At 45.6% G+C, this 71826-nt stretch overlaps 3 protein-coding genes across 4 annotated transcripts; 2 read left to right on the top strand and 1 right to left on the bottom strand.

The window, feature by feature from the left end:
- The first annotated feature begins 33203 nt into the window (after positions 1 to 33203).
- On the top strand, positions 33204 to 42326 carry LOC123149601 (uncharacterized). 2 transcript variants are annotated; one of them, XM_044569294.1, is made up of 9 exons: positions 33208 to 38412; positions 38538 to 38730; positions 38827 to 38974; positions 39455 to 39539; positions 40000 to 40087; positions 40203 to 40473; positions 40549 to 40591; positions 40676 to 40779; positions 41322 to 42326. In XM_044569294.1, exons 1-9 carry the CDS (start codon positions 33468 to 33470, stop codon positions 41817 to 41819), a joined length of 6375 nt encoding a protein of 2124 aa, XP_044425229.1. In that variant the 5' UTR covers positions 33208 to 33467; the 3' UTR covers positions 41820 to 42326. The 2 variants fall into 2 exon arrangements, with proteins under 2 accessions (XP_044425227.1, XP_044425229.1); XM_044569292.1 differs by having other exon boundaries at positions 33204 to 38412; positions 40549 to 40779.
- Positions 42327 to 42429: 103 nt separating this feature from the next.
- On the bottom strand, positions 42430 to 45086 carry LOC123149602 (protein TIC 21, chloroplastic). Its single transcript, XM_044569295.1, has 4 exons — positions 44783 to 45086; positions 43635 to 43892; positions 43124 to 43327; positions 42430 to 42802 (listed from the first exon to the last, which is right to left on the bottom strand). The coding sequence occupies exons 1-4, from the start codon at positions 45008 to 45010 to the stop codon at positions 42689 to 42691; spliced, it is 804 nt and encodes a 267-aa protein (XP_044425230.1). The 5' UTR covers positions 45011 to 45086; the 3' UTR covers positions 42430 to 42688.
- Positions 45087 to 63370: 18284 nt separating this feature from the next.
- LOC123146933 (probable glutathione S-transferase GSTF1) lies at positions 63371 to 64760 on the top strand. Its single transcript, XM_044566192.1, has 3 exons — positions 63371 to 63594; positions 63907 to 63955; positions 64128 to 64760. The coding sequence occupies exons 1-3, from the start codon at positions 63436 to 63438 to the stop codon at positions 64571 to 64573; spliced, it is 654 nt and encodes a 217-aa protein (XP_044422127.1). The 5' UTR covers positions 63371 to 63435; the 3' UTR covers positions 64574 to 64760.
- Positions 64761 to 71826: the final 7066 nt, after the last annotated feature.

The raw sequence follows: 71826 nt of genomic DNA, 5'->3' as shown, positions 1-71826 counted from the left end.
TGGTTGATCTACGAGGTTCAGTAGTATCTTGTTCTGAAGTTTCATGATCATCATCATTGGCTTCCTCACTAACTGGTGTAGGTGTCACAGAAACAGTTTTCTGTGATGAACTACTTTCCAGTAAGGGAGCAGGTACAGTTACCTCGTCAAGTTCTACTTTCCTCCCACTCACTTCTTTCGAGAGAAACTCCTTCTCTAGAAATGATCCATTCTTATCAACGAATGTCTTGCCTTCGGATCTGTGATAGAAGGTGTACCCAACAGTTTCCTTTGGGTATCATATGAAGTCATATTTCTCCGATTTGGGTTCGAGCTTATCAGGTTGAAGCTTTTTCACATAAGCATCGCAGCCCCAAACTTTAAGAAACGACAACTTTGGTTTCTTGCCAAACCACAGTTCATAAGGCGTCGTCTCAACGGATTTTGATGGTGCCCTATTTAACGTGAATGCAGCTGTCTTTAATGCATAACCCCAAAACGATAGTGGTAAATCGGTAAGAAACATCATAGGTTGCACCATATCCAATAAAGTACAATTATGACGTTCGGACACACCATTGTGGTGTTCCAGGTGGCATGAGTAGTGAAACTATTTCACATTGTTTTTTAACTGAAGGCCAAACTCGTAACTCAAATACTCTTCTCTACGATCAGATCGTAGAAACTTTATTTTCTTGTTACGATGATTTTTCACTTCACTCTGAAATTCTTTGAACTTTTCAAATGTTTCAGACTTGTGTTTCATTAAGTAGATATACTCATATCTGCTCAAATCATCTGTGAAGATCAGAAAATAATGATACTTGCCACGAGCATCAACACTCATTGGATTGCATACATCGGTATGTATTATTTCCAATAAGTCAGTAGCACGTTCCATTGTTCTGGAGAACGGAGTTTTAGTCATCTTGCCCAAAAGGCACGGTTCGCAAGCATCAAATGATTCATAACCAAGTGATTCCGAAAATCCATCTTTATGGAGTATCTTCATGCGCTTTACACCGATATGACCCAAACGGCAGTGCCACAAATAAGTTGCACTATCATTATTAACTTTGCATCTTTTGGTTTCAATATTATGAATATGTGTATCACTACGATCGAGATCCAATGAACCATTTTTCATTGGGTGTGTAACCATATAAGGTTTTATTCATGTAAACAGAACAACAGTTTATTCTCTTACTTAAATGAATAACCGTATTGCAATAAACATGATCAAATCATATTCATGCTCAACGCCAACACCAAATAACACTTATTTAGTTTCAACACTAATCCCGAAAGTATAGGGAGTGTGCGATGATGATCATATTAATCTTGGAACTACTTCCAACACTCATCGTCACTTCCCCTTCAATTAGTCTTTGTTTATTCTGCAACTCCCGTTTCGAGTTACTAATCTTAGCAACTGAACTAGTACCTAATACTAAGGGGTTTGCTATAAACACTAGTAAAGTACACATCAATAACATGTATATCAAATATACTTATGTTCACTTTGCCATCCTTCTTATCCGCCAATCACTTGGGGTAGTTCCGCTTCCAGTGACCAATCCCTTTGTAGTAGAAGCACTTAGTCTCAGGCTTAGGACCAGACTTGGGCTTCTTCACTTGAGCAGCAACTCGCTTGCCGTTCTTCTTGAAGTTCCCCTTCTTCCCTTTGCCCTTTTCTTGAAACTAGTGGTCTTTGTCTACCATCAACACTTGATGTTTTTCTTGATTTCTACCTTCGTCGATTTTAGCATCACGAAGAGCTCGGGAATTGTTTACGTCATCCCTTGCATTATAGTTCATCACGAAGTTCTACTAACTTGGTGGTGGTGACTAGAGAATTCTGTCAATCACTATCTTATCTGGAAGATTATCTCCCACTTGATTCAAGCGATTGAAGTACCCAGACAATCTAAGTACATGCTCACTAGTTGAGCGATTCTCCTCCATCTTTTAGCTATAGAACTTGTTGGAGACTTCATATCTCTCAACTCGGGTATTTGCTTGAAATATTAACTTCAACTCCAGGAACATCTCATATGGTCCATGACGTTCAAAACGTCTTTGAAGTCCCGATTCTAAGCCGTTTAAGCATGGTGCACTAAACTATCAAGTAGTCATCATATTGAGCCAGCCAAACGTTCATAACGTCTGCATCTGCTCCTGCAATAGGTCTGTCACCTAGCGGTGCATCAAGGACATAATTCTTCTGTGCAGCAATGAGGATAAACCTCAGATCACGGATCCAATCCGCATCATTGCTACTAACATTTTTCAACACAATTTTTCTCTAGGAACATATCAAAATAAACACAGGGAAGCAACAACGCGAGCTATTGATCTACAACATAATTTGCAAAATACTATCAGGACTAAGTTCATGATAAATTAAAGTTCAATTAATCATATTACTTAAAGAACTCCCACTTAGATAGACATCCCTCTAATCTTCTAAGTGATTACGTGATCCAAATCAACTAAACCATGACCGATCATCACGTGAGATGGAGTAGTTTTCAATGGTGAACATCGTTTATGTTGATCATATCTACTATATGATTCACGCTCGACCTTTCGGTCTCCGTGTTCCGAGGCCATATCTGCATATGCTAGGCTCGTCAAGTTTAACCTGAGTATTCTGCGTGTGCAAAAACTGGCTTGCACCCGTTGTAGATGGACGTAGAGCTTATCACACCCGATCATCACGTGGTGTCTGGGCACGACGAACTTTGGCAACGGTGCATACTCAGGGAGAACACTTCTTGATAATTTAGTGAGAGATCATCTTATAATGCTACCGTCAATCAAAGCAAGATAAGATGCATAAAAAGATAAACATCACATGCAATCAATATAAGTGATATGATATGGCCATCATCATCTTGTGCTTGTGATCTCCATCTCCGAAGCACCGTCATGATCACCATCGTCACCGGCGCGACACCTTGATCTCCATCGTAGCATCGTTGTCGTCTTGCCAATCTTATGCTTTCACGACTATCACTACCGTTTAGTAATAAAGTAAAGCATTACATCGCGATTGCATTGCATACAATAAAGCGACAACCATATGGCTCCTGCCAGTTGCCGATAACTTGGTTACAAAACATGATCATCTCATACAATAAAATTCAGCATCATGCCTTGACCATATCACATCACAACATGCCCTGCAAAAACAAGTTAGACGTCCTCTACTTTGTTGTTGCATGTTTTACGTGGCTGCTACGGGCTTAAGTAAGAACCAATCTCACCTACGCATCAAAACCACAACGATAGTTTGTCAAATAGACTCCGTTTTAACCTTCGCAAGGACCGGGCGTAGCCATACTTGGTTCAACTAAAGTTGGAGAGACAGTCGCCCGCAAGCCATCTCTGTGCAAAGCACGTCGAGGGAACCGGTCTCGCGTAAGCGTACGCGTAAGGTTGGTCTGGGTCGTCTCGTCCAACAATACCGCCGAACCAAAGTATGACATGCTGGTAGGCAGTATGACTTGTATCGTCCACAACTCACTTGTGTTCTACTCGTGCATATAACATCAACATAAATAACCTAGGCTCGGATGCCACTGTTGGGTTTCGTAGTAATTTCAAAAAATTCCTACGCACACGCAAGATCATGTGATGCATAGCAACGAGGGGAGAGTATTGTCTACGTACCCAACGCAGACCGACTGCGGAAGCGATGACACGACGTAGAGGAAGTAGTCGTACGTCTTCTCGATCCAACCGATCAAGCACCGAAACTACGGCACCTTCGAGTTCGAGCACACGTTCAGCTCGATGACGATCCGCGGACTCCGATCCAGCAAAGTGTCAGGGAAGAGTTTCGTCAGCACGACGGCGTGGTGACGATCTTGATGAACTACAGCAGCAGGGCTTCGCCTAAACTCCGCTACAGTATTATCGAGGAATATGGTGGCAGGGGGCACCGCACACGGCTAAGGAATAGATCACGTGGATCAACTTGTGTCAACTTGTGTGTCTTTGGGGTGCCTCTACCTCAGTATATAAAGGAGCCAAGGGGGGAGGGGCGCCGGCCAAGAGAGAGAGGCGCAGGAGGACTCCTACTCCTACCGGGAGTAGGACTCCCCCCCCCAATCCTATTCCAACTAGGATTCCCAAGGGGGAAAGAGGGAGAGGGGTGGCCGGCCACCTCTCCTAGTCCTAATAGGATTAGGGGAAGGGGGGAGGCGCGCAGCCCACTTGGGCTGCCCCTTTCTCCTTTCCACTAAGGCCCATGAAGGCCCATATGGCTCCCGGGGGGTTCCGGTAACCTCCCGGTAACCCGGTAAAATCCCGATTTCACCCGGAACACTTCCGATGTCCAAACATAGGCTTCCAATATATCAATCTTTATGTCTCGACCATTTCGAGACTCCTCGTCATGTCCGTGATCACATCCGGGACTCCGAACAACCTTCGGTACATCAAAATGCATAAACTCATAATATAACTGTCATCGTAACCTTAAGCGTGCGGACCCTACGGGTTCGAGAACAATGTAGACATGACCGAGACACGTCTCCGGTCAATAACCAATAGCGGGACCTGGATGCCCATATTGGCTCCTACATATTCTACGAAGATCTTTATCGGTCAGACCGCATAACAACATACGTTGTTCCCTTTGTCATCGGTATGTTACTTGCCCGAGATTCGATCGTCGGTATCCAATACCTAGTTCAATCTCGTTACCGGCAAGTCTCTTTACTCGTTCCGTAATACATCATCTCACAACTAACATATTAGTTGTAATGCTTGCAAGGCTTATGTGATGTGTATTACCGAGAGGGCCCAGAGATACCTCTCCGACAATCGGAGTGACAAATCCTAATCTCGAAATACGCCAACTCAACATCGACCATTGGAGACACCTGTAGTACTCCTTTATAATCACCCAGTTACGTTGTGACGTTTGGTAGTACCCAAAGTGTTCCTCCGGCAAACGGGAGTTGCATAATCTCATAGTCATAGGAACATGTATAAGTCATGAAGAAAGCAATAGCAACATACTAAACGATCGTGTGCTAAGCTAATGGAATGGGTCATGTCAATCAGATCATTCAACTAATGATGTGACCTCGTTAATCAAATAACAACTCATTGTTCATGGTTAGGAAACATAACCATCTTTGATTAACGAGCTAGTCAAGTAGAGGCATACTATTGACACTTTGTTTGTCTATGTATTCACACATGTATTATGTTTCCGGTCAATACAATTCTAGCATGAATAATAAACATTTATCATGAAATAAGGAAATAAATAATAACTTTATTATTGCCTCTAGGGCATATTTCCTTCATCACTTGATGTTACAACACCATCTTGAGATTGATCTTGCTCTTGGTCTTGTTCTTGAGGTTGAGGGCCCTCACTATGTTCTTCGGAAGCGTGTGAGTCTTGGGTTGGTGAAGGTTCCACTTGAGTAGAACATTGTCCTTCTCCTTCGGCCACAAGGGGTTCCTCAATGGGTAGGATATGACCAATACCCATTCTTCTTATGGCTTAGGGAGAAATTTCATCACCTACATCACAAGTACCACTTTGCTCCACTTGGGAGCCGTTATTCTCATCAAACTCCATATTACACGTTTCCTCAATAAGTCCCGTGGACTTATTGAGAACATGGTAAGCATGAGAGTTCGTAGCATAACCAACAAATATGCCCTCATAAGCTCTAGCCTCAAATTTAGACAAACAGACACCTTTCTTGCGAATGAAACACTTACACCTGAATACCCGGAAGTACTTGAGGTTGGGCTTGTTACTGGTGAGTATCTCATATGGAGTCTTGTTCAAGCCTTTGCGGAGGTAGAGCCGATTATATGCGTGACATGCGGTGTTGATGGCTTCGGCCCAAAAGTTGTAGGGAGACTTGAACTCCGCCATCATGGTCCTTGCCGCATCCATCAACGTTCGGTTCTTCCTCTCCGCTACACCATTTTGTTGAGGGGTATAAGGTTTTGGAATATTGATGCTTGATTCCCTCATCACTCAAAAACTCATCCAAGGTGTAGTTCTTGAACTTGGAGCCGTTGCCACTTCTTATTGTCAAGATCTTTGCATTGTGTTGTCGTTGAGCTTCATTTGCAAAGTCAATGACGGTTTGTTGGGTCTCACTCTTCCTCTTGAAGAAATATACCCAAGTGTATCTTGAATAGTCATCTACAATCACCAAGTAATACTTTCTACCCCAAGACTTGAAGGAAATATGCCCTAGAGGCAATAATAAAGTTATTATTTATTTCCTTATTTCATGATAAATGTTTATTATTCATGCTAGAATTGTATTGACCGGAAACATAATACATGTGTGAATACATAGACAAACAAAGTGTCACTAGTATGCCTCTACTTGACTAGCTCGTTAATCAAAGATGGTTATGTTTCCTAACCATGAACAATGAGTTGTTATTTGATTAACGAGGTCACATCATTAGTTGAATGATCTGATTGACATGACCCATTCCATTAGCTTAGCACACGATCGTTTAGTATGTTGCTATTGCTTTCTTCATGACTTATACATGTTCCTATGACTATGAGATTATGCAACTCCCGTTTGCCGGAGGAACACTTTGGGTACTACCAAACGTCACAACATAACTGGGTGATTATAAAGGAGTACTACAGGTGTCTCCAATGGTCGATGTTGAGTTGGCGTATTTCGAGATTAGGATTTGTCACTCCGATTGTCGGAGAGGTATCTCTGGGCCCTCTCGGTAATACACATCACATAAGCCTTGCAAGCATTACAACTAATATGTTAGTTGTGAGATGATGTATTAACGGACGAGTAAAGAGACTTGCCGGTAACGAGATTGAACTAGGTATTGGATACCGACGATCGAATCTCGGGCAAGTAACATACCGATGACAAAGGGAACAACGTATGTTGTTATGCGGTCTGACCGATAAAGATCTTCGTAGAATATGTAGGAGCCAATATGGGCATCCAGGTCCCACTATTGGTTATTGACCGGAGACGTGTCTCGGTCATGTCTACATTGTTCTCGAACCCGTAGGGTCCGCACGCTTAAGGTTACGATGACAGTTATATTATGAGTTTATGCATTTTGATGTACCGAAGGTTGTTCGGAGTCCCGGATGTGATCACGGACATGACGAGGAGTCTCGAAATGGTCGAGACATAAAGATTGATATATTGGAAGCCTATGTTTGGACATCGGAAGTGTTCCGGGTGAAATCGGGATTTTACCGGGTTACCGGGAGGTTACCGGAACCCCCCGGGAGCCATATGGGCCTTCATGGGCCTTAGTGGAAAGGAGAAAGGGGCAGCCCAAGGGGGCTGCGCGCCTCCCCCCTTCCCCTAGTCCTATTAGGACTAGGAGAGGTGGCCGGCCACCCCTCTCCCTCTTTCCCCCTTGGGAATCCTAGTTGGAATAGGATTGGGGGGGGGAGTCCTACTCCCGGTAGGAGTAGGACTCCTCCTGCGCCTCTCTCTCTTGGCCGGCGCCCCCTCCCCCCTTGGCTCCTTTATATACTGAGGTAGAGGCACCCCAAAGACACACAAGTTGACACAAGTTGATCCACGTGATCTATTCCTTAGCCGTGTGCGGTGCCCCCTGCCACCATATTCCTCGATAATACTGTAGCGGAGTTTAGGCGAAGCCCTGCTGCTGTAGTTCATCAAGATCGTCACCACGCCGTCGTGCTGACGAAACTCTTCCCCGACACTTTGCTGGATCGGAGTCCGGGGATCGTCATCGAGCTGAACGTGTGCTCGAACTCGGAGGTGCCGTAGTTTCGGTGCTTGATCGGTTGGATCGAGAAGACGTACGACTACTTCCTCTACGTCGTGTCATCGCTTCCGCAGTCGGTCTGCGTTGGGTACGTAGACAATACTCTCCCCTCGTTGCTATGCATCACATGATCTTGCGTGTGCGTAGGAAAATTTTTGAAATTACTACGAAACCCTACAGTGGGATCAGAGCCTAGGTTATTGATGTTGATGTTATATGCACGAGTAGAACACAAGTGAGTTGTGGACGATACAAGTCATACTGCCTACCAGCATGTCATACTTTGGTTCGGCGGTATTGTTGGACGAGACGACCCAGACCAACCTTACGCGTACGCTTACGCGAGACCGGTTCCCTCGACGTGCTTTGCACAGAGATGGCTTGCGGGCGACTGTCTCTCCAACTTTAGTTGAACCAAGTATGGCTACGCCCGGTCCTTGCGAAGGTTAAAACGGAGTCTATTTGACAAACTATCGTTGTGGTTTTGATGCGTAGGTGAGATTGGTTCTTACTTAAGCCCGTAGCAGCCACGTAAAACATGCAACAACAAAGTAGAGGACGTCTAACTTGTTTTTGCAGGGCATGTTGTGATGTGATATGGTCAAGGCATGATGCTGAATTTTATTGTATGAGATGATCATGTTTTGTAACCAAGTTATCGGCAACTGGCAGAAGCCTTATGGTTGTCTCTTTATTGCATAAGATGCAAGCGCCAAACAATTGCTTTACTTTATCGCTATGCGATAGCAATAGTTGCAAGAGCAATAGTTGGCGAGACGACCATGTGACGACACATTGATATAGATCAAGTCGATGGAGATCAAGGTGTCGCGCCGGTGACGATGGTAATCATGACGGTGCTTCGGAGATGGAGATCACAAGCACAAGATGATGATGGCCATATCATATCACTTATATTGATTGCATGTGATGTTTATCATTTTTATGCATCTTACTTTGCTTAGTTTGACGGTAGCATTTTAAGATGATCTCTCACTAAATTATCAAGAAGTGTTCTCCCTGAGTATGCACCGTTGCCAAAGTTCGTCGTGCCCAGACACCACGTGATGATCGGGTGTGATAAGCTCTACGTCCATCTACAACGGGTGCAAGCCAGTTTTGCACACGCAGAATACTCAGGTTAAACTTGACGAGCCTAGCATATGCAGATATGGCCTCGGAACACGGAGACCGAAAGGTCGAGCATGAATCATATAGTAGATATGATCAACATATTGATGTTCACCAATGAAACTACTCCATCTCATGTGATGATCGGACATGGTTTAGTTGATTTGGATCACGTGATCACTTAGAGGATTAGAGGGATGTCTATCTAAGTGGGAGTTCTTTAAGTAATATGATTAATTCAACTTTAATTTATCATGAACTTAGTCCTGATAGTATTTTGCAAATTATGTTGTAGATCAATAGCTCGCGTTGTTGCTTCCTGTGTTTATTTTGATATGTTCCTAGAGAAAAATTGTGTTGAAAAATGTTAGTAGCAATGATGCGGATTGGATCCATGATCTGAGGTTTATCCTCATTGCTGCACAGAAGAATTATGTCCTTGATGCACCGCTAGGTGACAGACCTATTGCAGGAGTTTAGGCGAAGCCCTGCTACTGTAGTTCATCAAGATCGTCACCACGCCGTCGTGCTGACGAAACTCTTCCCCGACACTTTGCTGGATCGGAGTCCGGGGATCGTCATCGAGCTGAACGTGTGCTCGAACTCGAAGGTGCCGTAGTTTCGGTGCTTGATCGGTTGGATCGAGAAGACGTACGACTACTTCCTCTACGTCGTGTCATCGCTTCCGCAGTCGGTCTGCATTGGGTACGTAGACAATACTCTCCCCTCGTTGCTATGCATCACATGATCTTGCGTGTGCGTAGGAAATTTTTTGAAATTACTACGAAGCCCTTCAGTGGCATCCGAGCCTAGGTTATTTATGTTGATGTTATATGCACGAGTAGAACACAAGTGAGTTGTGGACGATACAAGTCATACTGCCTACCAGCATGTCATACTTTGGTTCGGCGGTATTGTTGGACAAGACGACCCAGACCAACCTTACGCGTACGCTTACGCGAGACCGGTTCCCTCGACGTGCTTTGCACAGAGATGGCTTGCGGGCGACTGTCTCTCCAACTTTAGTTGAACCAAGTATGGCTACGCCCGGTCCTTGCGAAGGTTAAAACAGAGTCTATTTGACAAACTATCGTTGTGGTTTTGATGCGTAGGTGAGATTGGTTCTTACTTAAGCCCGTAGCAGCCACGTAAAACATGCAACAACAAAGTAGAGGACGTCTAACTTGTTTTTGCAAGGCATGTTGTGATGTGATATGGTCAAGGCATGATGCTGAATTTTATTTTATGAGATGATCATGTTTTGTAACCAAGTTATCGGCAACTGGCAGGAGCCATATGGTTGTCGCTTTATTGTATGCAATGCAATCGCGATGTAATGCTTTACTTTATTACTAAACGGTAGTGATAGTCGTGAAAGCATAAGATTGGCAAGACGACAACGATGCTACGATGGAGATCAAGGTGTCGCGCCGGTGACGATGGTGATCATGACGGTGCTTCGGAGATGGAGATCACAAGCACAAGATGATGATGGCCATATCATATCACTTATATTGATTGCATGTGATGTTTATCTTTTTATGCATCTTATCTTGCTTTGATTGACGGTAGCATTATAAGATGATCTCTCACTAAATTATCAAGAAGTGTTCTCCCTGAGTATGCACCGTTGCCAAAGTTCGTCGTGCCCAGACACCACGTGATGATCGGGTGTGATAAGCTCTACGTCCATCTACAGCGGGTGCAAGCCAGTTTTTGCACATGCAGAATACTCAGGTTAAACTTGACAAGCCTAGCATATGCAGATATGGCCTCGGAACACGGAGACCGAAAGGTCGAGCGTGAATCATATAGTAGATATGATCAACATAAACGATGTTTACCATTGAAAACTACTCCATCTCACGTGATGATCGGTCATGGTTTAGTTGATTTGGATCACGTAATCACTTAGAAGATTAGAGGGATGTCTATCTAAGTGGGAGTTCTTTAAGTAATATGATTAACTGAACTTTAATTTATCATGAACTTAGTCCTGATAGTATTTTGCAAATTATGTTGTAGATCAATAGCTCGCGTTGTTGCTTCCCTGTGTTTATTTTGATATGTTCCTAGAGAAAAATTGTGTTGAAAAATGTTAGTAGCAATGATGCGGATTGGATCCGTGATCTGAGGTTTATCCTCATTGCTGCACAGAAGAATTATGTCCTTGATGCACCGCTAGGTGACAGACCTATTGCAGGAGCAGATGCAGACGTTATGAACGTTTGGCTGGCTCAATATGATGACTACTTGATAGTTTAGTGCACCATGCTTAAACGGCTTAGAATCGGGACTTCAAAGACGTTTTGAACGTCATGGACCATATGAGATGTTCCTGGAGTTGAAGTTAATATTTCAAGCAAATACCCGAGTTGAGAGATATGAAGTCTCCAACAAGTTCTATAGCTAAAAGATGGAGGAGAATCGCTCAACTAGTGAGCATGTACTTAGATTGTCTGGGTACTTCAATCGCTTGAATCAAGTGGGAGATAATCTTCCAGATAAGATAGTGATTGACAGAATTCTCTAGTCACCACCACCAAGTTAGTAGAACTTCGTGATGAACTATAATGCAAGGGATGACGTAAACAATTCCCGAGCTCTTCGTGATGCTAAAATCGACGAAGGTAGAAATCAAGAAAAACATCAAGTGTTGATGGTAGACAAAGACCACTAGTTTCAAGAAAAGGGCAAAGGGAAGAAGGAGAACTTCAAGAAGAACGGCAAGCGAGTTGCTGCTCAAGTGAAGAAGCCCAAGTCTGGTCCTAAGCTTGAGACTAAGTGCTTCTACTACAAAGGGATTGGTCACTGGAAGCGGAACTACCCCAAGTGATTGGCGGATAAGAAGGATGGCAAAGTGAACATAAGTATATTTGATATACATGTTATTGATGTGTACTTTACTAGTGTTTATAGCAAACCCCTTAGTATTAGGTACTAGTTCAGTTGCTAAGATTAGTAACTCGAAACGGGAGTTGCAGAATAAACAAAGACTAATTGAAGGGGAAGTGACGATGAGTGTTGGAAGTAGTTCCAAGATTAATATGATCATCATCGCACACTCCCTATACTTTCGGGATTAGTGTTGAAACTAAATAAGTGTTATTTGGTGTTGGCGTTGAGCATGAATATGATTTGATCATGTTTATTGCAATACGGTTATTCATTTAAGTAAGAGAATAAACTGTTGTTCTGTTTACATGAATAAAACCTTATATGGTTACACACCCAATGAAAATGGTTCATTGGATCTCGATCGTAGTGATACACATATTCATAATATTGAAACCAAAAGATGCAAAGTTAATAATGATAGTGCAACTTATTTGTGGCACTGCCGTTTGGGTCATATCGGTGTAAAGCGCATGAAGATACTCCACAAAGATGGATTTTCGGAATCACTTGGTTATGAATCATTTGATGCTTGCGAACCGTGCCTTTTGGGCAAGATGACTAAAACTCCGTTCTCCAGAACAATGGAACGTGCTACTGACTTATTGGAAATAATACATACCGATGTATGCAATCCAATGAGTGTTGATGCTCGTGGCAAAGTATCATTATTTTCTGATCTTCACAGATGATTTGAGCAGATATGAGTATATCTACTTAATGAAACACAAGTCTGAAACATTTGAAAAGTTCAAAGAATTTCAGAGTGAAGTGAAAAATCATCGTAACAAGAAAATAAAGTTTCTACGATCTGATCGTAGAGAAGAGTATTTGAGTTACGAGTTTGGCCTTCAGTTAAAAAACAATGTGAAATAGTTTCACTACTCATGCCACCTGGAACACCACAATGGTGTGTCCGAACGTCATAATTGTACTTTATTGGATATGGTGCAACCTATGATGTTTCTTACAGATTTACCACTATCGTTTTGGGGTTATGCATTAAAGACAGCTGCATTCACGTTAAATAGGGCACCATCAAAATCCGTTGAGACGACGCCTTATGAACTGTGGTTTGGCAAGAAACCAAAGTTGTCGTTTCTTAAAGTTTGGGGCTGCGATGCTTATGTGAAAAAGCTTCAACCTGATAAGCTCGAACCCAAATCGGAGAAATATGACTTCATATGATACCCAAAGGAAACTGTTGGATACACCTTCTATCACAGATCCGAAGGCAAGACATTCGTTGATAAGAATGGATCATTTCTAGAGAAGGAGTTTCTCTCGAAAGAAGTGAGTGGGAGGAAAGTAGAACTTGACGAGGTAACTGTACCTGCTCCCTTACTGGAAAGTAGTTCATCACAGAAAATTGTTTCTGTGACACCTACACCAGTTAGTGAGGAAGCCAATGATGATGATCATGAAACTTCAGAACAAGATACTACTGAACCTTGTAGATCAACCAGAGTAAGATCCGCGCCAGAGTGGTACGATAATCCTTTTCTGGAAGTCATGCTACTAGATCATGATGAACCTACAAACTATGAAGAAGCGATGGTGAGCCCAGATTCCGCAAAGTGTCTTGAAGCCATGAAATCTGAGATGGGATCCATGTATGAGAACAAAGTATGGACTTTGGTTGACTTGCCCGATGATCGGCAAGCAATTGAGAATAAATGGATCTTTAAGAAGAAGACTGACGCTGATGGTAATGTTACTGTCTACAAAGCTCGACTTGTCGCAAAAAAAAGGTTTTCGGCAAGTTCAAGGTGTTGACTATGATGAGAGTTTCTCACTCGTATCTATGCTTAAGTCTGTCGGAATCATGTTAGCAATTGCCGCATTTTATGAAATCCGGCAAATGGATAAACAAAACTGCATTCCTTAATGGATTTATTAAAGAAGAGTTGTATATGATACAACCAGAAGGTTTTGTCAATCCTAAAGGTGCTAACAAAATATGCAAGCTCCAGCGATCCATCTGTGGACTGGTGCAAGCATCTCGGAGTTGGAATATACGCTTTGATGAGTTGATCAAAGCATATGGTTTTATACAGACTTGCGGTGAAGCCTGTATTTACAAGAAAGTGAGTGGGAGCACTACAACATTTCTGATAAGTATATGTGAATGACATATTGTTGATCGGAAATAATGTAGAATTATTCTGCAAAGCATAAAGGAGTGTTTGAAAGGAGTTTTTCAAAGAAAGACCTCGGTGAAGCTGCTTACATATTGAGTATCAAGATCTATAGAGATAGATCAAGACGCTTGATAAGTTTTTCAATGAGTACATACCTTGACAAGATTTTGAAGTAGTTCAAAATGGAACAGTCAAAGAAAAGGTTTCTTGCCTGTGTTACAAGGTGTGAAGTTGAGTAAGACTCAAAGCCTGACCACGGCAGAAGATAGAAAGAGAATGAAAGTCATTCCCTATGCCTCAGTCTTAGGTTCTATAAAATATGCCATGCTGTATACCAGATCTATTGTATGCCCTACCACTGAGTTTGGCAAGGGAGTACAATAGTGATCTAGGAGTAGATCACTGGACAGCGGTCAAAATTATCCTTAGTGGAATAAGGATATGTTTCTCGATTATGGATGTGACAAAAAGGTTCGTCGTAAAGGGTTACGTCGATGCAAGTTTTTGACACTGATCCAGATGACTCTAAGTCTCAATCTGGATACATATTGAAAGTGGGAGCAATTAGCTAGAGTAGCTCCGTGCAGAGCATTGTTGACATAGAAATTGCAAAATACTTACAGATCTGAATGTGGCAGACCCGTTGACTAAACTTCTCTCACAAGCAAAACATGATCACACCTTAGTACTCTTTGGGTGTTAATCACATAGCGATGTGAACTAGATTACTGACTCTAGTAAACCCTTTGGGTGTTGATCACATGTCGATGTGAACTATGGGTGTTAATCACATGGTGATGTGAACTATTGCTATTAAATCACATGGCGATGTGAACTAGATTATTGACTCTAGTGCAAGTGGGAGACTGAAGGAAATATGCCCTAGAGGCAATAATAAAGTTATTATTTATTTCCTTATATCATGATAAATGTTTATTATTCATGCTAGAATTGTATTGACCGGAAACATAATACATGTGTGAATACATAGACAAACAAAGTGTCACTAGTATGCCTCTACTTGACTAGCTCGTTAATCAAAGATGGTTATGTTTCCTAACCATGAACAATGAGTTGTTATTTGATTAACGAGGTCACATCATTAGTTGAATGATCTGATTGACATGACCCATTCCATTAGCTTAGCACACGATCGTTTAGTATGTTGCTATTGCTTTCTTCATGACTTATACATGTTCCTATGACTATGAGATTATGCAACTCCCGTTTGCCGGAGGAACACTTTGGGTACTACCAAACGTCACAACGTAACTGGGTGATTATAAAGGAGTACTACAGGTGTCTCCAATGGTCGATGTTGAGTTGGCGTATTTCGAGATTAGGATTTGTCACTCCGATTGTCGGAGAGGTATCTCTGGGCCCTCTCGGTAATGCACATCACATAAGCCTTGCAAGCATTACAACTAATATGTTAGTTGTGAGATGATGTATTATGGAACGAGTAAAGAGACTTGCCGGTAACGAGATTGAACTAGGTATTGGATACCGACGATCGAATCTCGGGCAAGTAACATACCGATGACAAAGGGAACAACGTATGTTGTTATGCGGTCTGACCAATAAAGATCTTCGTAGAATATGTAGGAGCCAATATGGGCATCCAGGTCCCGCTATTGGTTATTGACCGGAGACGTGTCTCGGTCATGTCTACATTGTTCTCGAACCCGTAGGGTCCGCACGCTTAAGGTTACGATGACAGTTATATTATGAGTTTATGCATTTTGATGTACCGAAGGTTGTTCGGAGTCCCGGATGTGATCACGGACATGACGAGGAGTCTCGAAATGGTCGAGACATAAAGATTGATATATTGGAAGCCTATGTTTGGACATCGGAAGTGTTCCGGGTGAAATCGGGATTTTACCGGGTTACCGAGAGGTTACCGGAACCCCCCGGGAGCCATATGGGCCTTCATGGGCCTTAGTGGAAAGGAGAAAGGGGCAGCCCAAGGGGGCTGCACGCCTCCCCCCTTCCCCTAGTCCTATTAGGACTAGGAGAGGTGGCCGGCCACCCCTCTCCCTCTTTCCCCCTTGGGAATCCTAGTTGGAATAGGATTGGGGGGGGGGGGAGTCCTACTCCCGGTAGGAGTAGGACTCCTCCTGCGCCTCTCTCTCTTGGCCGGCGCCCCCTCCCCCCTTGGCTCCTTTATATACTGAGGTAGAGGCACCCCAAAGACACACAAGTTGACACAAGTTGATCCACGTGATCTATTCCTTAGCCGTGTGCGGTGCCCCCTGCCACCATATTCCTCGATAATACTGTAGCGGAGTTTAGGCGAAGCCCTGCTGCTGTAGTTCATCAAGATCGTCACCACGCCGTCGTGCTGACGAAACTCTTCCCCGACACTTTGCTGGATCGGAGTCCGGGGATCGTCATCGAGCTGAACGTGTGCTCGAACTCGGAGGTGCCGTAGTTTCGGTGCTTGATCGGTTGGATCGAGAAGACGTACGACTACTTCCTCTACGTCGTGTCATCGCTTCCGCAGTCGGTCTGCGTTGGGTACGTAGACAATACTCTCCCCTCGTTGCTATGCATCACATGATCTTGCGTGTGCGTAGGAAATTTTTTGAAATTACTACGAAACCCTACAAGACTATCAAAGGATGGAGGTCCAAAGAGATCCATGTGAAGGAGCTCCAAAGGCCTCTTCGAGTAGATGATAGTCGTGGGAGGGTGAGCCTTCTCATGTAGCTTTCCTTCGATGCAAGCACTGCAAGCACGATCTTTAGCAAAACTAACATTTATTAGTCCATAGACATGGTCCCCCTTGAGAAGACTTTGCAAAGATCTCGTATTGACGTGGGCAAAACGGTGATGCCAAAGCCATCCCACGTCAACTTTAGCCATTAGGCATGTCGTGGTGTTAGTGGGTCACTTCGAAAAGTTAATCACATAGAGACCGTTCTCGACATGCCCAAGAAAGGCTACTTTAAGAGTCTTGCTCCACAAGAGGGCCACGGAATCAATATCAAAGAAAGTGGCAAAGCCCATGAGTGCTAGTTGACGAACGGAAAGTAAATTGTATGCAAGGGACTCAACAAGCATGACCTTCTCGATCGTAAGATCATGAGAAATGACAACTTTGCCGAGTCCCAATACCTTAGAAGACGAGGCATCACCCCACTCAACATTGGTGGGCATGGATGGAATCTTTTGCACGTCCACCACCAAGTCCTTGCTTCCGGTCATATGATTAGTAGCTCCACTATCGAGCAACCATGATCCCCCACCGGAAGTAAACACCTACAAGAGATCAATGCTTGGTTTTACGTACCCATTTTGTAATGGGTCCTTTGATGCTAGTAACAAGGGTCTTAGGAACCCAAATAGACCATTCAATGTACTCATAAGGAGAACCAACAAATTTGGCATAAACATGCCCATCTCTAGCGCGGCACAACAGATAAGAAGGGTTAAAGTCGCCGACTTTGTTGGGAAGGGGAGCGTTTCCCTTCTTGGCATCACTATCCTTCATGGAGTTTTTCTCCTTCTCCTTAGTAGCACCCTCACCCTCCTTCACAAAGGTTTGCTTGAGAGGAGGAGGTCGTTTGGCCTTGTCATTCTTCTTCTCGTTCTTGGACTTGGGCACGTACCCAATCCCTTCCTTGGCCACCACTCCCTTTTGGTTGGTCAAGAGGTCGTTGAGGCTTGAGGGAGTCCTGGATTAGGGGGTGTCCGGATGGCCGGACTATACCTTCAGCCGGACTCCTGGACTATGAGGATACAAGATTGAAGACTTCGTCCCGTGTCCGGAAGGGACTTTCCTTGGCGTGGAAGGCAAGCTTGGCGATACGGATATATAGATCTCCTACCATTGTAACCGACTTTGTGTAACCCTAACCCTCTCCGGTGTCTATATAAACCGGAGGGTTTTAGTCCGTAGGACAACATACAGAACAACAATCATACCATAGGCTAGCTTCTAGGGTTTAGCCTCCCCGATCTCGTGGTAGATCTACTCTTGTACTACCCATATCATCAATATTAATCAAGCAGGACGTAGGGTTTTACCTCCATCAAGAGGGCCCGAACCTGGGTAAAACTTCGTGTCCCTTGCCTCCTGTTACCATCCGGCCTAGACGCACAGTTCGGGACCCCCTACCCGAGATCCGCCGGTTTTGACACCGACATTGGTGCTTTCATTGAGAGTTCCTCTGTGTCGTCGCCGTCAGGCTTGATGGCTCCTACGATCATCAATAGCGATGCAGTCCAGGGTGAGACCTTCCTCCCCGGACAGATCTTCGTCTTCGGCGGCTTGCACTGCGGGCCAATTCACTTGGCCATCTGGAGCAGATCGAAAGCTATGCCCCTGGCCGTCAGGTCAGATTTGGAAGTTTAAACTACACGGCTGACATCCGCGGGGACTTGATCTTCGACGGATTCGAGCCACTGCCGAGCGCGCCGCACTGTCACGACGAGCATGATCTAGCTCTGCCGCCGAACAGTGCCCTGGAGGCCGCACCCGCATCGGCTTCGACCCTTAATTCGGAGCCAACTGCGCCGATCGAGGATGGGTGGTTGGACGCCGCCTCGGGGGCTGCGATCCCAACGGCGATCGAGCCGAACACCAGCCCCGCACTCCGTGAGACTCGTGACTCCAAGGAGCCGGACTCCTCTCCGGACTCCGAACCCTCCGCGCCCCTGCCGATCGAATCCGATTGGGCGCCGATCATGGAGTTTACTGCCGCGGACATCTTTCAGCACTCGCCTTTCAGCGATATTCTGAAGACACTAAAGTCTCTCTCTTTATCAGGAGAGCCCTGGCCGGACTACGGTCAGCAAGGTTGGGATACGGACGATGAAGAAATTCAAAGCCCACCCACCACCCACTTTGTAGCCACTGTCGACGATTTAACCGACATGCTCGACTTCGACTCCGAAGACATCAACAGTATGGACGCCGATGAAGGAGACGATGAAGAACCAGCGCCTATTGGGCCCCGGAAAGCCACCTCGTCATATGACGTATACATGGTGGACGCACCAAAAGATGACGACGAGGAGCGGAAGGACGCACCGAAGGCTTGTTCCCTCGAGAAGCAGTCAAAGCGGCGACGCAAGCGCCGCCCCAAATCCCGCCTCGACAGAAATAACGATCACACAGACCCAGCGCTGGAGCAGGGCGAACCGCTGCCGGACAACGGCAATCCGGATAATCAAACCGAACAAACAAATTCTATCAAGGATAATGGTCCGGACGACATAACGCCGGACAGGCACCCGGAGCAGCAGAATGCCCGTAAAAGGCTTGTTGCCACCGCGAGGAGTCTTAAAAAGCAGAAGCAAAGGCTCAAGGCTGCGCAAGACACACTCCAAATCAGATGGAGTAAAATACTCAACACAGCAGCGAGGTACGGCGACAATCGCCCCTCCAAGAGCTACCCAAAGCGGAAGCTGCTACCTGAATTCGATGAGGAGGCCTCAGACCCCCCACAACCAAATATCAAAGCAGCCACCTGGCCGGATAGACGACCCCTCTACCAACACAGAGCGGCATACAACGCCACTCACAATACAACACGCGACCCATGCGAGGGCTCGCACCCAAAGGACGGCGCAACAAGATCCATCTATGGACCACGCAAGCGCGCCCCAGCATACAATGCAACACAACAAACATCCGAACAACGCGGTACACCCAGCTACAGGGGTGCCGCACACCCCCTATGTTTCACCGATGAGGTGCTGGACCATGAATTTCCAGAGGGATTCAAACCCGTAAACATAGAGACATACGACGGAACAACAGACCCTGGGGTCTGGATTGAGGACTACATCCTTCATATCCATATGGCTCGAGGAGATGATCTCCACGCCATCAAGTACTTACCCCTCAAGCTCAAAGGGCCAGCTCGTCACTGGCTTAAAGGCCTCCCCGAAAGCTCCATTGGAAGTTGGGAAGAGCTCGAAGACGCCTTTCGGGCAAATTTTCAAGGGACTTATGTCCGACCTCCGGATGCGGACGATTTGAGTCATATAACTCAACAGCCCGGAGAGTCAGCCCGAAAGCTTTGGAACAGGTTTCTTACTAAAAAGAACCAGATTGTCGACTGTCCGGACGCCGAAGCCTTGGCAGCTTTTAAGCATAGCGTCCGTGACGAATGGCTCGCCAGACACCTCGGCCAAAATAAGCCGAGAACGATGGCCGCATTAACAAGCCTCATGACCCGCTTTTGCGCGGGTGAGGACAGCTGGCTAGCCAGATGCAGCACCAGCGACCCCAGTACATCTGAAGTTAGAGATGGAAACGGGAAATCACGGCGCAACAGCAATAACAAACGCCGGAATAAAGAAGACAGCACGAAGGGCACGGCAGTAAACGCCGGATTCAAAAGCTCTCGGCCAGGTCAGCAAAAGCCGCCCTCTAAAGGCACCAGGGATGAACTGTCCAGCCTCAACAAAATTCTGGACCAAGTATGTCAGATCCATAGTACCCCTGGTAAACCTGCTAATCATACCCACAGAGAATGTTGGGTCTTCAAGCAGTCCGGCAAGCTCAACGCCGTACACAAGGGGGAGGATACACCAAGTGAAGACGAGGACGAGCCTCCCAAGCAAGACACTGGGGAACAAAAGAAATTTCCACCAGAAGTCAAAACAGTAAACGTGTTACACGTGATCAAGGGAAAAAACAACGCGGCACTCCCAGGAAAATATACCCAAGTGCCTGTCACCGCGAAGTCCTGCCACTGGTCGTCTCAACCGATCACTTTCGACCATCGCGATTACTCAGCAAGTATCCGACGCGCAGGATGGGCTGCCCTGGTATTAGACCCAGTAATTGGCGGATATCACTTCACACGAGTCTTGATGGACGGTGGCAGCAATCTAAACCTAATATATCAGGATACAATCCGCGGGATGGGGTTAGACCCAACAAAAATTCGCCATAGCAATACTACCTTTAAAGGAGTAACGCCAGGCCCAGGGGCTCGTTGTACGGGCTCCCTCCTACTACAAGTTATATTCGGCTCCCCCGATAACTTCCGTCGCGAGCATTTAACCTTCCACATCGCTCCGTTCCAAAGTGGCTATCAAGCACTGCTCGGACGCGAAGCTTTCGCTCGCTTTAATGCAATACCACACTACGCCTCCCTCACACTCAAGATGCCCGGTCCACGTGGCATCATTTCAGTGAACGGAAATATCAAGCGATCTCTGCGCGCCGAAGAGAGTGCGGCTGCCTTGGCAGCCGCACACTAAAGGCGCCCGGACCAGCGAAAGCATCCAATAGGTCGTCAAGACCTCAGACACAACTAATCAAGTCCGGCGCCGCTATTTATACCGAATAAATGGTCACACCCCTATTTGTCAATACAAGGGGCTCAACGCGCGCAGACAAGTGGCAATTTTTTCTCATCTTGAATTATACATGGTTTCTTTAAAAACTATCTTTTTGCACGACAACTTTTTCACCTAAATTCCTCTCTTTTACAGACGATCATCGTGCTACACCCGTCCAGGATACGGCACAACGGAGACACAGGCGCAGACGTGCAGCAGGGACCCGCTCCAAGGATTCTTTTTAGATTAAGACCCTGCGTAAACCTTTTTTACTGTCTCTTGTTGATACATATCCACCGTTGAGAAGGATGCTGACGTCTTGGCATGTGGCCACGCCAGAACAATGCACGTACCTGGACACAAGGGGCTTCTTACAAAGGCCATTATTTAGGCCCGGTTTATACCACAAAGACCGAATACCTTAGGGAGTGTTCGGCGTCGCGAGTTTGGCCCTATATGCATCAGCTCCGAATCATTGTCTTTGGTCAAATGTTGGGTTTGCCCGGCTCCTGTGTTTTGGTGCCTTACGTTCCGCTTTACCGGCTAAGGTAGCACCAGGAGAACTACTGCGATTGTGCCCTGGTTCATCCGGACGAGCACCTCAGTAGAGAAAGCCGAAAACTGACTGTCATGATATAGCGTGAGACTGGTCAACCACTCGATGACCTGTTGGAATGTTAGAATTCCTCCGCCTTAACGAAGGGCCGTTTTCCGGCCAGGCATGTACGCACCCCGGGATCGGGAGAGTGCGGAGCCACCAGGGGCTATCTAGTAGCCCCACTGTCAAACTCCTATGGCTAAGTGAAAGTGCTAAAGCATTATAGTCCGGTTGCCTCGCTCGCTCCGCTATCACCTCCTTAATAGGACCAAGACGTTGGGTTAAGTGTGAACGCGTGTTTTTTGCGAGCACCTCCGCATTATATGCGTGGGGGTTGAAGCCGACGGCTGCAATCTTTCAGGTTATACACATGTATACATAAACGGCCGCCCAGGAGGCATCATATTACTTTCAGGCAAAAGTATAAAAATAGCCTTATAAAAATTTATAAAAGCATTTCGCTTACAATGAGATTACATATCACTCAAACATAATATTTTTTGAGCACTGGGTCTCTATCAAACGAGCACCCTCAAGAACTTCTTCAAAGTAGTGCTCAGCAGCCATTCGACCTATGGCCGAATCCCGCGCTGCAACAGTGGTAGCATCCATCTCCGCCCAGTATGCTTTAACACGGGCAAAGGCCATCCGTGAGCCCTCTATGCACGCCGACCTCTTCATCGCATTAATGCGCGGCACCACGTCAAGGAACTGCTGCACCAAGCTGAAATAGCTGTTCGGTTTTGGCCTTTCCGGCCATAGCTGATCCACAACAGACCTCATGGCGAGTCCGGACAACCTATTCAGTTCGGCCCATTCGGCTAATTGGTCAGTCAATGAAAGCGGACGCTCGGGAGAATGGAATTGTGTCCAAAACAGCTGGTCCACTTCACGGTCCGTCTGACCCTGGAAGTACTTGGCCGCATCGGCAGCGCTCGCCGCCAAATCCATATACACATCCTCCGAACTCCACAGCCGATCCAGAGAGGCATACCGTGGATCTCCGAACTTCCTCCGCAACATAAAGGATTTCCCAGCTACAATATCCCCGGCTTCCCGCAGCTCCTCCTTCTTCGCCCTCATAGCAGAGCGGATGTCTTTTCTCGTCGCAGCAGCCTTCTCAAGGTCCGATGCCTTCGCTAGGTTTTCCTTTTCAAGAACCCGGCAACGGTCGGCGGCGGCTTTTAATTCTATGGCCATCTTGGCCATCTTATCTCGGCTCTCGCCATGCGCGGCCTTCTCGGCTTTCAACTCTTCGGCCGCCTTCAAAGCAGCCGCATTACCAAACCTCGCTTGTTCCTTGGCTCGGGCAAGTTCTGCCCGCAAGGCTTCAACAGTGGCAGCTCCATCTGCAGTCACAACATATTAAAGATACTGGCATCATGCTGCTCTTACTATGTGGCGTTTACCAGATAATGACACTTACCCTGTGCCTCGTCAAGCCTTTTGTTAACAAGCTCGATGTCGGCGTCTGCCGCATCCAACTGCCGTTTTAAATGGGCAAACTCGCTAGTCCGGCTAGCCACCGGAGCTTCCATCACCTGCACATAGAGGCAGTATGGTTATTACCTGGGAATATGATCCTCTGTTCGTCGTCGTTTCCGACGACAACCAGAGTCTCAGGGGCTACTATCTACACAGGGCACACCTAGCATGTGCAGGACTATCATACATTATTTTACGTACCTCAAAGCCTGTCAGTAGACTCATAAAAGCTTCATGCAATCCGCTTTCGGCGGACGAGATTCTCTCCATCACCGTATTCATCAGCACACGGTGTTCATCTGAGATGGCCGCTCGCCCCACCAACTCCCTCAGAACATCCGATCGCACACCAGACGGTGCCGGACTCTTTTGTCCGCTCTCTTCGGGAGCCGGACACTGGGAGCTTCGGGGGTCAATGGGATTATCTTCTGGCCTCACCGGACTCGGAGAGGCCCTCCGCGACGACACTTCGGGGTCGCCCGCTTCCGGAGCGGAGGAGTCCGGAGGAGGCGTTTCGCTCTCCATCATCTCTGGAAGAAGATCCCCCGAAGACGAGCTCATTTGAGAGGGGCTAAGGCCCGAACTGCAAAGATATATGCGGTGGTTATTTTCTCAGAAGAAAAAGATGGCATACCTGTACTATTAAAGTATTTCGGGTCACTTACGACTCGCTGGAGAATTGATCCCCCCGCGGACTTTGTGCGGCAAAAGCACCCCCCAAGGTAGGACCCTCTGTGGGAGACTTCTTCTCCCGTTTGGAAGCTTCGGCTTCCGAATCCCCGGGCGCAGTCCTTTTCCTCCTCCGGTCGTCTTCCTTCATGGAGACGCTCGCTCCCTCGGTTAGAATGGGCAGCGTTGGGGGCCCGCGTCCGCCCGTATTATCCTCCCAGTATCTTCCTTCAAGGGCTCCGGGCAAGGTGCGACCTGGAGCATCTTTTCCAATACCGGATTGTCCAAACCCTCAGGGAGGGGGGCCGAACACCGAATCAACTTCGCCTTTGTTAGCCAGTCCTGGTCAAAAAGCGAACTCTCAGAAATAACTTCGTAACAAATGAGAGATAGTATGTTCGGCCGGAAGATTCCTTACCTGTTCGGCGGCGCGGTTACTGCTCAGGCCCACGTCCTCGGTGATTTCCGGACACTCTACCTGAGGTCCGAAGAATGACTTGTACATCTCCTCGTGCGTCAGGCCGAGGAAATTTTGAATGACACGCGGTCCCTCGGGATTGAACTCCCACAAGCGAAGGGGCCGGCGTTTGCAAGGCTGGACTTGACGAACCAGCATAACTTGTATTACCGCAACCAAACTAAAATCTCCATTGAAGAGATCTCGAATGCGGCTTTGCAGTATAGGCACGTCCTTGGCTGGACCCCAGCTCAGACCTCTGCTGATCCATGACATCAGTTGTGGTGGAGGGCCCGAGCGGAAAACAGGGGCGGCCGCCCACTTGGCACTTCTAGGAGCCGTGATGTAGAACCACTCCTGTTGCCACAATTCAGACACCTCTGGAATGGAACCTTTGGGCCATGGAGCTCCCGTCATCTTGCATATTGAGGCACCTCCACACGCTGCATGTTGCCCCTCGATCATCTTCGGCTTTACTTCAAAGGTCTTGAGCCACAGGCCAAAGTGAGGGGTAACCCGGAGGAAGGCCTCACACACGACAATAAATGTCGTGATATGAAGAAAGGAGTCCGGAGCTAGATCATGGAAATCTAGCCCGTAATAAAACATCAAACCCCTGACGAAAGGATCCAGAGCAAGGCCTAGACCTCGGAGGAAGTGGGAGACGAACACGACGTTCTCGTTGGGTTCGGGGGAGGGGACGGCCTGCCCTCGGGCAGGCAGCCGATGCAAAACCTCGGCGGTCAGATATCTGGCCTCCCTCAACTTTTTGATGTCTTCTTCCGTGACGGAGGAAGGCACCCATCGGCCTTGAAGGCTAGATCCGGACATGATTGAAGGTTCGGAGCACCTGACCTGAACTTTGGGTGTTTGAGCTTGAGGTGGGGGAAGGATTCGATTGAGCACGGGAGGGAAAAATAAAAGCCTTGTCCCTTTATAAAGAGGGTGAATATCAAGCGTCCTCTCCGTGGCCGTTTGGACTTGCCTATAGTCTAGGAGTCCTAGAAGCGGTTGGGTTACCCACGCCCGTATTGATGAGAATCCCGGAATAAGGGGACACGATCTCTGCTTTAACAAGACGTGCCAAGGAAACCGCCTCGCATGACACGCTGAGGTGGGATAATAAAACGATTCGAATAAAGGCTTGGCCGTGGTGCGTGTCACACTACGGAATACGTCAGCAGATTAGATTTGTGTAAATATTATTCTCTCTATGGCAATATGTGGAAACTTATTTTGCAGAGCCGGACACTATCTTTGTGTTCAAAATCTTCTATGAAGTACTTGGAGGAGGAACCCGCCTTGCAATGCCGAAGACAATCTGCGCGCCGGACTCGTCGTCATTGAAGCCTGGTTCAGGGGCTACTGAGGGAGTCCTGGATTAGGGGGTGTCCGGATGGCCGGACTATACCTTCAGCCGGACTCCTGGACTATGAAGATACAAGATTGAAGACTTCGTCCCGTGTCCGGAAGGGACTTTCCTTGGCGTGGAAGGCAAGCTTGGCGATACGGATATGTAGATCTCCTACCATTGTAACCGACTTTGTGTAACCCTAACCCTCTCTTGTGTCTATATAAACCAGAGGGTTTTAGTCTGTAGGACAACATACAGAACAACAATCATACCATATGCTATCTTCTAGGGTTTAGCCTCTCCGATCTCGTGGTAGATCTACTCTTGTACTACCCATATCATCAATATTAATCAAGCAGGACGTAGGGTTTTACCTCCATCAAGAGGGCCTGAACCTGGGTAAAACTTCGTGTCCCTTGCCTCCTGTTACCATCCGGCCTAGACGCACAGTTCGGGACCCCCTACTCGAGATCCGCCGGTTTTGACACCGACAAGGCTCTTCTCGCCTTGTATGCAAGACACAAGACATTTCTCAAGTTGCACCTTTAGCTTAGCGTTCTCCTCAACAAGATGCACATGCTCACAACACGGGTTAGTAGCATTTTCATTATTAATTAACATCATACGAGGAAAGGTGGCTTTCTCCTTGGTTAGCTTTACTTGGAGTTGATCATGAGACTCTTTGAGGCTAGCATGAGCACCCTTCAAGACCTTGTGAGCCTTGTCAAGTAGATCAAACTCCTCTTTGAGTCTAACAAGATCAACGCCAAGTTCGGCCTTCTCGGAGTTTAGCACACGAGAAACAATGATAGCATGATCAAGATCTTTCTTTAACTTAGCATGATCATCGTTGTGTGACTCCTCAAGAGCCAAACGAAGACCACACTCTTCCTCAAGAGCATGGGAAAGATCCGAAATCTCATCGGCATAGTCACAACTATGCCCCTCCATCTTGGAGATGGTATCTTCATGAGACTCGATCACGTCATTGGCTTCACCAAGTTGTTCCAAGAGAGTAACAAAATGCTTCTTGGATTTACCCTTGAGTTTACCCATAAAGGACTCAAACTCATTTTCTTCCACATTAGATCCCTCATATTCATCAATGTAATCCGTCAAGGAAGGATTATTAATGATGATAGTTTTGATGTTGGGAGTTACCTTGTTGGTGGCTTTAGCCATGAGGCACTTGGCGGTGATGTTCTCATTGGGTGAGTTGAAGAGAGATATTCCTGGAGTTTTTGCAATGGCAACGGAGGCCATGGCAACCGACTCACCATCTTCATCATCATCCTCATCCTCATGGTACTCTTCTTGAACCACCAAAGCCTTGTGAGGGGTTTTCTTGATGAAGTTGCTCTTGTTGGGGAAAGACTTGGCTTTGTCCTTTCGAATGAGCTTGCCACCATTGTCTTCCCTCTTCTCATACGGGCACTCCACAACAAAATGACTCACATTGCCACAGTTGTAGCAAGTCCTTACACGTTGCTTGCTCTTCGTGCCACTAGAGTTTTTCTTGTTGAAGTTTGGCCTTGAGTTTTTCTTACTCCAAAATTGCCTTGAAGCAAGTGCCATGTGTTCATGATAGCATACTTTGTATCTTCGGGATTGCTTTCCTCTTCTTCCTCTTCTTCTTCTTCAACGCAAACCTTGGCCTTCAATGCAAGGTTGGGCTTCTTTGCCCTTTGAGAACGAAGCACCGCATTGTCGACGGTCTTGTCCAAGATGTTCATAGCCACAAACTCATCCAACACTTCACTTGGGGTCAAAGTGTGGAAGTCCAGCCTTTGACGAATAACGGAGGACATGGCCTTGTGGTAAGGAATCATTGCCTTGAGGAATTTGCGCTTGATCCAATTGTCATCCGTATCCTTGCTCCCTTGATCTCGGAGTGAGACTGCGAGTTTGGTTACTCTCTGATAAAGCTCACGAGGTTCTTCATCTTCTTTCATTGCAAACTCATCAGCTTCATCTTGCACTACTTCATAGTTGGAGCGTTGAATGCTTGCGCTTCCCCGGTAGAGAGAAACAACACAAAGCCATGCATCTTTCGCCAAGGCGAAAGGCCGAAGATGAGGTAGATATTCGAGTGGAATAGCATCTTGGATGATGAAGAGAGCATTCTCATTGAATTGATTATCCACGGCTCCTCGAGGAGTGAAGTTGCTTGGATCATGCAGATGGAAACCTTCTTCAATGATTCTCCAAAGATTAGTGTTCAAATGATTTAAATGTCGCTTAAAGCGATAAACCCAAGAATCAAAGTCCTCATTTTTCACAATCTTAGGGAGAGGACCGACATGATTCAAATGAGTGGAAGGAACCGGTCCACCATAAACAAGTGGTGGTTCCACATGAGCAAAGATGCCGGTGCCATTTTTACCACTAGAAGAAGGAGCCTTTTCACTACTAGCTTCCCCCTTGTCGGAGATAGCATCCATCACCTTGTCAGTGGGATCACCCACTTTCAATGGTGCGGTGGAGAGTTTAAGCCCTTCAATGAATTTAGTAAACATGCTTTCAACCTCGGTCATCATGGAGGTTTTCAATGTCTCCAAGGCCACATTGAACTCCTCACGAGAGACCGAGGTTCCCCCATCGCCCGTAGACGAGATCGGATTCACACCGGAGTGTTCCTCCACACTGTTTACGGTATCAACCATACTCTTCGGACGACAAAGTCCTTAATAAAGAGATGAGGCTCTGATAACAATTGAAAGGATCGATATGGTTGACCAGAGGGGGGTGAATAGGCAACTAACAATTTTTAAACTTTTCTTTACCAAATTAAACTTTGCATCAAAGTAGGTTGTCTAGATATGCAACTAGGTGAGCAACCTATATGATGCAACAACAACAAGCAAACACGCAAGCAAGAGAAGTAACACTAATGAGCTTGCACAAGTAAAGGTAAGAGATAACCAAGAGTGGACCCGGTGAAGACGAGGATGTGTTACCGAAGTTCCTTCCTTTTGAGGGGAAGTACGTCTCCGTTAGAGCGGTGTGGAGGCACAATTCTCCCCAAGAAGCCACTAGGGCCATCGTATTCTCCTCACGCCCTCACACAATGCAAGATGCCGTGATTCCACTATTGGTGCCCTTGGAGGCGGCAATCGGGCCTTTACAAACAAGGTTGGGGCAAACTCCACAACTTAATTGGAGGCTCCCAACGAAACCACGAAGCTTCACCACAATGGAATATGGCTCCGAGGTGACCTCAACCGTCTAGGGTGCACAAAGCACCCAAAGAGTAACAAAATCCACACAAGAAAGTATGGGAAGCAAATATCCTTTGGTGGAGGTGTAGATCTAGGTCTCCTCCTTCAATCCCTAGCAAATCAACAAGTTTGAGTGGCTAGAGAAAGAGATCGAGCAAAGAGAGCTTGAGTGGCATTAATGGTGGAAAGAGAGAGGTTAGAGGTGGATGTGGTAGGTGGAAGAAGCACCCTTATATAGCAACCCTAAAAATCCAACCGTTACTGTGCTCTCAGTGCTGCAGCGGTACAACCGCTCCTAGTCCCGGTACAACCGGGACTCATAGTCTACGTGCAGAACCCTACCAGGCGGTACAGCCGGGCGACCAGGCGGTAGTACCGGTTAAAAAGAATCACCGGACCAACCGCCCAGCCACCGCCCAACCACCGCATAGGAACAGAATGTTGGAAATATGCCCTAGAGGCAATAATAAAATGGTTATTATTATATTTCTTTGTTCATGATAATTGTCTATTGTTCATGCTATAATTGTGTTATCCGGAAATCGTAATACATGTGTGAATACATAGACCACAACACGTCCCTAGTGAGCCTCTAGTTGACTAGCTCGTTGATCAAAAGATAGTCATGGTTTCCCGACTATGGACATTGGATGTCATTGATTACGGGATCACATCATTAGGAGAATGATGTGATGGACAAGACCCAATCCTAAGCATAGCTCAAAGATCGTGTAGTTCGTTTGCTATAGCTTTTCCGAATGTCAAGTATCATTTCCTTAGACCATGAGATTGTGCAACTCCCGGATACCGTAGGAGTGCTTTGGGTGTGCCAAATGTCACAACGTAACTGGGTGACTATAAAGGTACACTACAGGTATCTCCGAAAGTGTCTGTTGGGTTGGCACGAATCGAGACTGAGATTTGTCACTCCGTATGACGGAGAGGTATCTCTGGGTCCACTCGGTAATGCATCATCATAATGAGCTCAATGTGACCAAGTGGTTGATCACGTGATCATGCATTACGGTACGAGTAAAGTGACTTGCCGGTAACGAGATTGAACGAGGTATTGGGATACCGACGATCGAGACTCGGGCAAGTAACGTACCGATTGACAAAGGGAATTGTATACGGATTGATTGAATACTCGACATCGTGGTTCATCCGATGAGATCATCGAGGAGCATGTGGGAGCCAACATGGGTATCTAGATCCCGCTGTTGGTTATTGACCGGAGAGTCGTCTCGGTCATGTCTGCGTGTCTCCCGAACCCGTAGGGTCTACACACTTAAGGTTCGGTGACGCTAGGGTTGTTGAGATATTAGTATACGGTAACCCAAAAGTTGTTCGGAGTCCCGGACGTCACGAGGAGTTTCGGAATGGTCCGGAGGTGAAGATTTATATATAGGAAGTCAAGTTTCGGCCATCGGGAAAGTTTCGGGGGTAATCGGTATTGTACCGGGACCATCGGAAGGGTCCCGGGGGTCCACCGGGTGGGGCCACCTATCCCGGAGGGCCCCATGGGCTGAAGAGGGAGGGGAACCGGCCCCTAGTGGGCTGGTGCGCCCCCCTTGGGCCTCCCCCTGTGCCTAGGGTTCGAAACCCTAGGGGTGGGGGGCGCCCCACTTGGCTTGGGGGGCACTCCACCCCCCCTTGGAGATGGCATCTCCTAGGGCCGGCGCCCCCCCTAGGGGTCCTATAAATAGTGGGAGGGAGGGAGGGCAGCCGCACCCTAGCCCCTGGCCTCTCCCTCTCCCTCCCATGACACTCCTCCACCCCCCTGTGCTTGGCGAAGCCCTGCCGAGATCACCGTTGCTTCCACCACCACGCCGTCGTGCTGCTGGATCTTCATCAACCTCTCCTTCCCCCTTGCTGGATCAAGTTGGAGGAGACGTCTTCCCAACCGTACGTGTGTTGAACGCGGAGGTGCCGTCCGTTCGGCGCTAGGTCATCGGTGATTTGGATCACGACGAGTACGACTCCATCAACCCCGTTCTCTTGAACGCTTCCGTGCACGATCTACAAGGGTATGTAGATGCACTCCCCTCTCCCTCGTTGCTAGATGACTCCATAGATTGATCTTGGTGATGCGTAGAAAATTTTAAAATTCTGCTACGTTCCCCAACACAGAAGGGAGTCACCCCTGAGTGCGGTAATCGAGCGGTATCGGGCCGGTGCAACCGCATGGCCTCGAGCGCTCGGGCGGCTAAGTCATGAGCGGTATAACCGCTCCGGACCCCGGTGGTACCGGTACGACCGGACCAACCGGGCCACCACCGCACGAGTACCGCATCAAAACAGAGGCCAGACCGGTACTTGGGCGGTGCCTGGCCGGAACAACCGCCCTAGTCCTTGTTGAGCATTGGCGGTACCACCGCCCGGAAGCAGCGGTACAACCGCTCGAACAAAGCTGGTCAGCGCCAAGACCCAGCGGTACAACCGCTCCGGAGAGCGGTACAACCGTTGGAGCCCACAGTAGACAGTAGGAAGGAAGGGGAAGACAAGAGAGGGGTGAGGTAAGTGTACGTGAATGGATACCCCCAACACTTTCCAATGTGGATTCCCTCTTAATAGTACGGGTTCCCTATGACCAAAAGAGATAAACAAACGTGTAGAAAACATCGTCTTCGATCCTTTTTTCTTCAAAGAGAATAGCTAACCGAAGAAGACCTAAAACCGAAACCTGAAACACTTAGCATAAGATTAGGTCAATAAAGGGTTGTCATCATCCTCCAAAACACAAAGTAGGGAAATGACCTTACAATCATCCATGCCACTTGTGTCCATGAGTCGTGTTATTTTTCTTTACAATCTATCGATGAGCATTACACATATTGTGCTCTTACCCGATGTGTGCCTGCCTGATGGTGCTTTGACCCACTTTCTTACTACAAACTTTCTAAAACTTGAACTAGTATATGAAGCCCTTCCGGCGCTCCACATGGTATTGTTTCTTTGGCCCACCATGGCAAATTTTTTTTTGCTAATGGGGCCCCAAATCAATGGACAGAAAAATAGTGGCTTATGCTAGATACAACCTCCACGAGAATCACCACATCTCATTAGTTCACTCCCTCAATCTTCACTTGGTTTGCGTTCTCGCATCTTCTCAACCAAGAGAGGCAAGATCATGGTAATACGTGTGGAGATAACTATATGGAAACCACCAACTAACGTGGGAAATTTACTCATATAAATTCCTCGATAACTCCCTAATTTACTCGGCACACATGCATCCCCGCGCGATTACGTATACAAAAGCCTTGCATGCCCTTTCAGAGAGAGACACCACGATTAAACCGCGCATTGCACACAATAGAAAGCTATTGATTTCCTCGATTAACTAAGCACTATAATCGAGGTGGCCTTATAAATACCAGCCGCCTTCGCCGGCCCTCTGGTCCAACAAACCCGGACATAGGAAGTATACATCAACTCCTGGACCTATATGGGAGTTGTCTGTCCAAACACACCATATTGATGCATGCTCCATTTTATTTTACCAACAGTTAAAGCAAAACAATGTGATGGGTAACTCCATAACATTCTTACTAGTTAGCCTTGTCCACGCGGGCTCTTGTCGACCCCTTGAATCATAACAGACCCAGTTCGACGATGACATGATATCATCACTCTATTTTTACCGTCCTAACTGACCTTCGTCACCTTTTTGCCTTATCGAATCTTTGCTAGCCCGTCGTCCCGAGTCTTGACCACCCCAACACTCCTCACACTTTGCCGTCGTGGTGCCCCTCACCCTCCTCCGATGGCCATCCCGCCACCTCTCATCTCCTTCCGCCCTTCACGACCAGCCCCCCCCCCCCCCCCCCCCCCCCCCGAGGGGCGCGACAAAACCGAGCTCTACCCAGCTGTGGCCATCGCCTTTGCCAGACCAGCCTCCCCCTCCCCCCATGGTTAGAGGGCGCGCGACGAACCGACCTGTTCCTCACCGCAGCCATCACCTTCGCATCTTCGTTGGCCGACGGAGCATGGGGAGTGGACCGCCGGAGGAGAAGACACTAGTCGGCCCTCGAAAAAAAGAAAAAGAAAAGAGAAGGCAAGGGCAAGTCACGCATGTGGCACGTGGGAGAGAAGGGTCAGGGTCCGGCCGTCGCCGGACATCCTCGACCGTCGGAACAGGTCGCGTGCCTTGCCTTGCCTAGCCGATGCGAACCGGCCTACCTACCTAGTATTAAGGCCCAACCCAACCCTGGCGCCGCACCGTACGCACGCGCCCCGCCCACCGCCGCCGGCCGACGCCATCCACAGATCCGATCCCACCCCACCCCAAACCCTAGCGCCAGCCACCCCCAGCTCCTGCCGTCTCCTTGCCGGCTGGCCAAGCAAGCAGAGCAACACAAGCAAAGCCAAAGCCGATTTCCCCACCCGCGAGAGATCTCGCGCAAACCCTAGAATTTCCCTCCCCCCACCGGCGACTCGGCGCGCGGCCATGGATCCGGCCCCGCCCTACGACCACCGGCGCGGCGGCGGCGGCGGGCACTACTACCCCGCCCAGCAGCACCACCACCACCACAACGGCGGCCACTTCGCGCCGGGAGGGGGCGGCGGGCCCGTGCGGTCCAGGCACGAGCAGTACGACCCGTACGAGGCCTTCCCGCCGCCGCCGTACCACCACCCGCCCCCCTCCGACCACCACCCGCGCCTCCACCACTACCACAACCAGCAGCTGCCCCCGCCTCCCCCCCTGCCGCCGCCGCCGCCGCACCGCCCCGCCTACGCGGCCCCTCCCCCGCCTCCTCCTCCCGAGGCCTACTCCACCCCGCCCCCGCCACCGCCCCCGTACCACAGCTCGCCCGCTCCCCACTACCACGGCCACCAGCGCCAACCCGACGAGGAGTTCCGCCGCAACGCTGGGCACCACCACCAGCACCACCACCAGCAGCATCAGCAGCCACAGCACCACCATCAACAGCAGCAGCAGCAGCACCACCACCACCACCATCAACAGCAGCATCAGCAGCCCCCGTGGGAGGACCCTGAGGAGCGCAGGCGCAGATTCGCCCCTGCTCACCAGGAGCCCGAGGACGACAGGCGCAGATACGCCCCTGCTCACCAGGAGCCAGAGGAAGACAGGCGCAGATACCCCCCTGCTCACCAGGAGCCAGAGGAAGACAGGCGCAGATACGCCCCTGCTCACCAGGAGCCTGAGGACGACAGGCGCAGATACACGTCCCCCCACCAGCACCGTCTCTCGCCGCCGCCCAGCCCGTGCAAGAAGCAGCGGTGCGCCTTACATGACCGGGTCGACATCGAGAGCACCTCCAGCTCTGGCCCGCTGCCTTCACGCCATCAGAGGCAGCAGCCCCATGCCAGCTACGCCGCGGTTGACAGCTTTGTAGATAGGGCCCCTGCGCATCCTGGCTACAGCCACGAGAGCTTCTCAACACACAGCGACAGCAAGGGCAGCAGGAAGATTAATATGGTTTCACAGACGTCAACGCTGTCTGGCGAGCGTGGCTCGCCGCGCTTGCCACGTGCCACCATTGTCGCGCATCCGAGGCGCACTCCGCAGAAGGAGCCTGCCCCAAGGAGACTTTCTGTGTGGCAGAGGATAGAGGAGGGCCCTGCTGCTGCTACACGGCCGCCGCCACCGCCACCGCCAAAGGCCTTGCATATTTCACCAGCCAAGTCGAGCACTGCCGGCTCTGCTTCAAAGGGATTGGCCAGCGTGATCTCTGTGGACTGCAAGGCAAAAAGTGCTGGTAGTAATGAGGTTGACAGCACTAAAGTAATACAGAAGGATGCTGGAAAGAATGTTAGGAAGGTGTTGTCCTCAGTTCTTGTGAAACCTTCACCGGAGTCCAAGGAAAAAGAAGGGTTTGTTGAGAAGCTTCCTGGGAAGCATGATAATGTTCAGGAGAATGTGTCAGATTCCCCTAGTAAAAGTCTGGGCTTAGCTGGTCGTCCTGTGGCTGGTGTCAAGAAAGTGAAGAAGATAGTTATCAAGAAGATTGTGAGGAGGATTGTTGGCAAGGATAAACAAATTAGTAGCGAAATTGTATCTGAGAAGAGGGATAATATTGATGCTATTGCAAATGCTTCTGAAAAAGAAGAGGGTGAAATCATAACCTCATCGCTGGAAAAGGATACTGTATCTGAACATAATATGGTAAGCACTAGTGGTACAGCTGGAGCTGGTAATGGTGTGAATGTCCAGAAGGGTGAAAATAGCAACTCGATAAATCCACGTAAAAGGAAAGCCACTTCAGCCATCGAGTCCAAGAAAATTCTTGATTCAACAAATCGTAGTGGGAGTAAGCACCTTGGAAAGGAAGACAATAGAAGCTCCATGGGTCGAGGTGATATTATTGCTGCTTCAGCCATTAAATCTACAGAAGCACTTGCTACAAGACGAAGTGAGCATCCTGGGAAAGGAGATAGGAGCTCCATGGATTCAGGTTTTAGGAGTGCAACTTTGGTGTCTACGAATGATAATTATCAGGAGGAGGGTGAAATCATGCCTCTTTCAGGTGAAACGAGTGCTGCAGTTACAAGTAATCCTCTGAGAATTTCTAATAGGCATACAGAATCTAGCATGAAAGAGAGCAGAGCTCCTAAGAATGTCAGTAAAAAAAACACTGTTTGCACAAATGGAGTTACTGTAAATCATGATACGGCAGAAATTTCTGGAAGTGAGGATGCTAGGAGGGAAGACAATGGCATCTTGATTAACACAAGCGAAGAGGATGTTCGCCGTGTAAGTAGTACACCAGAAGTTACTATATGCAAGAGAAAGGGTGCTCAGAAAGGTGAGGGTATGATTCTGACTGGTTTAGGTGAAAATAGTATTGGTAATGTTTCTGTGGCACACCATGTGAAGATTTCTAATACAAGGGAACTCGATGTGAATGAGGATACCAGGACCAAAGAGAGCCAAATCCCCATAGAATTATGTCAAACTAACACTTCGAAAACAATACACCACTTGGAAGCTCCTGATACATCAGAAACTACCATGAGCAAGTTTGTTGGGAGGAAAGTGGGCAAAAGCCTCATGGGGTCAACTGAAAGACATGCTACCACCACATGTAATTCTGGGAGCACTCCAGAATTTAATTTAGCTGGTGGATTCGGCAATAGCCACAAGGAAGATCTTCTCAATGACGGAACTGCTTTCAATGAAACAGATGCTCCCCTGGAAGTTGAAGGTAGAGATTTCTTTAATCTGTCATGTTCCAGAAATGTTGAAAGCATGAATGTGCCACCATTAGATGATGATCTTATGGAGGATTTAACCCGGGATATTGTTTTGAATAATGGTATAGAAAGGGGTGCTACAGCTCAGGTAGCAGAACTGATCAATCTTCACAGAGGTCATCTGTCTCCCGAGATTGATTTTCCCTTGGCACATTCCCGTGAATCTTCATCTTCTGGTAACAGCGAGCAGTCTGTTCCTACAACTTTGACACTTGGCAGTAATTTCTATTTCAGTAATAACATCGAAAGTGAGCGACAGCTCAAGGAAAACCATGAGCTGCTGGAAGGGCAGAAAGGATTAGATGTTTCCACAGTGACAGAATTTGATAGTCTTGTAAAACAAAAAGGTGTGGCTGATGATGACTCAGTTGGTGTAGGTTCTCAAAATTGGCTGACTTTACCGCCAGCGGTCAACAGCATTGCTATGTCTGAGCAGTTTGTGACTAACGATGCTACTGTTAGGAAAGATAGGATAGGTTTGGATCAGAGCGTGGATAATGACACTTCTGTTAGTCAGGATCATGATACTGCACAAGGTTTGGAGCAGTGTGGAAGTGTGGATGCTTTCTCTAGTCAGGTTAACAGCATTAGGCTATCTGTATCTGGTAGTGATATGCCTCAGTCAGACTCATTGACACCCAAAGAGATCAGTGGCGTTGTTGAGAAACATGGTGAGATAGTTCTCTCGGGTTTGCACTCTATTAGTTCAATAAATGTTGTAGATCAACATGATAATCAAATGGTGGATATTTCTGTGGGCAACCCAACTGAACCTGCTATCCCAGCTGTAGAATCTATTGATGTGATGGATGCAGAGCTAGTTTCTCCTCAGGTATCTGTTGAGCCGGATAATACCTATGACAGTAATAAAGGAATCAGTGGTGATGTTGAGAAACATGGGGAGGTAGTTCTCTCTGGTTTGCACTCTATTAGTTCAATAAATGTTGTTGATCAACATGATCATCAGATGGTGGATAATCCTGTGGGTAACCCAATTGAACCTGCCATCCCAGCTGTGGAATCTACTGATGTGATGGATACAACGCTTTCTCCTCAGGTATCTGTTGAGCCAGATAATAATACCTATAACAGTAATACTGAAGGTTCTGTGGTTAACTCAAGCACAAAGCGAGATTTGTTGTCTTCTTGGATTGAATCCATTGCGTCAGAAGCTAAAAAGGATCATCAACAATGCAAATCTACTTTACCTTCTATTAGTTTGCCAGTCTTAGCACCAAAGGAGGATAGCAGGAGAGCAGGATTGGACTCGGTTGGAAACCCTGTGGGGAAGTCTCCTCAGATAAATTGTACAAGCTCTATGCCTCCCAAGGTAGCTCCTAAACAGGCGAATTTGCCCAGTTCATCCCGAGAGCCTCCTCGTGTAAGTTCAAATCCAAGGCACAAGACATGGCATCGTGGTGACATGACATCTTCTACATCTTTGCTCAGTTCACAGCCTTCAGGATTACCGCCTAAACAACCACCAAGGCAGAATGACAAAACTCAAAACTCTTATATACGCAAGGGTAACGCCCTTATTAGAAATCCAGCAACAGGAAAACTTTCTCATTCTTCTAGTCTGGATACTCAGAATAAGTTGAATAAGCCTGTGATGAGGAGAAGCATGAACTTTGTCAGGAAAGTTGATTCAAATGATTCTGCAGCACGTTCGAGCTTTACAGTTGAAAGACCTAAGACTCCTCCTTTACCACTTCATGCCAAATCCATCAATTCAACCACAAGCCTTCCAGAGCAGTTGCCTAAAACTTTGCCCAAGCAGCATGTTCCTGAAACTGAAAAAGAAGATTCGGCTAGGCAATTAAACTCAGGTGTTGATACCCCAAGCATTAAAAGTGCACAAACACCTGAACCCTCAGATGCTAGTAAAGTGGTTTATGTTAGACCGAAATCAAATCAATTGGTTGCTGCACAGAGGCAGCACCCTGATGACCCGACTAAAAGTTCTACAGATAAGGTTTTATCACAGCAGCCACCCACAGCCTCTGATTTATATTTCAAGAAGCGGAAAAATCAGATTATTTTGAGTTCATCTTCCTCTGATGGTCAGAATACAAAAGAGATTGCACCTGCTGAGAGCTTAAATTCAGGTGAGAGTAATGTACAAATTGCATCCTCGAACAACAGTATCAATGGTTTAAAGGAGAGACCACATAAAGGTATTCTGTTTTCTTGTATTCTTTGTTTTCCTTCTGAGGCATACCACAACTGCAACCTTATACTTGAATAAGAAAGCAATGCTAATTCATTAAACTACCATTTGCTCAAACTTTTCTAAATGCAGCTCTTCGGACAAATAATATGGGAACTTCCTCGCACGTGTGGACACTCAGTGGGCAACAACCACAGAGGAAAGGATCTGCGGGAACTAGTTATGCGAAGGCCTTCCCACGTATTCTTCCATGGAAAAGAAAAATATACTGCAAGAATTTTAGAAACAGTCACACTCAGAATGTGAGCTCCTTACGAATAGTCAGGTAACATTAGCAGACTAGCCTGAACTTCTTTCTTTCTCTATTGAGCCATTCATTCAATTTGTTTATAGCAAGTCTTTGCCCCTTATCATGTAACAGAAAACTATTACAAACCAAGAAGAGAGATATGATTTATACTGTCTCAACTAATGGATTCTCTATACGGAAATCTGGCGTGTTAAGTGTTGGTGGATCAAGTTTGAAATGGTCACGATCTCTTGAGAAGCGTTCTCAAAAGGTTAACGAGGTAACTTAATTGATATTCTTTGTGCATATTTTTTCGTATTCAGTATTCCGTAAGAGCCAGTTGGAGTTATTTTCATCAGATCATTATGTTCTGATGGGTTTCACCTCTAGCCTACCCTAACTTGTTTGGGACTAAAGGCTTTGTTGTTGTTGTTGTTGTTGTTGTTGTTGCTGTTGCTGTTGTTCATTATGTTCTGATGGGAAGCCCACAAGAAGTATTTGGGAGACGACTTGATTTATGTTACTGGTTGAATTTTGTTGTCTCTCAAGAAGTTTCTAACTACTTTGTCGGCTAATGTCTAACGAGAATGCTGATTCTTGCCTATATTAGTGCTGATTATACTTGACTGCTATTTAACTAGTCATAAGAGCAGCCATGCAACCAACTTTTGAAAATGCATTTAACCATTTACATATCAAGACCAAATTATTGTGTAGTGCATATATGGTGCGTTTTATAAAGTTACAACCTGGATTGCAGGAGGCTACATTGGCAGTTGCTGACGTTGGAAAAAAGAGAGGAGAAAAACGGAAACGGCAATATCTCCATTATACTGGAAGAAATGGTAATGTGTTAAACTTATTGCCACTACAGAAGAATGACTCAACTGCTAAAATAATTTATACGTGAGATACATAAGTTTGGCTGCTCCTGCTTCTCAATTGCTCTTTTTTAGTGTAATAACATAACTTCCATGCTACACCATATTGCAAGACAGATTCCCAGTTGCATTTTTATTCTATAATACTTCTGTGGTCCACTATATTACAAGTCTAAAGTTGAATTACCTACTGGCTGGACATTTTACTGCTGGTCTTAGTTAGCTAAATCATCACTTTGTGGCGATTCCATTTTGAAGTGCAGTGCATGAGACATGCTCTCTTATGCCATAATTTAAGGACCTTCTCTTATTGGTTAATAGTAATTGCATATAGCAGTGCTTCCAGTGGATGTAACGACACTGATCATTCCTCTGGTCAGTATATAATTTTTTGTTTTTACTTGATATTGGTCAAAATTTGCAGATCAATACTCTTTATCTGTTGCCGGCAATCAGTTAAGAAACAACAATCAAGCATCTTCAGATTTGAGGAGGTCATCAACTTGCAATGGGTATCTTTTTGACCATATGCTATTGCTTGCATGATGCCGTCTTAAAATAGAACTTGTTTGCATCTAGGATCTTTCAACTTTGATTTATTCTCTGATTCTCTTTATTCTGAAACAGATATGTGCGTGTTAGCAAAGGTAACCAACTGGTTAGAAACCCCAAAAAAGTAACTCGCATGCTAGCAAATGAGAAAGTTCGATGGAGTTTGCACACTGTTAGATCACGCCTGGCAAAGAAACGACAGTACTGTCAATTCTTCACTCGGTTTGGCGAGTGCAAGAAGCCTAAGGGCGAGTGTCGCTATATTCATGACCCTGCTAAAGTGACTATTTGCACTAAATTTCTTAAAGGCCTGTGTTCTGATACTAGCTGTAAACTCACTCACAAGGTAAGACATTTCTTCTTGATTCTATTGCCTATCTTGCATTTGACACTTCTTTCATTGTAAGAGTATGTTCTGCAGGTCCTCCCGGAAAGAATGCAAGATTGTTCTTATTTTCTGAAAGGTGATTCATTTCATTCGCAGTGCATCATTTTAGAATTTTGTTTCTGCAACATTTTTCTTGATCATAAGATTTGTATTCTGGCAGGTCTCTGTACCAACACAGCTTGTCCCTATAGGCATGTGAAAGTGAACTCTAAGGCTCCTGCCTGTGAAGATTTTCTAAAGGGATACTGTGCAGATGGTGATGAGGTACTTAATGATACTACTGAAATCTTTCAATCTTATTCAAGTATTACTATTGCTAGGGGGTAGAATTCAGCATTGTCCTCAAAAGCTGATAGTTAACTTGCCAAAAAAAAACCCAGACTGAACCATTGTGAAAAATGTCCCTTACAGAATGTGATGTAAACTATAATATGCCCTACCCTCCTGCCAATCATTTAGTATTATTAATTTAAAGTTCTTGGTAGGTATAATTTACTGCATGAGACTTCTTGTGTTTTTGCTGGGATCTAGGAGGACATGCATGTTCTTAGTCGTGGCAACGAGGATTATCCAGTGGGTGGTTTAGCGTTTAACTGTTGATAGGTTATCAAAATGAAGATTTTGTTAGTAGGTTGTTCTTTTTTGTTATTGGAACTTGTTTGTGCCAGATATGCTTGCAGTGTAGTTTTGCATGGTTTTGCATTGCAACCAGGTTCAGCTTTTGAACTTTGGGGCTTCCATGATCTTTTTGGGGCTTCCATTGCTAATCTTTTCATGGTCTTGAATTAATCCTCTGTTACAAGCAGTGTCGTAAAAAGCACAGCTACACATGCCCAGTCTTTGAGGCAACAGGAGAGTGCCCACAACAATCTACGTGCAAACTTCATCACCCCACCAAGAAGACAATCAAACCTAAGAGAAGCAGACCAGACACCCCCCAAAACAGTAGCTGGGGACGGTATTTTGACACCAGCATTAGACATGACAGCGAGACAAGCAAAGTTTCTTCAGGCCAAGATGACAGACAGAAACAGCAACATGATATTTTCTCAGGTGGGGACTTCACTGACTTTATCACACTTGACATTGATGGTGAAGAAGGCGTTGATGCGCTGGACAGCATACAGAGTGTTGATGCGCCGGACAGCATACAGAGTGTTGATGTGCCAGACAGCATACAGAGTGTTGATGCGCCGGACGGCATACAGCTGATGGAACTGGACTCAGGGGAACTTGGCACAGAGGCTGATGATCTTGATGCACTAATCAAACCTCTTCGGATCATGAGAACGGCAAGAGTGTGACAGGCTAACAGCTGCTGGAACTTGGACTGCGGGGAAGTTCAACATTTCAGCGTGCGGGCCTTCATAATCTTGATGCACAAGCAAAGCCGCTTTGGATCATGAGGGTAAAGAGTTTGATGGCTGATGGGACAGTGCTAAGGGGATTCAAGTTTTGGGCATGCAGATTGGTGCTCAAGCTGACTCGGACCGGTGAGAAGAACAAGGGTTTGACAAGTTTTTCGGTTATCTCGGATACCCGCTGTTGATATAGTGCTTTGCTGCGCCACACCAAGCTGCGGCGCTGACTGGGTTTTCTCTTCGACATACCCATATATAGATAGGGAAAACATGCCTGGTCATCCTTTTTTCTTTCCTTTTTTAACATCTCGTTTCCATTCATCTTGTACTTATACATAGGTTACATTGTCTCAAACATAGAGTGGGAGCAACTGGCTGTATTACCTGTGTGCTGAATGTAAAAACAGATATCATATCTGTGAAAGAAGCAATGCAACTTTATTTCTAGCCTGCCTTGTGAGCCTGTTTTCCTGTGTTTGGCATCCATGGTTGTCACACACTGGTATAGAGGTATGCTGTTCGTCTATGTTGCAGATGGTGCAAACCGTAGACGTGTACAGGAGTACTTCTCTCTTCATATGTTCGAAGCAATAAGCAGAGGTTCGACGACACGGATATCTTTTTCTTTATCAAGTACATGTAGATAGTTGCACATGAACAAAAAATCAAGCTAGCTGGACATACTGATACTTGTCACCAAACGAGAAGATCTTACACACAAAAAGGAAGAAGAACAAAACTGGTGCCAGAATACAGTTGCAGAACCAAAAAAGTTGAAAAAACTGGAGCCGTATGCCGTGTTTGTATGTAGCTCATGCCGGTCGAGGGACAGGGCTGGCATCTGCTGGAGAGATTGTCACGGACCGCAGTAGCTCCAGCGAGCTCGATAGCCCGAGAAAATGCGAGAGGATGGTGTTGGCTGAAGCCTGTCCATGACGAGAGACAATGACAATTAATACTCAAAATGAAGTGCCAAGTTAAAAAAGATTCTACTCCCTAGATACATCCGTTTCAACGACAATTCATATGGATAGGAGAGAGAGTAGAAAATGTGATCCTATGTCCGGCAATTTAAAGGTGTTCTTAATATTTGTGAAGATGGCACATTTTGTTACTAACCCTGTAGATCAAAGTTCGCATTACAAAACTCAAACAGACCACTTTGCAAGATGGGAGCAAAATGACCACCCCTGGAAGCTATTTTCATTCTTCAAACAATCAAAATGAAGGGAAGATACAATGCATACCTGAACAAGAAAAACATCCAGAGCAAGAACTGGGCTCTGGCCAGCGGATATCCCCTGGTAGTAGGGCACCGAGGAGGTAGTGAGAGCTTTTGCTACCAAAGCACCAACAGTCGCCTGCATCCCGAGGACCGCAGCACCCATCCCGACAACGCTGAGTACAATACTGTTCCTCAGGTTTTTAACCACAGCCGCACGCGGAGGGGCCTGTAGAAGGAGCCACTCGACTTAGTTTTGGCTAAAATGCACATATAAGCAGAACCAAGCAATATTATGTTACTTCAAAAGAGATCAAGTAGCGGTGATGCATTGTTGTACCATGATATTATGGTACCATATGCCATCAAATGAGTTGGGTGTGTTTATGAGATCAAGTTGATTGTCGACAGGTAGGCAAGGTCCGACGTCATGCAACATACTCCTATATGCAAAGGCAGTGGGTGCGTAGAAGCAATGGCTTTTCAGCAAAGAAAACGATACCGCAGTGGGACAATTATTTGGGAAACTTGAGTACCTTTTCAGGCTCGGTTGCTGTCCTCCTGAGCGTTTTGGAAAGACGGATGTAACCAAATGACCGGAACACTGACATAAAGGCGGCAACGATGGCAAGTCCGGTCGCATAGAATGTAAAGGGAGATGTTGCATTCCCGGTAGCAACTGCGGAGAACGACAAGATCCCAGCCGAAACGGTCGTGCACACCAACTGAGACCAGAATGCCAGGGTACCCAAATTCTTGAAATACCGCGCTGTTTTCTCTAGCCTTTTGCTAACCTGCAAACCAAAAAAAAAAAAACACAGAGCAAAAGATGATATATGAGCCGAGTAAACAGCATGAAGAGAAGCAATGTCATCAGTGGACCATGGAAACCATATTCTGAAACAGCACCTGGACACTTGATTTACAGCGTTAACTTTTAGCCAGATATCATACTAAGAGTAGAATACCAAAACGACAGTGGCAACTTTAGGAATCGTGGATAAAATAATATTGAAAGTTTGACATATCATGTTGAAGTCATGTAGCCACCTCATTAGCACGAAGACTTTGATAGAACAAAGAAAAGGTGTGCAGCAAAGTGTCTTTAACCAGAGAGCAAGTGGATGCACAAATTAAGCGTGTGGAGTGAGAAAAGAAAAAATCCATCCCAAAACATATACTAGTTGATGCAGGTATCTAAGTGTTGGCTAGGTAAACGCCCCGTAGTAAGAGGGGTAGTTATGAACCCTGTGGACCACCCCCATGGGGGCGGTTAAGGGAAAGCTCCCATTGGTAGAAAAAAACCCACAACCCCTTGGCCCAGTATCAGCCCTGCTGCGCTTGGAAGAAGAACTACATCCCCACTGCTCAGTATCAGGCCTGCTGCCCTGCAGGATTGAACAAGGATTGCCCATGCTCTGTCTGCATATCCTTAATGAACACGAACTCTGAAGTGTCAGCATGTACCTCACGGTTTCCCAGTCATTCGTGCAGCAATCGGGCAAATGGCAAGAGGCTGCGAGAATCTGAATTTCCCAGAGGCACTAGACCAGGAGGCAGAGCCGGCGTTGGTCTTTTGGTTGGGCAACAGGAACCCCACTAAGCACGATGGTATCACAAACTGTCACTACTAACTAGGGCTCAGCAGATCAGCGGGGGGACGGGGGAGGGAGCGGGGCGGCACCTGGGCGAGCTTGGCGCGCTCGGCCTCCTCCTCGGCGGACAGCGGCGCGGGCTCCGGCTCGGCGGGACCCGGCGCCGCGGCGGCGAGGCGGGGCCGGACGGCCGCGGCGCGGAGGGCGGGCGCCGCGCGGCCGGGGGCGGAGGAGGCGCGGGGCGCGGGAGGCCGCCGCCGTAGCGTCGCGAGGCGCGGCGGAGGCGCCGCCGGCGGGGAGAGCAGGAGCGCGAGCATTTTGCGCGTGGGTCCCTTTGTTTTTTGGGGGGCTCTCAACTTCTGAATTCTGATCTTGGCTTGGGAACAGAGCAAGGAAGCTCCTACTCCTACTGCACAATCCACTTCTTTGCAAAAGTGCCATTCCACAATAATACCACCTAGATTTTTCTTTTAGAATCAACAATCCCACTAGGTTTTGTTTTTCGTTTTGAGACTAACAATACCACTAGGTGCTTACAACATCCTTTTTTGGAGAGCTACTCCGTGTCAGAAAGCGTCTTACATCATGGGACAGATGGAGCAAGTGCTTACAACATCTAGGTATGGGCAGTCCGGGCCAATGGGCCCGGCCCAAAAGCATGGGCTAGGGTTTCACTTTGCCGTCCAAAGGGTGGAATTTTTTTTGGGTATAGCTATAGAACCAAAAAATTGGGCCTCTGCCCATGTTGGCTCGGCCATGAGCTCTCCACCGTGGCACATGCAGTCGGTCATGTCTGACGAATCATCTCGCTACAGCAGCGTGTCTGTTTCGATCCGGCGGCAAATCGTGCGCCACCGACGGCGGAGTGAGCCTGAATCCGGCAAGGCCACCCGTGCTGCTTTGCGCCTGTCAATGCCCTCTTGATAAGGAAGCTTCTTACACAACATGGAATCTAGAACGAGAGTTCTTCATCCACGCTGGCCGTAGAAAAGTATATGGCAGAAAATCTCTCTCCGTGTCAGCAAATTGGCATGCATACAAATCTCACGTTGGTCACATCATTATGTATACATATGTTGCAGAAATGAGTCTGTTTCCGCACATGGATATGGGCCTATCTTGTGAAGAAATACTTAAGCAAGCTGCCGGAGTACTACCATAGACCACTGCGACATCAGCTAGATGAGAGGCAACTCGAAAACAACGAGATGTGAGAGCAAATTAGAAAATTCAAGAAGCTTCGATACGCAATCCTAGCTTGTGTTATGATTGGGCTCGTATCCTAGCCAGATTTGTTAGAATAAATCCGAGGCATACCATCGATCATCTGAGGATCAAGCAATTACATGAGAACAACATCAAGATTTGTTAACGAGGTTCATCAATATAGCTACATTCCCGGGGCCTGACTATGGACGCTCCTCCCCAAGATACCGCGACAATACCGCACCAGGTCGTCCTCGACACCGGCACACGCCGCCGGCTTCCCCTGTGCTCCCGTGCAATTATGTTGGCATAAGCTACATCATGTGTTTACCCCCGCTATATAAAAAAGGCCTATGATACAAGTGTCTTACTTGAACACGACTCCATATCCTATCTAAACACAATACAACTGCAAGTCCAACTGTAGCCTATCTTGTACACTATATTCGACACAACTCTAACAAACTCCACCTTGACGAATATTCTTCACCATTTTGAATTTGTCCATGCATCAAACTTCCATGTACACTAGACTTGAGCTTATCCCATGAGAACCGCTGCTACTCCAAAGACTCCATATGACTCCACCTGCAACTTGTAGTCCCTTCTTTTCTTGACCACAGTCAACACTCGAGCAAAATTAAGTTTCTTGTTACTCTAATTTGCGCTCCCAACTTCCAGAATATCAGTCCAACACCATCACACACTGATCACTGATAACCCACAAGTATAGGGGATCGCAACAGTTTTCGATAAGTAAGAGTGTCGAACCCAACGAGGAGCTAAAGGTAGAACAAATATTCCCTCAAGTTCTATCGACCACCGATACAACTCTACGCACGCTTGACGTTCGCTTTACCTAGAACAAGTATGAAATTAGAAGTACTTTGTAGGTGTTTTTGGATAGGTTTGCAAGATAATAAAGAGTACGTAAATAAAAAGTAGGGGCTGTTTAGATAAAAAAATAATAAAATAAATATAGCGAGTGTGAAAAAGTGGTGGTAGGAGTTGCGAAATTGCCCCTAAGCAATTGACTACTTTACTAGACCGATAGCAAGTATTATGTGGGAGAGGCCACTGCTAGCATGTCATCCCTGACTTGGAATTCTATGCACTTATGATTGGAACTATTAGTAAGCATCCGCAACTACTAACGTTCATTAAGGTAAAACCCAATCATAGCATTAAGATATATTGGTCCCCCTTCAACCCCGTATGCATCAATTTCTATGTTAGGTTGAAGCTTCTGTCACTCTTGCCCTCCAATACATAGTCCTATCAACATACAACTAACCCTATGGTGTGATCCACGCGCGCAATCATATGATGGGCACCAAAGGACAACAACATAACCACAAGCAAATTAAATCAATCATAGCAATTCATCAACCACCGATAGGACAACGAAAATCTACTCAGACATCATAGGATGGCAACACATCATTGGATAATAATATGAAGCATAAAGCACCATGTTCAAGTAGAGGGTACAGCGGGTTGCGGGAGAGTGGACCGCTGTAGATAGAGGGGGGAAGGTGATGGAGATATTGATGAAGATGGCGGAGGTGTTGGTGTAGATCGCGATGATGATGATGGCCCCCGGTGGCACTCCGGTGCCACCGGAAGCGAGGGGGAGAGAGCCCCCTCCTTCTTCTTCTTCCTTGACCTCCTCCCTAGATGGGAGAAGGGTTTACCCTCTGGTCCATGGCCTCCATGGCACGGGAGGGGCGAGAGCCCCTCCGAGATTGGATCTGTCTCTCTGTCTCTCTTTGTTTCTGCGTTCTTAGATTCTTCCCTTTTACCCTTTTTTATATTCCCGGAGATCCGTAACTCCGATTGGGCTGAAATTTTGACACGATCTCTATCCGGAAATTAGCTTTCTTGCGGTGAAAGAAGGGCTCCAACCGCCTTACGGGGTGGCCACGAGGGTCAGGGGCGCGCCTGACACCCTGGGGCGCGCCCCCTACCTCGTGGGCCCCTCGAGCATCGTCTCGCGTGGATTCTTCTTCCCAAAAATCATATATGTTCCAAAAAAATCTCCGTTAGTTTTTATTCCATTTGGACTCCGTTTGATATGGATATTCTGCGAAACAAAAAACATGCAACAAACAGGAACTGACACTGGGCACTAGATCAATATGTTAGTCCCAAAAATAGTATAAAAAGTTGCCAAAAGTATATGAAAGTTGAATAATATTGGCATGGAATAATCAAAAATTATAGATACGACGGAGACGTATCAGCATCCCCAAGCTTAATTCCCGCTCGTCCTCGAGTAGGTAAATGATAAAAAAGATAATTTTTGATGTGGAATGCTACCTAGCATAATTTTGATCATATGTCTAATCATGGCATGAATATTAAGATACGAGTGATTCAAAGCAACAGTCTATCATTTGACATGAAAACAATAATACTTCAAGCCCACTAATAAAGCAATCATGTCTTTTCAAAATAACATGGCCAAAGAAAGTTATCCCTACAAAATCATATAGTCTGGCTATGCTCCATCTTCACCACACAAAATATTCACATCATGCACAACCCCGATGACAAGCCAAGCAATTGTTTCATACTTTTGACGTTCTCAAACCTTTTCAACTTTCACGCAATACATGAGCGTGAGCCATGGACATAACACTATAGGTGGAATAGAATATGATGGTGGAGAAGACAAAAATGAGAAGATAGTCTCACATCAACTAGGCGTATCAACGGGCTACGGAGATGCCCATCAATACATATCAATGTGAGTGAGTAGGGATTACCATGCAATGATGCACTAGAGCTATAAGTGTATGAAAGCTCTAACTGAAACTAAGTGGTTGTGCATCCAACTTGCTTGCTCATGAAGACCTCGGGAATTTGAGGAAGCCCATCATCGAAATATACAAGCCAAGTTCTATAATGAAAATTCCCACTAGTATATGAAAGTGATAACTCAAGAGACTCTCTATATGAAGAACATGGTGCTACTTTGAAGCACAAGTGTGGAAAACGGATAGTAGCACTGCCCCTTCTCTCTTTTTCTCTCATTTTTTGTTTTATTTTTTTAATTTTTTGGGCCTTCTCTTTTTTTGGCCTTTCTCTTTTTTTTTCGTCCGGAGTTTCATCCCGACTTATGGGGGAATCACAGTCTCCATCATCCTTTCCTCACTAGGGCAGTGCTCTAATAATGATGATCATCACACTTTTATTTACTTACAACTTAATATTACAACTCAATGTCTAGAACAAAGTATGACTCTATATGAATGCCTCCAGCGGTGTACCGGGATGTGCAATGATCTAGTGTAGCAATGACATCAAAAAGATGGACAAGCCATGAAAACATCATGCTAGCTATCTTATGATCATGCAAAGCAATATGACAATGAATGCTCAAGTCATGTATATGATGATGATGGAAGTTGCATGGCAATATATCTCGGAATGGCTATGGAAATGCCATGATAGGTAGGTATGGTGGCTGTTTTGAGGAAGGTATATGGTGGGTTTATGGTACCGGCGAAAATTGCGCGGTACTAGAGAGGCTAGCAATGATGGAAGGGTGAGAGTGCGTATAATCCATGGACTCAACATTAGTCATAAAGAACTCACATACTTATTGCAAAAGTCTGTTAGCTATCGAAACAAAGTACTATGCACATGCTCCTAGGGGGATAGATTGGTAGGAAAAGACCATCGCTCGTTCCCGACCGCCACTCATAAGGAAGACAATCAATAAATACCTCATGCTCTGACTTCGTTACATAACGGTTCACCATACGTGCATGCTACGGGAATCACAAACTTCAACACAAGTATTTCTACAATCCATAACTACCCATTAGCATGACTCTAATATCACCATCTTTATATCGCAAAACTATTGTAAGGAATCAAACATATCATATTCAGTGATCTACAAGTTTTATGTAGGATTTTATGACTAACCATGTGAATGACCAGTTCCTGTCATCTCTCCAAATAGATATAAGCGAAGCAAGAGAGTTTAATTCTTTCTACAAAAGATATGCCCGTGCTCTAACAAATATAAGTGAAGCAAAAGAGCATTCTACAAATGGTGGTTGTCTAAGTGAAGAGAAACAGGCAATCCAAACTTCAAATGATATAAGTGAAGCACATGAAGCATTCTATAAAGCCATACTCAAAAGATATAAGTGAAGTGCAATGAGTATTCTATAAATCAACCAAGGACTATCTCATACCAGCATGGTGCATAAAAAGAAAAATAGAAACCTAAATGCAAAAGACGCTCCAAGACTTGCACATATCGCATGAACGAAACGAATCCGAAAACATACCGATATTTGTTGAAGAAAGAGGGGATGCCTCCCCAGCATCCCCAAGCTTAGACGCTTGAGTCTCCTTGAATATTTACTTGGTATGTCTCGGGCATCCCCAAGCTTGAGCTCTTGCCTCTCTTCCTTCTTCTCACATCGAGACCTTCTCAATCATTGAACACTTCATCCACACAAAACTCCAACAGAAAACTCGGTAAGATCCGTTAGTATAATAAAGAAAATCACTATTCTAAGTACTGTTGCAAGCCAATTCATATTTTGTTTTTGCATTGTTTCTACTGCAATATAACTTTTTATGGCTTAATCCACTGATATAAATTGATAGGTTCATCAAACAAGCAAACTATGCAACAAAAACAGAATCTGTCTAAAACAGAACAGTCTATAATAATATGAACATTCACCATACTTATGATACTTGAAAAATTCTACAAAAATTAGAAAAAATAAAAATGTAAAAAGAATCAGAACCATTTGACGTTCCAGCTAAAAATGTAAAATCGCGCACTATAGCCAAAGTTTCTGTCCTGCACCGTACAAACCATCAAGCAAATGTAAACATCCTAAAGGCAAACCTTGGCACATTATTTTTATAACACAATGGAATTGTACAAGGGGATAATTATTTTTATTGAAAAGTTTCTGTAATCAAGATTCACAAAGTTTCCATGAGCATGAACAAAGTTCAAGGCTAGCTCCCACTTCAACAATGCTTATCTTTCTCACTTTCGCTTTCCTTTTTGAAAAGGTTTTGGGTTCCCCTCTTTATTTTTGTTGTTTTTAAACTATATAAAAGCACTCAACAGAAATAAATGACTCTCTAAAACTTTCGGGTTGTCTCCCTGGCAGCGCTTTCTTTAAAGCCATTAAGCTAGGCATATAGTGCTCAAGTAATGAATCCACCCGGATCCCAAGGTATATCAAAGCCAATTCTAATTAACAATGATTTGTAATTTAGTGGTGAGCACAAGGTAACATATATCATGTAATGACGAAGTCTAACTCTCTTCCTATGCATCGGCATGTCATAAAAGAACAATTCATGCACACCTAGTAAAGGCCAATGCATAGTATAAACAGTTTCTTGCAATTCTATCATATTGGAAACATAGAGAGGTGGAGATATAGTTCCTCTCTCATAATAATTGCAAGTAGGAGCAGCAAGCACATGCATATTATATCTATCAAAATCATCATGTGCAACGGTAAGAGGCAACCCATCAATATAATCCTTAATAAGTGCAAACTTCTCCGATATAGTGTAGTCGGGAGAATTCAAAAAGATAATAGGACTATCATGCGTGGGTGCAATAGCAATAATTTCATGTTTAACATAAGGAACTATAGCAAGTTCATCTCCATAAGCATCATTCATATTGGCATCTTAGCCACAAGCATAACAAGCATCATCAAAAAGGAATATTTCAAGAGAATCAATGGGATCATAACAGTCATCATAGCAATCATCCTTCGGTAAGCACGAAGGGGAATTAAACAACGTATGAGTTGAAGAGTTACTCTCATTAGAAGGTGGTCACGGGTAGCTAATCCGTTCTTCCTCCTTTTGTTCTTCGCTCTCCTCATCATCTTTTTCATCCAATGAGCTCACAGTTTCATCTATTTCTTTTTCCATAGACTCCTGGAAAATATTAGTCTCTTCTTGGACAGCGGAGTAGTACTCAATATATGGTTCAACATAGGCATTAGAAGCATAATTATCACAACAATATTTAAGTATGGCAAAATTTTCAGATTTGTAAAGAGTAGCATCATACTTTTCAATCAAAGAAACAATTTCATAAGCACCCTTAAAAGCAACAAATTCTTCAATTTATTGAACATCATAGTAACTATAAACACCCTTAGCATAAGAGGATACGATTCCATTATCACTAAACAAACATTGGTAGGGAAGGTGTTTCTTAGGGTCTTCAGAACAACAAGTATAATAATATATTTCACATAAATTCCAAGCATAGCATTGCAAATGATGAATTTGATCCAGTAAAGTTTTCCCTTTTTCAGATATTCTGTGTCGCACAAAACAAGCATGCTCATCTAAAAATTATTTGCCCTCAACTAAGCTAGTTGGGGTTTCAGCACGAGCACATAGGGATCGAAGATGATCCAAGTAATAAGCTTCAGCAGTGTGATAGATTTTGATTGGTTCTTCAACCATTGGTTCAGTAGGCACAACTAATTTTTTTGGTATTTTGCGTTTCCTACCCATAATTGAAGATAGGAAACAACTAAGAACAACAAATGGAAATTACTTAGTGATAAAGCAAACAAGCACACACAAGAATATTCACCCCACGCTATTGCTCCCCGGCAACGGTGCCAGAAAAAGGTCTTGATAACCCACAAGTATAGGGGATCACAATAGTTTTCGATAAGTAAGAGTGTCGAACCCAACGAGGAGCTAAAGGTAGAACAAATATTCCCTTAAGTTCTATCGACCACCGATACAACTCTACGCACGCTTGACGTTCGCTTTACCTAGAACAAGTATGAAACTAGAAGTACTTTGTAGGTGTTTTTGGATAGATTTGCAAGATAATAAAGAGTACGTAAATAAAAAGTAGGGGCTGTTTAGATAAAGAAATAATAAAGTAAATATAGCGAGTGTGGAAAAGTGGTGGTAGGAGTTGCGAAATTGCCCCCAAGCAATTGACTACTTTACTAGACCGATAGCAAGTATTATTTGGGAAAGGCCATTGCTAGCATGTCATCCCTGACTTGGAATTCTATGCACTTATGATTGGAACTATTAGCAAGCATCCACAACTACTAACGTTCATTAAGGTAAAAACCAATCATAGCATTAAGATATATTGGTCCCCCTTCAATCCCTTATCCATCAATTTCTATGCCAGGTTGAAGCTTCTGTCACTCTTGCCCTCCAATACATAGTCCTATCAACATACAACTAACCCTATGGTGTGATCCACGCGCGCAATCATATGATGGGCACCAAAGGACAGCAACATAACCACAAGCAAATTAAATCAATCATAGCAATTCATCAACCACCGATAGGACAACGAAAATCTACTCAGACATCATAGGATGGCAACACATCATTGGATAATAATATGAAGCATAAATCACCATGTTCAAGTAGAGGGTACAGCGGGTTGCGGGAGAGTGGACCGCTGTAGATAGAGGGGGGAAGGTGATGGAGATGTTGGTGAAGATGGCGGAGGTGTTGGTGTAGATCGCGGTGATGATGATGGCCCCCGGTGGCACTCCGGTGCCACCGGAAGCGAGGGGGAGAGAGCCCCCTCCTTCTTCTTCTTTCTTGACCTCCTCCCTAGATGGGAGAAGGGTTTCCCTCTGGTCCATGGCCTCCATGGCACGGGAGGGGCGAGAGCCCCTCCGAGATTGGATCTCTCTCTCTCTCTCTCTCTCTCTCTCTGCGTTCTCAAATTCTTCCCTTTCATCGTTTCTTATATTCCCGGAGATCCGTAACTTCAATTGGGCTGAAATTTTGACACGATCTCTATTCGGAAATTAGCTTTCTTGCGGCAAAAGAAGGGCTCCAACCGCCTTATGGGGTGGCCACGAGGGTCAGGAGCGCGCCTGACACCCTGGGGCGCGCCCCCTACCTCGTGGGCCCCTCGAGCATCGTCTCGCGTGGATTCTTCTTCCCAAAAATCATATATATTCCAAAAAAAATCTCTGTCAGTTTTTATTCCGTTTGGACTCCGTTTGATATGGATATTTTGCGAAACAAAAAACATGCAACAAACAGGAACTGACACTGGGCACTGGATCAATATGTTAGTCCCAAAAATAGTATAAAAAGTTGCCAAAAGTATATGAAAGTTGAATAATATTGTTATGGAACAATCAAAAATTATAGATACGACGGAGACGTATCAATCACCGACCTGCGTGAAAAATGAACAACTCACATATTGGGTGTCACAATAAGAGTTATCTAAACTCAACATCACCGCTCCTTTCTTGACCGCCTGTCTGAAACTTGAATGAATTTCACCATTGCTTGTAGTCATTCTGAGTCAAATTCGCAGTTGTCTCACCACATGTATGACCACCAGAGCCCTGGCCCGTCTCCATGCCCTGTGCATACTACACGCCTCGCCGCTATTACCGTGTCGAGCCTTCGCTGTCCTGGTCGAGTCTCAAGGGTCGCGAACCCACACCACTCAACCTCCACTGCAGAGTATCATCGATCATCACTGACCGATGACGAGTTTCACGCTTTCATCAGACCACTGGGCTCTAGTCCGAACTGCATGGCACTCGCTTTTTCCCGCTGAAATTGGTTTCGTTTCCCTGGGTCCTTACACCGTATCCCCTCAATCTAGCTCCACCTTCAACTTGACTCCATGGTAGATGATTAGTCCACCCTCGCGGCCCGTCGACTTCAAGCTCTCATGTGCGCACCGTCTTGAATCAACCCCGCACCATAGTCTTGTCGAAGTCACACATGCCCTCAGGCCCGCACCACGTGTTTCCACGCCCAGAAGTCGGTCACCATTAGCATCACACTTCTATGTCGTTGTCGCCGATCCCACCACTGTCTTCTGTACCAACCGACTTGCGTCGATCCGTCAGACTGCCTAGTCCGACCCAGCCAATCTCGTCCGACTGTATGACACGCCCAAGGCTCCCAAATCGTCTTACGCAAATTTTCATCCATCACATGATAATTCCATCTCAGCTGACATGACTTCCCGCAACGCTTTCAAGCATCTCTGTTGTGCCAACAAATTTTTCACCCTTGTCTGACATAATCCAAGGTTTTCAATTCGGACGAACTTCTTCACCTCAAACCTAGTACCCGTTGGTACCGTGGTTCTTTGTATGACTAAACATGTGAAAGAAAATAACTATTCTTCTCACGTAATGCCCAAGTACACCTAGATGTATGGGTAGCAAATTCCAATCAAGAATTACTCTTGGCTTTCACACGTGGTAGTAGTTCCCTTGGCACCAATTCCAATGCTGGCTAATTGCTTTTGCCTTGCCAACGCCTATGCAAGTATTTGGTGGATATGTATCCACTTGACGGATCTTTTCCCTTGCGCCGACTGATTTGCCTGCCTGTCCGTGTCTATGGAGACTCGGTTTCTTTTGTTTTCAAAACAAATCTCTGTCCACTGCTTTCGATTGAATTGCTTTGATCGATCATACTGCACCACGCGCTTGTAGCGCACGTCGTCAGGCCACTGTTCGCCAAGGGCCGCTCCGCGCAAGGCCATGATGGTCCACCACAGTGGTGCTTGGGTTTCCTTGCCACGCCAGATGCTGCAACGCGTCGCCCGAGCCTGCTGCTACGCCGCCATCGCCCTGAATAGATCGCCGAGACTGCCATACGTACGCACGCATCGCCTTGTGCTTCTTCCAAACACGACGCCGTCGTCAAATCTTCAAGAGAAACCTTGATCCACCGACGCGACAACATCTGCTGCCATGTCTTCAATCATACTCATTGCATCTCGCTAGATCCCATCGACAGCTTCCACGTGTTCTCCTCTAGATCAACAATTCACAGCCTCCAAATAATCTAGCTTATGATACCACTTGTTACAAATCAAAGCCGGATGGATGAAGTGGCGCCAAGCTTCTGGCATTCTCTGTGACAAGAGAGTGCCACAAAAGCTAAAAGGCAAGTTCTACAGGACGGCGGTCCAACCCGTAATGTTGTATGGCGCTGAGTGTTGGCCGACTAAAAGGTGACATGTTCAACAGTTAGGTGTGGCGGACATGCGTATGTTGAGATGGATGTGTGGCCACACGAGAAAGGATCGAGTCCGGAATGATGATATACGAGATAGAGTTGGGGTAGTACCAATTGAAGAGAAGCTTGTCCAACATCGTCTGAGATGGTTTGGGCATATTCAGCGCAGGCCTCCAGAAGCTCCGGTGCATAGTGGACGGCTAAAGCGTGCGGAGAATATCAAGAGAGGGCGGGGTAGACCGAATTTGACATGGGAGGAGTCCGTTAAGAGAGACCTGAAGGATTGGAGTATCACTAAAGAGCTAGCTATGGACAGGGGTGTGTGGAAGCTTGCTATCCATGTGCCAGAGCCATGAGTTGGTTGCGAGATCTTATGGATTTCACCTCTAGCCTACCCCAACTTGTTTGGGACTAAAGGCTTTGTTGTTGTTATTGTTGTTGTTGTTGTTGTTGTTGTTGTTGTTGTTGTTGTTGTTGGTGGTGGTGGTGGTGGTGGTGGTGGTGGTGGTGTTGATGGTGGTGCTGTTGTTGTTGTTGTTGTTGTTGTTGGTGGTGGTGGTGTTGTTGTTGTTGTTGTTGTTGTTGTTGTTGTTGGTGTTGGTGGTGGTGGTGGTGTTGTTGTTGTTGTTGTTGTTGTTGTTGTTGTTGTTGTTGTTGTTGTTGTTGTTGTTGTTGTTGTTGTTGTTGTTGGTGGTGGTGGTGGTGGTGGTGGTGGTGCTGTTGTTGTTGGTGGTGGTGGTGCTGTTGGTGCTGTTGGTGCTGTTGCTGATGTTGCTGCTGTTGCTGCTGTTGCTGCTGTTGTTGTTGTTGCTGTTGTTGTTGTTGTTGTTGTTGTTGTTGTTGTTGTTGTTGTTGTTGTTGTTGTTGTTGTTGTTGTTGTTGTTGTTGTTGTTGTTGTTGTTAGAATAAATCTGAGGCATACCGTCGATCATCCGAGGATCAAGCAATCACACGAATACGACACCGAGATTTGTTAACGAGGTTCACCAATATGGCTACACCCCGGGGCCTGACTATGGGCGCTCCTCCCCAAGATACCGCGACAATACCGCATCAGGTTGCCCTTGACGCCGGCACACGCCGCCGGCTTCTCCCGCGTTCCCGTGCTATTATGTTGACATATGCTACATCGTGTGTTTACCCCCGCTATATAAGAGAGGCCTAGGATACGAGTGTCCTATTCGGACACGACTTCATATTCTATCTAAACATAATACAACTGCAAGTCCAACTGTAACCTATCTTGTACACTATATTCGACACAACTCTAACAAGATTGATGGCAACATTTCTTTTTGTGGGAGTCATAGCAGTGACGATGTTGTTAGTTTACGCAATTAGCAAGATCAGTGACAATTAGTAGTTATTATTTAACCTTCAAGTATTATGTACCAGGATCAGTGATGATGTTCTTCTCAACCTTGAACTATTTAAGTATGCATAGTACTTGGATCAGTAAATATATAAAAGCATGTCTATCATAAATAGTAGTGGTTTTACCGGTAAATATAATCTATAAATAAATAAATAACCTAAGTATAAGCTAAAAAAGACATAATTTAAAACGTGTCCTAAACAATAACCTAAATTAAACATAATTTTAAAAACCTAAATAAAATATAAAGTAAAAGTAATAACCTAAACAAAACATAAATAAAACCTAAACTAAAAATAACAAAAATGAAAAAAAATGGCGGCATGGGGGCTCACCATCCCATGCCACCATCGAAAAGGCCCAAACCCTGAGGTGCACCGAGGCGACGCCTGGCCAGACACGCCGAACAAAGCCGTCCAGCACGTCTCTGTTGGAAATAAGCCATGCCGTGGCGGTGGCGACCGGCGTGAGAGGTCGAGTCCATGGTCGCCACCGGCGTGAGAGGTCGAGTCTGTGGCTGGCACGTGCATTGTAGTCTGACCTTTGTATGGGCATGATCCGACTAGGGTATAGGCATAGTCTAGGGTGTGTCCGACTAGTATAAGGCTGTGTGCGTGAGTGTGTGTGTCTGTTAGCAAGATAGCCGGGGAGGTGACCGCGTCGCCGCATCGGAAACGGCCGCGTTGTTCGCGTTGTAGTGCGACAGGTGTGCTGGCCGGGAGTGCGGCCGGGCGTGGCGAATGCAGCAGAGGATCGAGGCATGGAGACCGAGTCCCGTGATGGAGTTAGTGGCTCCATGCAAGAGGGCGGACGACTCAGCAGGAGAACGCGTAAGTGCGCGTAGAGCTTGCTGGAGTTGGTTTCGTGGGGCTGTGTCGCCGAGCAAAAATGCTAGACATACAAAGATTTATAAGTTTTTACAAGCTCTTTTCATCTGACAACCAATCACAAATCTTTTCCCCTCTAATTTTTAGGAGGTGGACCGTCCCGCTCACTTGTTGATCAATAAAAACTAACTCACCTGTAAAAGCCTGTAAACTGTTTGTATGTGTAGCATTTCCGGTCGCCGATCGAGGGGCTATAAACTGTTCGTGTGTGTTGTGGGGATGTCGAGTGCGTGCTCGAGTAAAGCTGTTCAGAGAGCGGCTAGGGTTAGACACCAACAGTCTCGCGCCGCCTTGTCCAGGCACAGCGCGCAGTCCGCCGCCATGACGTTCCACGGGGGCACTGCGCCACCACGCGCACCGTGCCGTTCGCCTGGAGGCTCGCGCTCGCCGCGGCCAGCTGCATGCGCCCGCCGGAGCTCTCGACGGCGCTGGCCGGGCACTAGAGACTGCGCCAGGCCGGCCAGCGTCTCCACGTCGTAGAACCTGGGTAAAGAGCTGGATCATAGTAATCGAAGATCATCCAGCGGCGCTCATCGTTGCCCTCCTCCGTGGCGTTGGCAGAGTCGGAGTAGGCCAGGAAGCACCCGGCGTTCCAGAAGGGCGGCGCGTCGGCTGCCGTCGCAGATTCCGATCCTGTCGACGGCGATGGCCAGGCACTCGCTGCAGTCTGCGCGAGTCAGGGAGTCACTGAAGCAGAGGCCTCTGGCGAACGCTGGCGCTGTTCCGTTGCCGCGGAGGAGGCGAAGGCCGCAGGCGCGGCGGCGGATGGGAGGGCGCCAGATCTGCTATTTTGCAGATCATGCCCGCAGGTGATAAGTAAGAGCGACCTCTCCGTGCATCTCTTCCATAAGTGATGTTGTTTTTATGTTTTCTTTGTAGACAATCAGGGAGAAACAATTTTAGTGAAGGTTTATGGCGCTGCTCAATTTTAGTGTGTTGGGTAAACGTTTGTTTGCATTGGAAGCTCTGGTCTCAAAGAATGTTTTATCATGGTAATAACTAACTTTACCAATCAAGCTGATTTCACGGCTGTCAAGGTAGACGACAAGCGATGGTTTGAACCTTGATGTCTCAACACTAATTCCCTAGAGATTTTGCACAGACTCTGAAGTAAACTTGCGGCTGGGTATATGTGCCGACCACACTGAAGTTTGCTGGCGAGATCGCTCGTAATATTTCTCGTCCAGCATAGTTGAGCAGTTGCTAGGGCTCTCCATTGCTAGTATCACGAGTGCTTCCCCTGCCTCCGCTCATAGTAGATTTGAGGATTCATCCTCCTAAAAAAACATCATTGTTATGCATGTTGCTAGTGCCAGAGCTAGCGCATGATACCAAGGGGAAGAAGAGAAAATATGCAGCTCGATGGGTGAGTCAAGTGACTGCACTTTCCTGAATTTAAGCCTCTAACGAACGAACGGCTTCACTAACTATTGTTGGGGGTGGGGGGGTGGGGGGGTGGGGGGGGGGGGATATGCAGAAATATGAATGAATGTTTTCAGCAATCATCTTGCTATTTGATTTGAGCATAGAATTTGATTTTACCTCCATTAAGCCGACTCATTTCCAGATGACGGAGCATTTGTTAACAAAACGGTGGGTGAACTCAACACCCACCAAAAATCAAGTCCAGATGAATTTCCAGCTATGAGAAGGTTGCCGGTTGAGCTCAGAGTATCAATCATGGAATCCTTCCCTCGCTACGCACTCATCTTCAAGGAAAATGGGATGCTTGAAGTGCTATGAACAGTGCATGGAGTTTGTTTCAGAGGATCAGGGAACTCTGCGTGACATGGTGGCCAGAGCAAAGCTGCTGATCGGCGTCGATACGGCATGAGCTCAACAATGGTCACCCGCGAGTAAGTGTCATCCTTTGGTGGATGGGGGTATATTTTACATGAATTGTGGGTGTATTTTGGATAAATAATTATCACTACATCTTAATACAGATATTTTTTTCTCTACAATTGCCACACACATGGTCAAAAGTTTCCATAAAAAAATGTTGTCAGTCAAATCAATTTACTTCAGATCATAACCCATGCCCTAATTAAGCTTCACATCATGATCCTCAAATCATGCATCCTTTACTTGTCATCAAAGAGCATTGTCACCTGACATAGTTCCTCAACCTGGCCAAGCATGGTTCATAGGAACTCGTATTTTTCTCCGTTGCAATGCACGGGCATTTGTGCTAGTCTCCATCAATATAAATAAGAGCAGGATGTAGGATTTTACCTCCATTAAGAGGGACCCCTACCCCGAAGTCTGTCGGCTTTTACACCGACAACTGCCGGGCTAGCTCTACTGGTCTCCAAGGTAGGGTTTTTAGGCCCTGTTTGGTTCAACTTTTATCGACGGATTCCGCTGCCGCGCAGCAGAATTTAAACCAAAGAGCAAACCCAGCAGGAAAAAGTCCATTTTAAACCCTAAACTCGTAGAGGTTTGGCGAAATGAACCCTCAAATCGAAATCCCGGTCGATTGCACCCTGAACTATGCAATCCCGGTCTAAATCGAACCTTGACATCATTTGAGACATAAAAGCGCTGACGTGGCAGGGATTTGTCTGGCTCGCGGGCCAAGCAGCAGCGATGTTGACCACAGCGCGCACTGGGCCGGCCCATCATACTCTTTTTCTGCAAAACGTTTCAAAAAACATGCGCCGTGACGTTTCAAACCCAGCACCTCACAGGTAATGTACGAGTGCCCTAACCATCCGGGACGACATCCGCTTCGTGATAGTTTATTTTTTTATTGTCTTTTTAATAACGATCATTTTGTTGTGCTAGATTACAGCTTGTTTGCCTTTTTGGCCGTTTTTCTTCTTTTTTAATTTCGTGAACTTTTCTTGAGTTTATGAATTTTTTTCGTTTCTGTGAACTTTTTTTCGAATCTTTTGAATTCATTAACTTTTTTAAAATAATGATTTTCTTTCTAAATTTGATGAACTTTTCAAGTCGACTAACATTTTTCAAATTTGATGAACTTTTTCTAACTTTGATGCAAATTTATCCAAATTTTTGAACTTTCCTACAAAACGTAGGGTGCAAAAACTGTCCTTACCAACCACGCCACCTCTCCTCTTCTGAATAATTTATTCCAATTTCTTAGTTTTTTTCGTTTTTATCTAATGCGTGAATTTTTTTACAAAACTCGTGGACTTTTTTGTGAATCCGTGGACTTTTTTCAAATACACGAACTCTTTTCATTTTTACAACTTCTTTCAAAATTCTGAGAACTTTTCTTTTGAAAATTTGTGAACTTCTTTTGAAAACATTTGAATTTTTTCTAAATCCATGAATTTTTTCTAAATAAACCGTGGCCTTTTTCCTTTTGAAAAATTGGTTTACGAGGTTTTTTTCGTTTGGTATTCCCTACTAAGATGTCCACGAATTTAACAAAAAATTAAAAACGAAAATATAAATAAAAAGATTAGAAAAAGAACCGAAAAAGAAAGAAGAAAAAGAGGAAACAGGGAGGAAGTGATCAATGATGCGCTGTCCTGGGGGTTACTGCCGTCGACTAACGGCAGCAGGTCACGGGTTCGAGTCACCCTATGTTCTTTTTTTTTTGCAGTTTTAAAGAATAAAAAAACTGCGCGTTTTAAAAGAAGGAAAAAGAAAACTAAAACGGGCCGGCCCAAGGGGAACAGTGCGGCGAAATGGCACCAATCCCGGCCATCCTGTGACACGTCGTTGATCCTGGTTTGCCAAACGACTCCAGGGTTCAGTTTAGACCGGGATTGCATAGTTCAGGGTGCAATCGACCGGGATTTCGATTTGAGGGCTTATTTCGCCGAACCTCTACAAATTCAGGGTTTAAAATGGACTTTTTCCAACCCAGCAGAATTCGACTCCAGAAATCCGCTGCCAAAATCTGAACCAAAAGCGGAAGCAGCCCAGGACGTGCTTTCCAAAATCTGATTCCGCTGCGGGCCAAAATTTGAAAAAGCTGTATCAGCTGGTTTGCCAAATGACCTACATCTTTTTCACATCAGACTTTACACAGCTGTTTTCCCACAGCAAATTTTTCACAGCTGCTTTTAGAAATCCACAGCTGAACCAAACAGGGCCTTATACCGAATAAATTTTGAAAGTGCGAACAATTCTTTGAATCTATGAACAAATTTCAAATTCTAAGAATATTATTTTATTTCTTTGAAAGTATGAAGAAATTCTGAATTTCAAGAAACTTTTTAATATATAAAAAATCAATGAAATTTTTTATTTGCTGAACAAATTTTAAAATAACAAACAAGTTTTTGAATGGAAGAACAATTTTTTCATGCTTTGAACAGTTTTTCAATCTCTGCGAATTTGTTGTATCCGAAAATAATGTTCAATGGCTTGAACATTTTTTGAATATGCGGAATTTTTTATAATCGATGAACAAAAGTGTTTTTGAGTGTGCAAACTCGTGTTTGCTTTTATTTTTCTGTCCCGTGTAGTACAAACAGAAAACTAGAAACAGGAACGGAAGAAAATTAGAAACAAAGACTAGTTTAGTTGGACCAGAAACAGGAACACTTTTTCCCAAATTCGCGAACTTGTTTTGAATTCGTGAATGTATTATAAAATTCCTGAACATTCTACATAAGTTCAGGAACTTATTTCAAGTGCACTTGTTTTTTTTTCAAATATGTGTTCTTTTTCATATCCATCAACATTTTTCCAATGCACAAACTTTTATCTAAGTTCTTGATGTTTTCTTGAATTGTGAATGTTTTTCAAATGCACAGAATTGTTTTTAATCTGTGAAGTTTTCTCAAATCCATGGATGTTTTTCAGATGCATGAACTTTTATTCAAGTTCATGAACCTTTTTTGAATTGTGAACTTTTTTGAAATGTGGGGACTTTTTAAAAATCCATGAATGTTCATCAAATGCGTGAACTTTTTATTCAAGTTCTTGAACTTTTTTGAATTTGTGAACTTTTTGAAATTCATGAAAAAGATTCATATACGTGAACTTTTCTCATACGCGCGAACTTTTTTGAATTCATGAAGTTTTTCAAATTCATGATTTTTTTCCATTCTTAATTTTTTTTCTAGTTCGTGAACTGATTTTCTAATTCATGATTTTTTAAACCAAAAACCATTTTTTTATTTCACCAAGTTAAAAAAACTATAGAAAAACGAGCCGGTCTGCTGCTCAACGCACCACCCATATGTTGGACTTTTCAGATCCTGTATAGAAATGCAGCTGTCTGTCCAGCCGCCACCTTTGACTTGTGCAATCACGGGAGGGGAGGGGGAGATCCATGGGGACGGAGGCGAAGGTGAAGGTGTTCGGGCCGGCGAGATCCACCTGCGTGGCGCGGGTGCTGGTGTGCCTGGAGGAGGTCGGCGCCGAGTACGAGCTGGTGCACGTCCACCTCCCCGCCGGCGACCACAAGGGCCCCGCGCATCTCGCCCGCACCGTACGTCCCGCTCGTCTCTTCTTCTTCTTCAGTTATTCTAGCAGCCGATTGAGATTTCTCTTTCGACAACGAGCACCCTCAGATTAACAAACAACGTAGCAAGTAATAACACCTTGCCTTGCGAAGATTTTGGGTAATGGTTGCTAGGCGTACAGTACAGATTCAGATTCAGAAAGTCTAGCTAGCTTAGCCATGCTTAAGATGTCCGATTGCTCAGCTCGTACAGTACAGGTTCAGATTCATAAAGTAGTCTAGCTAGCTAACCATGCTTAAGATGTCTGGTTGTTCATCAGCTCTGTATTTGCCTTGCAGCCCTTTGGCCAGGTCCCGGCTTTCCAGGACGGCGATCTCATCCTTTTCGGTGAGAGAACAGATATTCATTCAGATTTATTTATATCTCGTATAGACACACAAGCACAAGAAAACCCCCGAAAGAACAACATCTTCGTGTAGCTATAGACTGAAACTGAACAAATTGCTCTGTACAACATTATTCAGATGATTTATTTCGTACATATATGTTGTCATCCCAGAGTCGCGCGCGATTTCGAGGTACGTGCTCTGCAAAGGCGCATCCGATCTTTTAAGGGAGGGCAGCCTCGCCGAGTCGGCGGCCGTGGACGCGTGGCTCGAAGCCGAGTCCCACAACTTCGACAAGGCCATGTCGGCGATCACCTTCCAGTGCTTCGTCGTTCCCATGTTCATGGGCGGGACGACTGACCACAAAATCGTCGAGGAGAACCTGGAGAAGCTTAAGGTGGCCCTCAGAGTCTACGAGGAGCGTCTGTCCAGGTCACGGTACCTGGCCGGAGATTTCATCAGCCTGGCGGACCTCAGCCATTGCCCCATGGCTCACTACCTGCTGGCCAGCCCTTGCGCGTCGGTTCTCGATGCGTATCCGCGTGTGAAGGCTTGGATTGATGGGATGATGGATCGGCCAAGCGTGAAGAAGGTCATGGAGCTTATGGATGCGTCGTGAAAAGAGTTGTGTGGTGTGTGTACTTTGTGGAGTGGAAGTTGTCTGAGATGTGCCGGTGGAGATGATTTGTCTTGTTTTCAGTAACTGTTTTCAAGTTGAATAGTAAGCGGGATAAAAGCTATACTTCCCCTCAATCTCCTCAAATCCTTTTTGAGAGAAGTTTAACTGAACAAGAGGATTTGAACCAGGCGTCAAAGTATACCCAATTTTTATCCAAAGATCTTAATTATTTACACCCAACTTCGTAATAATGGCCCATCTCACCTCATCAGGGCATCTCCAACGCTGAGTGGCAAATTGGCTCCTGTATCCGCTTCCAAAACTATCATGTATGTCCGTTAGTAAAGAGTAATTTAAAATTCAAATAAAGTCCGATCCATAGCGCGTGCTGGATCATATGCCGATAACAATCAAAAGGAGGCAAGTATGCTTAGTTTTTACATGCCCCCTCACAAAAGAATATCAGTTTGGTACTCCGTGCAAAAAAAAAAAGATTTTCTGTCCTGCTGGACGGCAATTCGAGCCTCCACGCTCAAGGTGCCGCCGCCACCACGTAGGCAGCCTCCGCCTCCTTATCCGCCGAGTCCTCCTTCTTGGTTGCCGCCTCCAACTCATCTTTTTGCCACTACAACATCTTGTAGCGGATGGCTTGCACGACCATTCTTGCGTCGGTATCTAAAGCCTCCAAATTCAAGGATAACATCTTGGTGCTCTCCGCATCGGCTGCGACCCTCCCCTTCTCTTCGAGCATGATCTTCTTCCTTTCGAGCTTGAGCTTCTTCTCGGTCAGATTGAGGCTAATGGTCAACCATGCATCACACAACAACTCATCCTCCCGCATGTTTTGTGACGTGCAACAAATTATTCCTTGTGATGTCCTGTGCATGGACTTGAGAAATGTTAATCAAAATTAATGTGCGTGAACCAAAGTTTTGGGCAATGCAACAAATTATTCCTGTGATGCATGGACTTGAGAAATGCCCTTGAGCTGATATGCATCACTTTACTTTAGTAAAAGAGCAGGCGTTTTCAAGGGTATTACTGCAAAAGTGAAAAAGTACATCAAATAGTCTGGTAAAATAACTAACAGGATGAATGCGAGAATTACAAGGGCTAGCCTGTCAAGGATGTCGGCAGCCTCGAGCAGCGGTGATGTAACTTTCGTTGAGTCAATGCAACCAGGCTGACAGCTGACTAAGGAACCACCAGGGTTTTAGGCAGAGCTGGATTAACCCAGCTTCAAGTTGGAGCCATCGCATTGCTTGGACCCTCTCTGCATTCATAATAAGAGGGATCAAAAGTGGTGTTAGCTAGCTTCACAACCTGAAACTCATAAATGAATGTTGGACCCCCTGCATTCAGAACAAAGCCGCCATTTCGAAGTGCGAGGTATAAACTTCCATTTACACCAGTTGCGGTGTCACTGAAGTAGCCCATTCCTCCATTGAATGACAGCACCATTCCTCGACTGAATGTCGGCATGTTTCACTGCTTGTTGGTAGGCAACGTCAGTACCACCAAGGGAGATGCCGTTCACGGCAACGATTAGAGGTCCGATGTTATCTAGCCGAATACAGAAATTAGGGGATTACAGTATGATGACATGCTATTGATTAAGTGGCATAATAGGCTGAGCCGCCGACATCAATGTGTTAAGCACATGGGATATAATCGGCGAAAGTCAGTAAGAAGTAGAGTGAATTCCAATTTATAGAAAATAGCAAACCGACACAAAGTCATTATCGACTCAAGTAACAACTATTTCGATTTTGTTCACAGCTCATTCCTAGCTAAGACATAACGGCGGGTAGGCAAACAACTTGATTCAGGTCTCAAAGAAGTGACGCCGGGTAGGCAAACAACTTGATTCAGGTCTCAAAGAAGTGACGGCGGGTCATCAAACATTCTCTGGAGACAAGCTGTGTGATTACGGTAGTGTCCTGAGTCCCGACCACCTCAGAGCTGCCAAATAGTATGGCTCTTACCTCTTATTTGATAGAAACACTGAAGCTATGAACATGAAACACTGACCTTGTATCTATCCACCCATGGCGATGTAAAAATCTCAAGGGCATCCAAAAATAGTGAGAAGTTGTACGCATGTGTGTGTTGCTGCCTACTGCGAACAGCCACACAGAGGCAATTGCCATCACAACCTGACGATTGAAAGTTGTCTGTGCCCCCCAGAGGAGAAACAAGTACATATTGGAAATATATCAAGCAAAGTTTGTTTTGTGCCACAGAGGGGCACCAAGTACATTTTGCCGATCATTAAAAAAAAAGCCAGTTTGTGTCCGCAATCTGCATGCAACAGCAGATGCATACTAACTAGCCACCAACAAGGTGGCACTTATTCACGGTGGCCATGTTGAACTCACGGCATATCGGCGCCGATCAGCCCCTTGGCTTTGGCCACCAGGGTGCGCAGAGCTCCCCGCTCCTCTGTAACCAACCGCACGTATTGCTCCACCTCTGACAGTGCTTTCATCATGTCTTGTTCTGAATCCATCAGCTTTGTGTACCGTTCCACCTCGCACAACGCTTCCATCATCCCATGTTGCTTGAAGATGAATGCATAGCCATCACAGGATTCCACGATCGATAACGTGAGCTGAACCAGCAGCCTAGTCATATCTGGAAATTCATCAGTGCCCGGTATCTTGTGGGCCTTTAGTTCACCTACCAATTTCTCAACAAATTCTGCAGCATATGCAGAAGAGCTCAGTACGGGGGTAATGCCTGCACTGCATAGTTGTGAAGCTAGGCAGATGAGTGCCTTCATCTGCTTGCCTTCTGCATTCACCATTTTCTCCAACACCTGCATATATGGTGCACCAAAAGTGTCATGTTGTGTATGATTACTCCATAGTTATTTATCAATTGGACGACAACGGAGCACACTAATTAGCGTATGGAAAACATGGATTTGTATCTAAACTCAAGTATTGTGCACATTAATTGGCCATTAGGGGTAGCCCAAAATGGTAACAAATGTTTGCTTAACTAACTGGCTTTTTTACAGTCCGCCACTCTGGTTCTACTAATCTATAAGTGCCTGCTAGCTATCACATTTTGGTATCGATGTCTTCTGATTATACATTTCAGGTTACATAAGGCACAACTCTAAAAGGAACTAATTACTTGTAAGGAAATGATGATCATAGGAAATTTGGAATGGTGTGCATAGAAGAAAAACATTAATTACAAAACTAAAAGGAAAAACATGTTACGTAAAGGAACTAAAAAATACTAGCACATTCAAAGGACTCACCACTGTCAAGGTAGAAGACATGGGATTGTCTGAACCTAGATGGTTCAGCACTAACGAAACACATCAATTATCCAAAAAACGACATGCATGTGCATAGGTTTTTAATTCCAAATTAAAATATTGTGTGGTGTGCATATCAATTAGCCACTAGGATTAATCCAAGAAAAAAGCAAAAAAATAATGTTTGCTTAACTAGTCCACCGCTCTTGTTCTGATCATCCAAGTGTTTGGTAGCAATCAATTTGGTACTGGTACTAAAAGCAAATCATGTTGTCTAACATGTAAAAGGGACTCATTTATAAAAAAAATTACTCAAAAGTGCTAGCAAATTCAGAGGACTTACCACGGTCAAGCTAGAGGACAGGTCTACATCTGGACCTTGATGGCGCAACACTAATTCCCTGGAGTTTTGGCACAACCTCTGAAGTAGACTTGCCGCTGGGTACATGTGCTGACCATGCTCAATCTTTTTAGCGAGATCCCCTATAAGGCCGGTTTCGTCCAGCATAGCAAAGCAGTTGATAGGGCACTCCGTTGCCAGAGCCGTGAGTGCTTCCCCTGCCTCTGCTCGCAATGGGTTTTCATCATCCCCAAGAAACTCTTGCACCAGCTTGCTGATGATAACCTGAAATGTCCCAATCTTCTGCCTTGTTTTCTTACCAGTGGAGATCCTGGCGATCTTGGCAATGATATTCATCACCAATTTGGATTTTCCTAGGGAGCTGGGGCTTCTCTCCAGCGTCAAGATCTTGGCGAGGTGGCCAAACAATAAAGGATTCTCAGAAAGCTCTTGCCGCAGTGTTATGCCGGTTTCCCCCTTGATGCCTGCAAGCCTGGCAACTAATTTCAATGCTGAATTGGCGACCTCTTCCCTCTGTGCTGCTGCTGTGCTAGGATTGCAGTTTATAAGGTCGATGATCTTTGGGAGGAGCTCCATTGCTCTGATGATTTCTGCGCAGTTATGGAGATCATGAGTAAGTCCTTCAAGGATTTGCAATCCCAGTGCGAGCAGTGACTCCTCATCGTTTGAGTCCTCTTCTGGATTTGACCACAGTTTCTTGATATGTTGTGAGCATGCACATATCCTGTATATTAGATAGCACCCTTCATGGTTATTTTGCGCTGCCTGGATTGAGGAGGCTTGTACTGCTCGCACGTTCCCTCCCTCAATATACAATGGTAAATAACTTGAACCATTGCTTGTTTGTTGCCTATCAACAAGGTCCCTTCTGCTACCATTCAGTGGTGGAGAACTTGCACCACTACTTAATTGTTGATCATCTGCATCACCACCATTGTCGTCCAGAATTTGAGCTGAAATATCTCGTGTCACCAGTTCATCTTGGGCATCAAGAAGTGAAGATATCATCTGCATGGTTCCAGGAATTCCAGAGATCCGTATATACGGAGCAATATGTGTGGTGACCTTTGCAGCGAATAGCCTGATATCAGCATCTTCTTCTACTGTCCAGCCCAGCATACTAATCAACGAGGTCAATGCCTTGGTTGAGGTTGTGATTAGATGGATGGGGTTTGTTTCAGAACTGGAGGCCCCCTTCTGTTGCTGCAAAAAAGAGTCCAAGATTCGGACGGCGGCGCGCTTCTCGTCCAGTGAGGCATCAGGGCTCAAGCGGTCCACAGCAAAGGTGACAAGGCCCATCTTGTTTGTAGCATCGAACACACTTTCTTGCAAGAAGGCTTCATAGGCTTTTTCATAGTAAAGATCAATAGATCCCAACCCCGAGTTATCTACGAGTCCACAATGAAGGGCCAGTGATCTCCGGAGCAAGAAGGAGAACGACTCTAGTATGCAGGCGACCAAGTATAGTACTCCCTGGAACAACACCATTATGTTCAAGATCTTGGCCACTAGCTTGACATTTTCGTCACTAGTGTCAGCAACTTCTGTCTCCTTCATGGAAATCCAAATAATCGGGAGCATGATTCTTGCCAGCGCCATTGGAATTTGTAGGTTGCCAAGCACTGATGAAACAAGCATCACCATCATCGAGGTAGACTCAAACCAGGTCCCAAGTGCATAAACTTCCACAGCAATAAATGTGACACGCAATAGTTGTGCAGCCACTTTAACCTTTTTGTGATCCAAACAATTATCTCCTGGCGATACAACCCACTCTAGAAGATAGATACCAAACCACAAAGGAATAAGTGAGTAATCTGCCCAGTCAAAGTCACAATACTTTTTTGTATGGCAGAGTAAAAACCCAACTATTATGAGGGTAAGTGCTGGCAAAGGATGCAACAATATGTGGCTTTCCTTCTTGCTGATACATCCAATAAGTGCGTGAAACCCCATCTTGTGTATTATCACTAGTAACACCAGTAAGCCAAATAAATGATAACCTGGGAATGGATCTGATATGATTTCGTCAATGATATAGTTTCTCTCAAGCAGCCATAGGCAAAATGTCAGTATCGCTGCATTCGTACAATGCAGAGATCCACTGCCTAGCTCCATTCTTTTAAACCTGATGCCTTCTGTAGTCTTGTATAAATATTGGTCGGCCGAACTGCTTTGCTGGCTAAACGCCCTGCATATATACCCAATAAACATGCCAAGATGAGTATTAAACTACATACAAGTATGAAAAACATGAGAATCTGAACACTGAACACAAACGTGACAAAGATATATACTGAATGCAAGGAATCATAGCAAGAACCAATTCAGGATCCAGTTAGTGGAGGCTATTTCTAGAGCATTCACCCCGGAGAGCAGGTACCGGTGAACAAGACAACATGAAAACTTTTTCGAGAGTACTCACCCCGGAGAGCAGGTACTGCCGTACTGGTGAACAAGACACCAGTGAAGGCCTCAATGCCAGACATCCAGGACACCCGGTGCTCTGAGACTCCCGATATCCTCGTTACCAGATCCAAATAAATAGTCGAAGCTCCAAAAAACTGCCCTAGCTAGTCTCATCCCAGGCATGTTTTCCCGCTGCATGAAGGCTGAGTTATGCTTGTGGAAACTAGCGCTTAACCCCATAGTGTAGTTCATCTAGCGTGTGTGTGGAGCAGCGAAGTCGCTTGTGACTTTCCCAGCATGAGCATCTATTGATTGCCTCAAAACTCTCTATTGCTCTTAGTACAAAAAACACACTATTCTAGCGGGTGTTCTCGACCCTGCTCGGGAGGTGTCGAAACCGTAGCCGCCGCGTTCCCCTTTCCCTGCCCGTCCACTCCTCGCCGCCGCAAGAGGAGGTCAGTTCAGGTGGACACACAACTGAGAGACGGGTTCTCTGTTTGTTCTATGGCTTATCTGATATTTGCTTGTAGCTTTTTTTGGCAGGAAGATGTTTGCTTGTGCTTGTAAGCTGTTTGGCAGCACTTTTTGCATCGGGTGTTTTTGTTTTTCCTTTTTTGTTGCGGGTCGATGTGATTTATGGCGGGTTGATAGATTTGTGAATTTATTTTAAATAGCTTTGTTAATTATTTTTTAAATAAGGAATATATCAATATGGCGAAGATAAGCTTTGTTAATTACGCTTGGGCATGGACTCAGTTTTTGTAGTGAACAACGACTATTCGTCAAACACACACATAATGGAGTAAATACTATTCCCGTCGTTCCTAAATATAAGTGTTTTTAGAGATTTCAAATAAAAATTACGTACGGATATATATAGATTTATTGTAGAGTGTAGATTCATTCATTTTTACTCTATATGTAATCCGCATTATAATCTCTAAAAAACTTATATTTACAAACCGAAGAAGTAGTATAAAACTACCAGATTTGAGGCTCCATTACAAAAAACTACCACAACACGTTTGGGGAACAAAGACCTGCCACTTTTTGGATATTTTTTCTCTAATCGCACTGATGACCGCATTGCTCAAAACTAACCACGATTATGCATGACAGGGATGTCCCATTGGTCAGGGCCATGCGGCACAAAAGTCAATACTGTTTTGTTTGACCGTGATGACAGGTGGGGCCCACACGTCAGTGTCTTCA

Source organism: Triticum aestivum, chromosome 7A (assembly GCF_018294505.1).
Source record: "Triticum aestivum cultivar Chinese Spring chromosome 7A, IWGSC CS RefSeq v2.1, whole genome shotgun sequence".
NCBI classification, from domain to species: domain Eukaryota; kingdom Viridiplantae; phylum Streptophyta; class Magnoliopsida; order Poales; family Poaceae; genus Triticum; species Triticum aestivum.
This window is presented reverse-complemented; position numbering and strand designations above follow the sequence as displayed.

What these genes read in the sequence shown, in the direction of transcription:
- LOC123149601 (XM_044569292.1), top strand. Translation starts at nt 33,468, where the DNA reads ATGGATCCGGCCCCGCCCTACGACCACCGGCGCGGCGGCGGCGGCGGG. An exon ending in CCATTATACTGGAAGAAATG is followed by an intron (nt 39,540 to 39,999) that starts GTAATGTGTTAA and finishes CAAAATTTGCAG; the next exon opens with ATCAATACTCTTTATCTGTT. An exon ending in GCTGTAAACTCACTCACAAG is followed by an intron (nt 40,474 to 40,548) that starts GTAAGACATTTC and finishes TATGTTCTGCAG; the next exon opens with GTCCTCCCGGAAAGAATGCA.
- LOC123146933 (XM_044566192.1), top strand. Translation starts at nt 63,436, where the DNA reads ATGGGGACGGAGGCGAAGGTGAAGGTGTTCGGGCCGGCGAGATCCACC. An exon ending in CCGCGCATCTCGCCCGCACC is followed by an intron (nt 63,595 to 63,906) that starts GTACGTCCCGCT and finishes TTTGCCTTGCAG; the next exon opens with CCCTTTGGCCAGGTCCCGGC. An exon ending in CGGCGATCTCATCCTTTTCG is followed by an intron (nt 63,956 to 64,127) that starts GTGAGAGAACAG and finishes TTGTCATCCCAG; the next exon opens with AGTCGCGCGCGATTTCGAGG.
- LOC123149602 (XM_044569295.1), bottom strand. Translation starts at nt 45,010, where the DNA reads ATGCTCGCGCTCCTGCTCTCCCCGCCGGCGGCGCCTCCGCCGCGCCTC. An exon ending in AGCGCGCCAAGCTCGCCCAG is followed by an intron (nt 43,893 to 44,782) that starts GTGCCGCCCCGC and finishes TTTGGTTTGCAG; the next exon opens with GTTAGCAAAAGGCTAGAGAA. An exon ending in CAGCAACCGAGCCTGAAAAG is followed by an intron (nt 43,328 to 43,634) that starts GTACTCAAGTTT and finishes CTCCTTCTACAG; the next exon opens with GCCCCTCCGCGTGCGGCTGT.